The sequence below is a fragment of the Leptodactylus fuscus genome, chromosome 7, assembly GCF_031893055.1.
Source record: "Leptodactylus fuscus isolate aLepFus1 chromosome 7, aLepFus1.hap2, whole genome shotgun sequence".
Taxonomy (NCBI): domain Eukaryota; kingdom Metazoa; phylum Chordata; class Amphibia; order Anura; family Leptodactylidae; genus Leptodactylus; species Leptodactylus fuscus.
Window position 1 is genome coordinate 126,851,507 of NC_134271.1, and position 72,089 is coordinate 126,923,595.

Genomic DNA, 72,089 nt, shown 5'->3' on the forward strand with positions numbered 1-72,089 from the left:
GTATTATGCCCCATAGTGGCCCCTGCACACAGTATTATGCCCCATAGTGGCCCCTGCACACAGTATTATCCCCCATAGTGGCCCCTGCACACAGTATTATCCCCCATAGTGGCCCCTGCACACAGTATTATCCCCCATAGTGGCCCCTCCACACAATATTATCCCCACTAGTGGCCCCTGCACACAGTATTATCCCCCATAGTGGTCCCTGCACACAGTATTATCCCCCATAGTGGCCCCTGCACACAGTATTATGCCCCATAGTGGCCCCTGCACACAGTATTATCCCCCATAGTGGCCCCTACACACAGTATTATGCCCCATAGTGGCCCCTGCACACAGTATTATGCCCCATAGTGGCCCCTCAACACAGTATTATACCCCATAGTGGCCCCTGCACACAGTATTATACCCCATAGTGGCCCCTGCACACAGTATTATGCCCCATAGTGGCCCCTGCACACAGTATTATCCCCCATAGTGGCCCCTACACACAGTATTATGCCCCATAGTGGCCCCTGCACACAGTATTATGCCCCATAGTGGCCCCTCAACACAGTATTATACCCCATAGTGGCCCCTGCACACAGTATTATACCCCATAGTGGCCCCTGCACACAGTATTATGCCCATAGTGGCCCCTACACACAGTATTATGCCCCATAGTGGCCCCTGTACACAGTATTATGCCCCATAGTGGCCCCTCAACACAGTATTATACCCCATAGTGGCCCCTGCACAGTATTATACCCCATAGTGGCCCCTGCACACAGAATTATCCCCCATAGTGGACCCTGCACACAGTATTATACCCCATAGTGGCCTCTGCACACAGTATTATCCCCCATAGTTGCCCCTGCACACAGTATTATGCCCCATAGTGGCCGCAGCCAGGATCGGTAAGTAAATAGGGCCCATTACCGTCTTTAGTAACTCCAGCCAGTAATGGCCTATAAACAAAAAAACAGGGCCCCCTAATGTCCCAGGCCCTGTGGCAGCCGCTACTGTTGCTATCCCGGTAGTTACACCCCTGGTGTAAATGTTTTGTATGTTCATGTAAGGTGCATAAATTTTAAGTTTTGATAAAAAAAAATAGTTCAAAAAATAGTTGTAATAGTTTATACTACATAATATGTATTGAATATATAAAATCAATAAAAATGTTGAAATGAAAAAAAGTTGTTCACATCAATGTTACGACAAATTAGTGAAATGCCAAAATAATACAAATTTAAAGTGGGAAAAAAAAGATTTACTGTAGCTCTCTCAAAATGTCAATTTTAGTGTGACACTGAAAATTTTACTTTAGCATAACCAATAATTTAACATATTTTCCGCGAGCGAAGCCGCCGGGTATTCTACTAGTTTCTGTAATAAAATGGCTGCTGTGACCAATTTATCCAGCGCCGTGTCTTTGTCTTTATTTCCCTAGGTGCAGCAGGCAATGGGATGGTTGGTGGGCCATAGGATGGTAAGTGCAGAGTATACTCAGATAGGCCAAATGTCAAGAAACGTTTTGTTAATAAAGGACTGTGTCTTTTGCTATCTCAGGGGCCCTGAGCTATTGAAGTACAAGGCTACATATATGGGGCACACAATGATCGCGATGTATCTAGACACATAACTGGGATACCCCTGGCTTTGGAGTTTATGGTCACAGAATGAAACCGTTTGTATCCTGTATCCTGACACAGCAGATTTTGTTTTGTTCACTAACAATGTCCCCTGTTGGTCAACACAGGCACTGCACATAAGCTATTGCATCTTTCAGGTTGTGTTATGTGATGAAAGAATAATACATGGCTGCCTTACCATTGTAGCACATCAGGGGTCACCATAACACTTGCTTTATTTAGAGATTTCTGGCAGTGGTTCGCTCCCCTCTACTACTTCCGAAAACATTCACCATGCAACCACAGTGAGCCTGAATGCTGTGAAAGCTTATGCCATGTCTTATACATTGGGGTGAATGCAGACTGACACCGGAAGGAGAGGTCTCCATCTGTTTTTGTCATTTAATGTCCATTGTACTAGCCCTGTGACGGATGAAAGCGACAGACATTATGTAACAGTAGTGTGAACCTACCCTTAGATTGGATGGGGCCCTGTGCAGAGTCCGCTTTGGTGCCCCATCCATCATAAGAAACATAGTCTTTATACAATAACTTCGATATTTGGGTTGCGATACAGTTGGCCAAATGTCTTTAGCTAGACACAATAATAACCTCATACACTGTGCCCCCAACTATAATAGCTCCATACACTGTGCCCCCAACTATAATAGCTCCATACACTGTGCCCCCAACTATAATATCTCCATACACTGTGCCCCCAACTATAATAGCTCCATACACTGTGCCCCCAACTATAATAGCTCCATGCACTGTGCCCCCAACTGTAATAGCTCCATACACTGTGCCCCCAACTATAATAGCTCCATACACTGTGCCCCCAACTATAATAGCTCCATACACTGTGCCCCCAACTATAATAGCTCCATGCACTGTGCCCCCAACTGTAATAGCTCCATACACTGTGCCCCCAACTATAATAGCTCCATGCACTGTGCCCCCAACTATAATAGCTCCATACACTGTGCCCCCAACTATAATAGCTCCATACACTGTGCCCCCAACTATAATAGCTCCATGCACTGTGCCCCCAACTATAATAGCTCCATACACTGTGCCCCCAACTATAATAGCTCCATACACTGTGCCCCCAACTATAATAGCTCCATACACTGTGCCCCCAACTATAATAGCTCCATACACTGTGCCCCCAACTACAGTGTTGGCCAAAAGTATTGGCACCCCTGCAATTCTGTCAGATAATACTCATTTTCTTCCAGAAAATGATTGCAATCACAAATTCTTTGGTATTATTATCTTCATTTAATTTGTCTTCAATGGAAAACCACAAAAAGAATTGTCAAAAAGCCAAATTGGATATAATTCCACAGCAAACAAAAAAGGGGGTGGACAAAAGTTTGGCACTATTTGAAAAATCATGTGATGCTTCTCTAATTTGTGTAATTAACAGCACCTATTACTTACCTGAGGCACCTAACAGGTGGTGGCAATAACTAAATCACACTTGCAGCCAGTTGAAATGGATTAAAGTTGACTCAACCTCTGTCCTGTGTCCTTGTGTGTACCACATTGAGCATGGAGAAAAGAAAGAAGACCAAAGAAGTGTCTGAGGACTTGAGAAGCAAAATTGTGAGGAAGCATGAGCACTCTCAAGGCTACAAGTCCATCTCCAAAGACCTGAATGTTCCTGTGTCTACCGTGTGCAGTGTCATCAAGAAGTGTAAAGCCCATGGCACTGTGGCTAACCTCCCTAGATGTGGACGGAAAAGAAAAATTGACGAGAGATTTCAACACAAGGTTGTGCGGATGGTGGACAAAGAACCTCGACTAACATCCAAACAAGTTCAAGCTGCCCTGCAGTCCGAGGGTACAACAGTGTCAACCCGTACTATCCGTCAGCGTCTGAATGAGAAGGGACTGTATGGTAGGAGACCCAGGAAGACCCCACTTCTTACCAAGAGACATAAAAAGTCAGGCTGGAGTTTGCCAAAACTTACCTGAGAAAGCCAAAAACGTTTTGGAAGAATATTCTCTGGTCAGATGAGACAAAAGTAGGAAAAGGCATCAACATAGAGTTTACAGGAAAAAAAAAGAGGCCTTCAAAGAAAAGAAAACGGTCCCTACAGTCAGACATGGCGGAGGTTCCCTGATGTTTTGGGGTTGCTTTGCTGCCTCTGGCACTGGACTGCTTGACCGTGTGCATGGCATTATGAAGTCTGAAGACTACCAACACATTGTGCAGCATAATGTAGGGCCCAGTGTGAGAAAGCTGGGTCTCCCTCAGAGGTCTTCCAGCAGGACAATGACCCAAAACACACTTCAGGTCAGCACTAGAAAATGGTGGTGAGAGAAAGCCCTGGAGACTTGTAAAGTGGCAGCAATGAGTCCAGACCTGAATCCCATAGAACACCTGTGGGGGAGGAGAGATCTCTTGATGGCAGTTTGGAGAAGGCCCCCTTCACATCTCAGGGGGGACCTGGAGCAGTTTGCCAAAGAAGAATGGTCTAAAATTCCAGCAGAGCCTTGTAAGAAACTCATTGCTGGTTACCGGAAGCGGTTGTGCGCAGTTATTGTGTCTAAAGGTTGTGCTACCAAGTATTAGGCTGAGGGGGCCAATACTTTTGTCCAGCCCATTTTTGGAGTTTTGTGTAAAATGATCAATGATTTGACTTTTTTTTCATTCTCTTTTGTGTTTTTTCATTGCAAGCAAAATAAATGAAGATATTAATACCAAAGAGTTTGTGCTTGCAATCATTTTCTGGAAGACAACGAGTATTATCTGACAGAATTGCAGGGGGGCCAATACTTTTGGCCAACACTGTATAATAGCTCTACATACTGTGCCCTATGAACATAATAGCTCCACACACTGTACCTCCAACTATAATAGCTTTATACACTGTGCTCCATGAATATAATACCTCCACACACTGTGCCCCATCAATATAATAGTTCCATACACTGTGCCTTCAACTATAATAGCGTTATACACTGTGCTGCATGAATATAATAGTTCCATACACTGTGCCGTGTATATGGGAGGATTGGGCACGTTCACACCTATCTACAATGTAGGGCCTGCATAAGCATCGTACTCACTAGAATCAATTGCTGTCCCCAAAAAATAGGCCAATAGGGCAGTATCCAGAGTATCTAGAGGAAAACATGTCCAGACGCTCATAAATAGTCAGGTATCTAGGCCATGATTATTGTTTTTGTATAGGCAACTATTGTCATAATGTGACCTGATTGTGACAGAGAGAGACAGATAAGACTGTGTGAGGCCGAAACTGGAATAGAAACAGATAGAAGACAATGGAGCTTCATTCCCTTCAGACAGATTACAGCTATTCAGGGTTTAATATTGGACAGAGTTTATATATTCTCCACTAGATTATAAGGACAAAGATCAACGAGCAGGATTTGGCCAGTTTTCAGGCACATTGGGCAAGTCCTCTAATGCCCCATAATAGGAGATAACATCAAGATGGCCCCAAACTGGGTTATTGACCAGACACACATTTCAAGACAAGATTTACTGACCGCAATCTCTTCATATTCCTTATAATTATGGTTGAGCGATCGGGATCAGAAAAGATCGGATCCCGATCAGCGATCGGCTCAACCCTAAAAATGACTTTTCCCATAGAGAAGCATTGACTAGGGTTGAGCGATCGGGAAAGATCGGATCCCGATCGGCGATCGAGCAAATTTAACGATCGGGATTGGTTGGAAAATGATCGGAAATCGGATTTTAAAATCGATCCTGAAATCTCAAGATCAGCTCAACCCTACTTATAATGGATTCAGGTTTCCATCATTTGGGTCCGCATTGGGGACCCCAAAGACGGATAGCCTGTCCTCTTAAAAAGTAGTTACCCACAGACCTCCACAGACCCCATAGACTATAACAGGGTTTCCGCCTGCGTAGAGGAAAGTCCTCCTTGTAGAACGTTTCTCTCCACCAATTTTAGGAGGATATGAACCTAGCCTTACAAAGAAATTGGAGATGTCGAAATCCAACATCATGCCATCACGAGGTAGTTTAAAGCCCTTTGTACATTTTAGATGGTGAGACATATCACTGGGATTGGCCGCCATTAAAGGTCTTCCGGGAGTAAAATATTGATGATATAGGGCGTCAATATTACATGTGCTTCAACTACTGGGAACCTTGCAGATCAGCTGTTCTGAGACAATGTAGCCAACAGCTCCCAGTATGTTAACATTACCAGACCAGCCTCCAAGCTGTACGAAAAACTTAATCTGATGTGATCCTGTCTATTAGATACCCCCCAGATATAAAAATTGATGGCCTATCCCAAGGACTAATAGTATCTTTATACTGGTTAGTCTTAGTATATACCACCATTTGGTTGGCTTCAGTGGCGTAACTAGGAATGTCGGGGCCCCATGGCGAACCTTTGACATGGCGCCCCACTCCAAAGACCCCAACCGACTGCCCCCTTTTCCCCCTGCATTCCTGCAGGCACTATTATTCCCCATAGTGGTCCCTGTACACAATATTATACCCTATAGTGGCCCCTGCATAGAGTATTATACCCTATAGTGGCCCTTGCACACAGTATTATGCCCTATAGTGGCCCCTGCACACAGTATTATGCCCCATAATGGCCCCTGTACACAGTATTATGCCCTATAGTGGCTCCTTTACACAGTATTATGCCCCATAGTGGCCCCTGCACACAGTTTTATACCCCATAGTGGCCCCTGCACACAGTATTATGCCCCATAGTGGCCCCTGCACACAGTATTATATCCCATAGTGGCCCCTGCACACAGTATTATGCCCCATGATGGCCCCTGTACACAGTATTATGCTCTATAGTGGCCCCTGCACACAGTATTATGCCCCATAGTGGCCCCTGCACACAGTATTATATCCCATAGTGGCCCCTGCACACAGTATTATGCCCCATGATGGCCCCTGTACACAGTATTATGCCCTATAGTGGCCCCTGCACACAGTATCATGCCCCATAGTGGCCCCTGCACACAGTATTATGCCTTATAGTGGCCCCTGCACACAGTATTATGTACTGTAATGCAAAAAACACGAAAACTTGATGATCTTCAAGTTTTCGTGTTTTTTTTATATTTCCAACCCACTGGCTAACACGGTACAACAACGAACATTTTCCTTGTACTGTAATGCATAATACTGTAATAAGTTTGCTGCCTGGGATAGCAGGGGTTACAATGGCACATTCAGTGTAACCCCTTCTTCCCCAGACAGCAGAAAGAGCAGCAGCCTGCCCTGCAATTTGCAAATATGGGTTACACTCACCGGTCTGTACTCACTCTACGCTGCTGCTCTGCTCACTCCATAAGATGAATCTCCCACACAGGTTCATTTTCTTCCTGTGTGATGTCTCCGCCCCTCCCCCATTGTCAGGACCGCACGAGGCATCCCCAGCCCGGAATCCGACACCTTAGGTGGCCTCGGGCCTCAAAAAATAAAATTTATTGTTTATTTCCTTTTGTGGCATATTAACTAGTGAGGGAGGCAGGGCCCCCTATGGTGTCGGGCCCTGTGGCAGCTGCTACCACTGCTACCGTGGTAGTTATGCCATTGGTTCGCTTACTTTGATCCACAATTTTGCAGCACAATTTTGTCACATTTTAGGCACACTGGTGCCACATTGCACCAAATTGAGACAAATATGTACCTTGTGTATGCCCATGTCTAGTGGTAACCACAATAGTAAACCTGAACCATTGAGAGCTTATCAAGTCCCATCAAAGTCAGTAGGTTTGGCCGAAACTCATCCAATCTATATGGCTAGCTTTACTTACATGTAGCAGTAATTTGCCAAATGGTAACACAAATATACCTGTAAATCCACAACCACAAAAACATGCGGGCAGATTTATTATGCCTTGTATGCCAATTTTCTGGCATTCAAGGCATAAAAATTCGTCATTTTTTTGTGCAAATTTTGCACCATAATTTAGACTTTTTCTTTTTTGTGAAAGTAGATGTATCGAGGGGGTGCAAAGACGGGTCATCTGCGTTAGTAAGGCCATTCTTCATAAATCAACCACTTTTGACCATAAAAATGTTACAAATGCCACAAAATATAGAAAGTTCCATAGGTTTCCATTATACAATTTGTAAGCTAAGTAGTAATACAAACCCCTGCGATATTTCAGTTTGCTAATATAATGTTATTACTGGCATAGGTTTTGTTGTCTGACCCCCTAGGAAGCGAGACAATGGGGAATTTGGTGACGGGAGTGATTCAGATTAATACTATTATATTAGTGAACTGCTGTTGAGGCTATTGAGGCAGGCCATTAGGATTTTCTGGACAATAGCTTGATAGGGGGGCTACAATTACCAGCCTGCAGGACATGTCCAGACACATGGTAATGAGATCAGTTTCATTATACGGAAAGGCTTATGTCACACAGCCTCTTAAGGAGCGTTCACACTTGAGAAATATGTTTGCATGAGTAGCTTAACTATAATACAAGTGCAGTCAGTGGTGTAACTAGCAAAGACTGCCCCCCCCCAAGCATAGTATAAAACCCCATTTACACACAATATAATGTTCCAAAGTGACCTCCAGACAGTATAATATTCTATAGTGGCTCCTCCAAACTGTACAATGTCCCATAGCGACCCCTCCACACAATATAATGTCCCAACGTGGTGCCTGCATACACATACTATTATGCCCCATATTGGCCCCTGCACACAGTTTTATGCCCCATTGTGGCCCCTGCACACAGTATTATGCCCCATAGGGGCCCCTGCACACAGTATTATCCCCCATAGTGGCCCCTGCACATAGTATTATCCCCCATAGTGGCCCCTGTACACAGTATTATGCCCCATATTGGCCCCTGCACACAGTATTATGCCCCATAGGGGCCCCTTCACACAGTATTATACCCCCATAGTGGACCACCCATGAACAATTGTTATAATCTGGGGTCTTTGGAGACCCAGGGGAGGATACAAACATAAAAAAACACTGTTACCTCTCCTGGGCTATGGCGCACAAATGTCACGTGATCTAGGCCAGCATTGCGAGGCATAATAGCGTCAGCCTGGCCCACGTGATGTCTGGGAGGTCACCAGCGAGGCCCGAAGACTGCTGGAGCCCAGGAGAGGTAAGTAACATTGTTTTTTATGTTCCTTCACCTTCCCTGGACCTCCGATCATTATACTCTGGGGTCTGAAAAGAACCCCGAGTATAATGATAGCAGTGTTTGTTGGTGTTTGCGGACCCCCACCATTACTTACCAATCCCTGGCTCCTGCTTACAGCCACCTCTGCTTCCTCTTCTTCCCTCCAGGCAGCCACAGCAACATGATGTGGGATGCAAAAGGGGAAGTGCAGACGGCCATGAGCAGGAGCAAGGATCGGTAAGTAAATAAGGCCCATTACGTAAAGTTAGGTAACGGCCTATTGAAAAAAAAAAAAATCAGAGGCCCACTGGGCCCCCTATTATCCCAGGCTCCTAATGTCTTGTGCCCCATGGCAGCCTCTATAGTTGCTCGGTATTTACCCCACTGAATACAGGATCAAATCAAATCAAATAGGCTTTATTGGCACGTTCGAATAGATATTTGGCATTGCCAAAGCTAGTAAAGTGGGGGGGGGGGGGAGTTGGAGTTGAGGGGGAGAGTATGGGAGGGGGGAGATTTAAAGCAGCAATTCCACTATAGACACTTGTCATTTTTCCACAGAATAGGCAATAAGTCTGATCACTGGGGGTCAGGTTTAGGGGGCCTATAAGGAGTCTCTTCCCACTATAAAGAGGGCAGTACTATAAATGATACATTTTAGTTGGGGGCGTCTATTACCAATTTTGCAGGAGCTTCATGTTACACCTCTGAGTATCCGCTAGGTTCAGGGGCCTTGATATAGCTTATAGCTTCAAAGTTCTCCAAGACTGCCAGATCCCCTGCAGTTCTTAATGATGGCTTTGTTGCCCTCTAAATGGGCCCCCACTGATCCTATTGACACTGCCCAGAAGTGTTATCTAATAACTGACTGTTTTACAGGGTGTGTAAAGCACTTGGTCAGGTGATGCCTTTTGGGGTTTTCAATGTATTTTTATTGAACCTCATCTGCATCCTTTCCAGAAGCCTTACCCACTAGCACAGACCTATCAAGTTGCCCATACACATAAGATATGTACAGGTTAACTTTGATATACCTGTACGTCGGCCAAATCTTCCAATTTTGGCATCAACTCCATCCTGACAGCAGATCTCTAATGTCCAATCATTTTGTTTTTGGGGAGATAAATCAGTTTAGGGGTGCTTACATGTAGGAATATGGCACCGAATCCACCTGAAATCTGCCTCCCAATGAAATGAATGCAAGCGGAAAAAATAAGCGCTTCGCTCATTCTTCAGACGGATCCCACCTGAAATGAATGGGAGGAGGAAAATACACTGTTTCCATTGCAGTGGATCTGTATACGGAATTTGTCAAAACCGGAATTTAGAATTTGGCTCTGACCAATAAAGGCAATATAGGCAAAACACAGTGGCACTGTTCTCCAAAAATCAGCTTCAGGCCGAGGCTCCGTGTTGCAGAAATGCAGCTTTTTTTGTTGCAGATTTTGTTGCGTTTTTTGAGCCAAAGCCAAGAGTGGATTGAGCAAAAGCTGAAAGTATAAGAGCTTCCTATATATTTCCCATTCCTGGCTTTGGCTCAAAAAAAAAAAAAAAAAGCAAAATCTGCAACAAAAAAGCTGCCTTTCCCCAACGTGGGGCCTCAGCCTCAAATTCAGCATCAAAATCCTTGCCTGTTTTTGACAAACAGAAAAAGTCTGCTTCAAATTCCTGTAAAGAAGAAATTTTCTGCTTGACAAATTCAGTTTCGAATTCCTACGTGGGAACACCCTCTTATTTGTTTGACAGCAATTTATTCCCCTCTTAGGCCGGTTGCAGACTACCGTGTGCTTCCGGTGGGCCGTGAATTAAAGGCACAGGTGGTGTAGGGGGGACACGTGGATATTTCTTTTGCGCCACTTGTGCACTGACCCCTTTCATTAAATGAATAGGAAGCACAGGCCGCAAAATAGGACGGGAATAGGACCTGTTCTGTACTTTGCGGCCCGGACTGTTGGCCTGCACGCGTGACTGGGTTATTCACGGTCTTGTGTACAAGATCCTAGAAATAAATGGGTAGGTGTGCTATCTGTGAAATAGATAGCACACTGATCACGCCACCGTCGTCTGAAATGGGCCTAGTTTTCAGAACACATGCACACTCAGCTGGGACAGGTGTGCATGGAAAAATTGACAGAGATTGCAGTTGGATAAATGGGTTTTCGTCTGACAGCTGCCTAAGGCTACGTTGAAATTTGCGTGTCAGGCTCAGAGTGTGGCGCAAATCCTGAATGACAAAGTCTGGCAACTTTTTTGCCCAACAATGTGTGTCAAAAAATAACGGGCACCTGATAGACCCCATTATAGTTGATGGGATCCATTATCTATCTTGTGTTATCTGTGTGACCAGTTTAAGCCTAGACATGGAGATAATTCATGTGATAAAGTAGGGATAATCTGTTCTATCAAGTGTAATAATACAATGGACAGTAACATATCAGATATGCTGAAATCCACTTGTCCAGTGATTGATTCAACCTGGAAACCAGATCATCATCTGTGGATTTTCAGAACACCTTCGTACACCAGTTTTATTAAAGGCACAAGGCACGGCTGATATATTAAGAAGTTCCAGTCACTTCATAAATCAGCTGCCAGCCTGTGTGCTGGAATGAGATCATAGATATGTTGGGCCGAGGTGTCCCAGCCCGTCCTGCTCAACCCACTTTTGTGAAAAGTCATGTGTTTGGGTTAGAACGGAGAAGGTGTCGCGAAAGAAAGGGCCTTGCACCAAATGCATGCTATATTATCACACATCAGCGCCAGAGTATTTGCATACATGTGTTGATAAATTCCTTCCACTATCCAATTTGTCACAGATTTTTTCCAAAATTGTGGCAGATATCACCCAATGTAAGTCCGGCTTCACGTGTGGGTTCAGTACGTGAGATCCAGACTGGATGCCGGCCATATTTCCTGGACCCTCCACCTTGCTTCTCTTCAACTACACACTTACCATTGATTGGAGCATGGGGACACACAACGTCTTTGGCCATGACTCCCATCGCACGACCAAAAGATCGCTGTATCACTTATGTCACAGCCAAAGTCACTGTATGGTCCTAGTGTTAATGTGAAGATATAGAACATCTTCTTGCCATGATCTGCCTGGTGGTCGGAAGTTCTGCTTTATCTTCTGGATCCTTTGATCAATTGGATCCAGGAAAACACTTTTTCGGTTATTTTTAAAGTGATTCTACCATTAAAAAATCTTTTTTTTTTGTTTAGTTGACACGTAGGAATAGCCTTAATAAAGCCTATTCTTCTCCTACCTTTAGATGTCTTCTCCGCCCCGCCGTTCGGTTAAAATCTCGTTTTTCACCTGCATGCAAATGAGTTCTCTCGCAGCACTGGGGGCGGTCCTCAGCACTCAAACAGCACTGGGGGCATCCCAAATGCTGCGAGAGAACTCTCCAGCACCGCCTCCATCTTCTTCAGGAACTAGGTCTTCACGTGTCTTCTTCCGGGGGTTGGCTTCAAACTTCTAGGCCCCGGGTCTAGGGCAAAGCTGACTGCACATGCCCGCCGTCCGCAAGAATATGGCCGCTTACACAGTGTTGCCCCCCACTTGCCACTACCCCTGCCCCTTACACCCCTTTCTTTAAATGATATAGGCAATGAATATTGCTCCATGCTGACAGTTTCCTTTCTAACCTAGAAGTTGATTGCATTCATTATAAATAATTCTAATTAAGAAATAATTTATATGTTATAATAATATATCAATTCATAAATTCCCAAGAGAATCATTAACCTTCAGCACTCCAGTTGCTGGGAGTTGTGGTTTCAGAACAGCTGGGATGCCATAGGTTGCTGATCCCTAGAATTTCAAAAATATTGTAGTTGTCATATGGGCCACTAGATGTCAGCACAAAGCATCCTCCTAACTAATAAGCGATCATTTTGAGGATCACTGCAACGTTAACCTTTTGGCGGTATTATCTTCCTCCTGTATCAGTAGATCACACAAACATACCCACATGTTTTTACCGCACAGTGGGCATTCATTAGAATCCCATCACTTTGCCCTTAATTTCACGATTTTTCGCCATGATTTTTCACAGTGTTTCAGTGACATAAACTATACTAACCCCCCACTAGGGGCGCTGTGGTTTCTTAATGTATAATCTAATCCTGATCACTGATTTAATAATAATAATAATAATAATAATAATAATAATAATAATAAATTTTATTTCTTTAGCACCAACATATTCCGCAGCGCTGTACAATGTGATCTAGGGGTGAAGGGCAGGGCTGAGTCTTAGGTATCACTTTCTTATTCACAGAGGGGTTATATAAACAAACAAAACTGCCCCCCAAGGCTAGTAAAGTAGGATCTAGTATCAGCTATAGCTGGGTTTGCCCTTCATATGTAAAATGTTCTACATTTAGTTACAAAAACCAACATCTCCATAGCAAATGTCCAACTATACGTATGCTAAGCAAGGGAACGGCAAGTGACAAGCTATTGTTCTCAGGGACCAGCCAGTCATTCAGGATCTCACAGGGTTATTACTGAGCCCTTTATTGCTTAAATTGGGAAAAAAAATGCAGGGGGAAATCTGGAATAATGCCCCCCCCCCACTTCCCCGAAGACCCTGACCAACTGACTTACCCCCCTTCCCGCATTCCTGCACACAGTATTATCCCCCATAGTGGCCCCTGCACACAGTATTATGCCCCATAGTGGCCCCTGCACACAGTATTATGCCCCATAGTGGCCCCTGCACACAGTATTATCCCCCATAGTGGCCCCTGCACACAGTATTATCCCCCATAGTGGCCCCTGCACACAGTATTATCCCCCATAGTGGACCCTGCACACAGTATTATTCCCCATATTGGCCCCTGCACACAGTATTATGTCCCATAGTGGCCCCTGCACACAGTATTATCCCCCATAGTGGCCCCTGCACACAGTATTATGTCCATTAGTGGCCCCTGCACACAGTATTATCCCCCATAGTGGACCCTGCACACAGTATTATGTCCCATAGTGGCCCCTACACACAGTATTATTCCCCATATTGGCCCCTGCACACAGTATTATCCCCCATAGTGGACCCTGCACACAGTATTATTCCCCATATTGGCCCCTGCACACAGAAATATGCCCCATAGTGGCCCCTTCACACAGTATTATGCCCCATAGTGACCCCTGCACACAGTATTATGTCCCATAGTGACCCCTGCACACAGTATTATGTCCCATAGTGACCCCTGCACACAGTATTATATCCCATAGTGGCCTCTGTACACAGTATTATGTCCCATAGTGGCCTCTGCACACAGTATTATGTCCCATAGTGTCACCTGCACACAGTATTATTCCCCATATTGGCCCCTGCACACAGTATTATCCCCCATAGTGGCCCCTGCACACAGTATTATCCCCCATAGTGGACCCTGCACACAGTATTATGTCCCATAGTGGCCCCTGCACACAGTATTATGCCCCATAGTGGCCCCTGCACACAGTATTATGTCCCATAGTGGCCCCTGCACACAGTATTATCCCCCATAGTGGCCCCTGCACACAGTATTATTCCCCATATTGGCCCCTGCACACAGTATTATGCCCCATAGTGGCCCAAACACACAGTATTATGTCCCATAGTGGCCCCTGCACACAGTATTATCCCCCATAGTGGCCCCTGCACATAGTATTATTCCCCATATTGGCCCCTGCACACAGTATTATCCCCCATAGTGGACCCTGCACACAGTATTATCCCCCATAGTGGACCCTGCACACAGTATTATTCCCCATATTGGCCCCTGCACACAGAAATATGCCCCATAGTGGCCCCTTCACACAGTATTATGTCCCATAGTGACCCCTGCACACAGTATTATGTCCCATAGTGACCCCTGCACACAGTATTATGTCCCATAGTGACCCCTGCACACAGTATTATGTCCCATAGTGGCCTCTGCACACAGTATTATGTCCCATAGTGACCCCTGCACACAGTATTATGTCCCATAGTGGCCCCTGCACACAGTATTATGTCCCATAGTGACCCCTGCACACAGTATTATGTCCCATAGTGACCCCTGCACACAGTATTATGTCCCATAGTGACCCCTGCACACAGTATTATGTCCCATAGTGGCCCCTGCACACAGTATTATGTCCCATAGTGACCCCTGCACACAGTATTATGTCCCATAGTGACCCCTGCACACAGTATTATGTCCCGTAGTGGCCTCTGCACACAGTATTATGTCCCATAGTGACCCCTGCACACAGTATTATGTCCCATAGTGTCCCCTGCACACAGTATTATTCCCCATATTGGCCCCTGCACACAGTATTATCCCCCATAGTGGACCCTGCACACAGTATTATCCCCCATAGTGGACCCTGCACACAGTATTATTCCCCATATTGGCCCCTGCACACAGTATTATGCCCCATAGTGGCCCCTACACACAGTATTATGTCCCATAGTGGCCCCTGCACACAGTATTATCCCCCATAGTGGCCCCTGCACATAGTATTATTCCCCATATTGGCCCCTGCACACAGTATTATCCCCCATAGTGGACCCTGCACACAGTATTATCCCCCATAGTGGACCCTGCACACAGTATTATTCCCCATATTGGCCCCTGCACACAGAAATATGCCCCATAGTGACCCCTGCACACAGTATTATGTCCCATAGTGACCCCTGCACACAGTATTATGTCCCATAGTGACCCCTGCACACAGTATTATGTCCCATAGTGACCCCTGCACACAGTATTATGTCCCATAGTGACCCCTGCACACAGTATTATGTCCCATAGTGACCCCTGCACACAGTATTATGTCCCATAGTGACCCCTGCACACAGTATTATGTCCCATAGAGGCCCCTGCACACAGTATTATGTCCCATAGTGACCCCTGCACACAGTATTATGTCCCATAGTGACCCCTGCACACAGTATTATGTCCCATAGTGGCCCCTGAACACAGTATTGTGTCCCATAGTGACCCCTGCACACAGTATTATGTCCCATAGTGGCCCCTGCACACAGTATTATGTCCCATAGTGACCCCTGCACACAGTATTATGTCCCATAGTGACCCCTGCACACAGTATTATGTCCCATAGTGACCCCTGCACACAGTATTATGTCCCATAGTGGCCTCTGCACACAGTATTATGTCCCATAGTGACCCCTGCACACAGTATTATGTCCCATAGTGGCCCCTGCACACAGTATTATGTCCCATAGTGACCCCTGCACACAGTATTATGTCCCATAGTGACCCCTGCACACAGTATTATGTCCCATAGTGACCCCTGCACACAGTATTATGTCCCATAGTGGCCTCTGCACACAGTATTATGTCCCATAGTGACCCCTGCACACAGTATTATGTCCCATAGTGTCCCCTGCACACAGTATTATTCCCCATATTGGCCCCTGCACACAGTATTATCCCCCATAGTGGACCCTGCACACAGTATTATCCCCCATAGTGGACCCTGCACACAGTATTATTCCCCATATTGGCCCCTGCACACAGTATTATGCCCCATAGTGGCCCCTACACACAGTATTATGTCCCATAGTGGCCCCTGCACACAGTATTATCCCCCATAGTGGCACCTGCACATAGTATTATTCCCCATATTGGCCCCTGCACACAGTATTATCCCCCATAGTGGACCCTGCACACAGTATTATCCCCCATAGTGGACCCTGCACACAGTATTATTCCCCATATTGGCCCCTGCACACAGAAATATGCCCCATAGTGACCCCTGCACACAGTATTATGTCCCATAGTGACCCCTGCACACAGTATTATGTCCCATAGTGACCCCTGCACACAGTATTATGTCCCATAGTGGCCTCTGCACACAGTATTATGTCCCATAGTGACCCCTGCACACAGTATTATGTCCCATAGAGGCCCCTGCACACAGTATTATGTCCCATAGTGACCCCTGCACACAGTATTATGTCCCATAGTGACCCCTGCACACAGTATTATGTCCCATAGTGGCCCCTGCACACAGTATTGTGTCCCATAGTGACCCCTGCACACAGTATTATGTCCCATAGTGGCCCCTGCACACAGTATTGTGTCCCATAGTGACCCCTGCACACAGTATTATGTCCCATAGTGGCCCCTGCACACAGTATTATGTCCCATAGTGACCCCTGCACACAGTATTATGTCCCATAGAGGCCCCTGCACATAGTATTATGCCCCATAGTGACCCCTGCACACAGTATTATGTCCCATAGTGACCCCTGCACACAGTATTATGCCCCATAGTGGGCCCTGCACACAGTATTATGCCCATAGTGGCCCCTGCACATAGTATGATGCCCCATAGTGGCTTCTGCACACAGTATTATAGTGATCAGTGAGGGTCATGGGTGTCAGACCCCACTAATCTTTTACTGATGACCTATCCTATGATTCACTGCTATCTCATAGTACACACTAATACAGGAAGGGCTGTGCAATGCAACTTGTGCAGAGCTGTAATATAGCAGAGCCTTTATAGTGCCCATATAATACAACTGTACCCTTAGGTCAGCACCACAAATAACATGATCTTGGCAGGTTAGTAACCAGCCGAATAAAGGACAACTAACCAACTAGATATACAGTGCCAATGTAGACAATAGGAAATCCCATCTGCAAACCCTATTGCTGAAAAACAAGGCAATGGATTGTCTTACACTGTGGGTCTGGAGCTGTGGCTTCAGCACAATACAGAGGGTGAAGAGTGGCCCAGTCTTAGGGGTAAAACGAAGCAAATACCTGCCAATTACAGCTGCCTTTTTCCATCCACAGATTCAGGTGCGGGATGATACCTGCAACGGATCCAATACCTATTGACTAAAGCTGACCATACATATTATATTTTAGGCTGCTGTAGTGGCAGATTGTAAATGTTCACCCAACTATTGTCCATACATAAACCTACAATAGTTCACCTCCTACAGGCGACCATCAACCAAAGTTGGTCAGAACCAAAATCTGCTGCATTGGATTTTTGTTGGCCGTCTGTATGGGCTAGATTGACAAAATTGTGGGCACAAAGTGTGTGTCGTTGCCTATTTCCATACCCTCAGTTCCTGTTCCCATCACTTTATTAGCATCGACCAACTTTCATCTCTTAATTTGTTGTACGATAGTAACATGTGGGACTAGAGATGAGCGAACCTTGAGAGGTTCCTGTATCTGTTTCGGTTTGCTCTGAACCCAAGTACTCTTATTATATTATGGGGTCTCTTTATTGGGTGGCAGAGATCGTAGCAAGACGAGGAAAAAAATAAGCCGCGGCGCAAGATAGCCCACAGAGCAGGAAATGAGGAGGAATCTCACATGGATGCCCACCTTAAATTCCTCTTCATTTTCCGAAGTGTGAAACCTTAGCTTGGTTTCATCTTTCTTTTACACTTCTATTCATTTCAGATCCACGCCTGGTTTTTGGCTCAAAATAAAAATTGCACCAAAATTTGCTACAACATAAAAAAAAAAGCCGTGTGTGAAACCAGACTTGGGTTTAATAAGTTCTCTCATGTAGATGTATCACAACATATCATTAGAAGACAAGAGCATTGTGAGTGTTCTGTCTATAAGGAAGTTAGGAGGCTCCAATTACCATCCTGGGAGGAGGGAGGGTATAAATAAGGCTGGCTCAGAGCCTAAAACCAGTTGGAGAGAAAACCATGACATAGTCACACCTGCTTAGCATGACAGAGTAAAAAAACCTCTGAGTGGGATGTACTCGAAATACAATAATGGTGAAGTTCCTTCATGGTAAGGTCATTTGAGGAGCTGCTGGCACACAGTGACCCATGAAAGGAAAGAAAGTGGATTTATCGATTAGGCTTTTCGTGAAGATCCTGGGACTGGCGCCTGGACTCTTATTATCATGCCACCTCAAGTGATGCTGGATTGTTCTGACGTGGACAGACTGAGTCCGCAACTATCGGGGTCCCTAAAGAGAAGAAACTCATCCAGACCCAGCAGCCAAGAACTTGGCATAAAGTGTGTCCTTGTCGGAGATGGTGCGGTGGGCAAGACCAGCTTGGTGGTCAGCTACACTATAAATGGTTACCCGACCGAATACCAGCCAACCGCCCTAGACACATATTCTGGTAAGTCAGAAATATTATAGGACAAAATTCTACATTACTATAGCTTTGTGGGTTGTGCTTGGAGTTCTGTCCAATATTCTATGCTATTACTATAGCTTTTTGTTTACAATATTCTGCGCTATTACTATAGCTTTTTGGATTGTGCTTGAAGTTCTTTACAATATTCTACGCTATTAATATAGCTTTTTGGCTACCATATTCTACGCTATTACTATAGCTTTTTGGGTTGTGCTTGGAGTTCTGTACAATATTCTACGTTATTACTACAGCTTTTTGGGTTGTGCTTGGAGTTCTGTACAATATTCTATGCTATTACTATAGCTTTTTGGTTACAATATTCTACGCTATTACTATAGCTTTTTGGGTTGTGCTTGGAGTTCTGTACAATATTCTACACTATTACTATAACTTTTTGGATTGTCCTTGCTAATGGTACTTTTTATGACTCTCTACCTACAATCTGATGCATTGAATGTAGTTTATAGTGATGGACACTAATAGGGTAACCCATTAGGGAACAATCCATCGTCATGGTCTTATTTCCCCAGTAAGTGTTAGGTCCTTTTTCTGACAGAAGTGACAAAATGGAAAGAGGTGGTATCAAAATTGACACTCTCTAAATGAAACTTTCCCAAACTCCTTCCTGCCCATTGTGTCTTCTTCTCACGTCAGTCTCCTGCTGGGATGTCACAGTTCTCAATATGTGGGTTTCACACTAGGCTACCTCTTAGGGTATATCGCAACACTGTGGATATCTAAGGCATACTATTTTTGTTAGACAGCCACCCAATATCTGCTTTGTAGATTCACATACTCGTGTATACAGATTCAGAAGTGGATTTCCCCATTTCACCCATTCAAGAGATATAGGGGAAATCCAGGTCAAATCCTAAAATCCCCAAATGCACGTTAAGGCTGAGGCCTCAGGTTGCGGAAACACAGCTTTTTGTTGTTGTTGTTGTTGTTGCAGATTTTGCTGCAGTTTTTTGAGCCAAAGCCAGGAGTGGATTGAGCAGAAGGGATAAGTATAAGAACTTCAAAAATATTCCCCATTCCTGTTGTAGCTTTGACTCACAAAATTGCAACAAAATTTACAAAAAAGCTGCGTTTCTGCAATGTTGGGCCTCAGCCTTAAGATATGTTCAAAATCCAAACTTGTCACTTGTGCCTTTTTTTCTCCCCCATAGCCCTCAATAGAAGTCACATGCCCCATCAGAGATCTAAAAAAGTTGAGGGACAGTAAATTGCAGACTAGTAAGACAACTTTTTGTCACCATGTCGCCCTAGCCTTCTCTTGTGGTGTTGTTCCAGTTTAGACAGTAGGTTTTCACTGCAGCTGTCGCACAAAAGGTGAAAGTGCCCACAACCATTAACCCATTAATTGTTGCAAAAAAAAATGTCTGCCAAAAGAATCTCCGCCAAATACCCCTGGTGGTGTATCTCCTTTAAGACGGAACAATTGGGCAATATTTCATACTTATTAGATGGTTGGCCAAGATATGTTTAATGTGTATGGTCACTTTAAGAACGTAGACTGTTATGCCGGATTGCATTGCAATGTCTAATCAATTAGATAATAATTATGATACCTTTTATTTACATGACATTCATCTTGGTCATTCAAAACACCTGTGATGTCATCGAACCGTTGAGATCACTGAAGACACATGGAGCTGGTCCATATACCCCAAACATGTTCAGACCTTGGTTTAGAGGGGCTCCTTGGGTGACATAAACTGTACGAACCCCCCACTAGGGGCGCTGTGGTTTCTTAATATATAATCTAATCTAATTCTGATCTAATAATAATACCTTTTATTTCTATAGCACCAACATATTCCGCAGCGCTGTACAATGTGATCTAGTGGTGAAGGGCAGGGCTGAGTCTTAGGTATGACTTTCTTATTCGTGGAGGGCGTTATATAAACAAACCCAACTGCCCCAAGGCTAGTACATAAGTACAGTAGTATCTAGTATCAGCTATAGTTGGGTTTGACCTTCATATGTAAAATTTTCTAGTTACAAAAACCAACATCTCCATAGTAAATGTCCAGCTTTACGTATGCTAAGCAAGGGAATGGCAAGTGGCAAGCTATTGTTCTCAGGGACCAGCCAGTCATTCAGGATCTCACAGGGTTATTACCGGGCCCTTTGTTGTTCTTTATGTGAATGATACCGTCCATTACAACAGCCACCAAAAACATGTCACCCCCCCACACTATGGGCAAACACATACTTAGGCCCCACATAACGGGCCACAGCAAAAAAGTGCTTCAGAAAAAACTACGGCGGCCACGCATTGTGTTTTTTCTCACAGTGCCTTTCATAGAAAGAATTTACGCGGAATTTATGCCACGTGGGGCCCCGGCCTAAAAACGGCATCTTCTACCATCTAATCTAATGTGTATCGGGGAGTCCCGGCAGAGGCTCTCTACTCTATTCAGAACACTGCTCGGCCGAGCATGCATGTGCTTGGGGTAATCAAGAGAAATCACTGTAGGCTGAAACCTTATTTGGCTGCCAATTATCTTAAGTCTCAGGCTCCACATTGCAGAAAAGCTGTTTTTTTGTTTTTTTTTGTTGCAGCAAAATCTGCAATTATTTTGAGCCTAGTAGTGGCTATAGAAGGAATGGCCTTAAGGAGCTTTACAGGGCTAACATATTGATATTAGTCTGACGGCAGTCTGAAATATAGAACCCTCCAGATCAGCTGCCCAAAGTGGCCATGTGACGTCAGGTTATGTTTGCAGCTCAGTCCCATTCAAGCACAGCCACTATACAGTCTATGGCACTGTGCTTGGTTAATGGTTAAGAGGATACAGCGCTCATCTGTGGTCTCTTCTGCAACAGTTGACAATTGGGGGCGATGGACGTCGGACCTCCACCGATCTGTTATTGATGACCTATCCTCAGGATAGGTTGTCAATATTTTCGTCTTAGAAAACGCCTTTAATGAAATGGACAACTTTGTGTCTGAAATGCCATCAGGACCCTCCATCTCAGATTTGATCATACGTAAAGGAAAGAATAGCACAGCATGTAACACCATTTACCCTGTCAAAGGAAGAGGAAGGCTCAGTATACAAGGTCTTCTGAGTTATATGCTCACTATATGTACCTCTGATGGAACGCATGTATTCCACTGTATGTCATGTCACTGACTGCCATTGCAAAAAACCTTCTTCTTTCCTTCTTCTGGCCTCCTGTATAGGAAAGCACCATCTAATGCTCCTTCCCATATCTCTGAAAACTGTATGTCAAGGAATACTGGCCTAAAGGAGGACAAAAGGATGTTCTTATGGTGTGTGATGTTCAGGAGCCCGTGAAATCTACGGCAGTAGAGTGAACCCGTTCAGATCGAACCAGACTTGACCCAAATTTTTTGTAAGTTTTGGGTTCTGGCCTCTTCCAGCCTCCTGGGTGATGTCATATGCCCCAGGGTCACCTGCTGAAGCCTGTGATTGGACCTCAGCAGGCCCAACATCATGACATCAGAAGGCCATAAGAGGAACCAGATAGGGGACCGGACAATGCGAGGAGGCCCAGAAGAGGTGAGGAAAGGTGAATATAACTATTATTTCTTACACCTCCCCTTGGCCTACACCTACTATACTGTGAGTATAATAGGTTCACTTCTGGTTCTATCCAAACAAGTGCGGCCCGAACCCAAAACCAAACACCTCAGAGGTTCACCCATCTCTAGTAAACGTGGTCTAGGGTTGATGCCTTATTCACCATTAGGAGATAATACCTCTCATCTCCATATATTCCTATGACCATTGAATTACATGAACGACAACCACTTTTGCTTTCACATAATTTGTCACCCAGCTTCTCCAGATTCCTGAACGGAAAATCTCCCAAGTATGGATCCCTACATCCCACATTCCTGTCCATATCTTATTCACATCTTCAAGAATTTGGTCGGGTGTCATCTCAGCCAGGACGGTTGTCCTCTAGCTTTCTCGGAAACGGATACGAGTCGGAGGACAACTCGGGGACTTTATTTTCGGAGGACTTTTTTTTAACCTATACGTGACATTTGTGTATAAAACAGCGATTAGTGGAAACAAAGCGTGCATGGCAGGCTGTGAAGTTGCTGGTATCGGTTGACAGGAGCGTTTCCAGTTAGACCGGTTCCTCTCCTATCTGCTGAGGTTATGATTTGATTTTCCCAGGAGTTAACAAGCTTCTTAGGTGACAGAACACACTGCAGTCAGAGGTCACACCCGTGTGCCGGCTAATAGTCGCTCACTGTATATGGGAAGGCGCTGACACCAGGAAAGCGTCATCCCGTGTCCCTACTGTCAAGCACTCTCTAATTGGAAAATGAGAATTTTTCAAATCCGTGTCCTACCGATGATGTCATCATGTAGAAGCTAGCCAATGTAGACGGTTACTGGCTGCCTGCGCATAGGTGGAAGCGGATGGGTAATCGCGTTGTCAGCCTTCAAGAATTTGGTGTTAATGAAGGGAAATTACATGGGTTTATCTTAGTTCTAAGCTGCCAAAAAATTCTTCACGTGAGGTTTCATGCACAGTATATTACGGCTCTACATAAACTTCGATATATTATTGTGCTCATAGACCATGGACTCTACCGTATATGAATATAATCTAGTCTACCATAAAGTATTGTTATATGTCATCAGACACTATGAGGGAAATTTATTAAAGGGCCAGGCTTTATCAATTGATGACCTACTCTTAGGATAGGTAATTCATTGAAGATTGCTGGGGGTCCAACCCCCATGCCCCCCTATGGTAAGCTGTTTGGAAGAGCTGTGCACACTGTTGTACATTTCAAAGCGGCTGTACTTGATTTTGCAGTTCAGCCCCATTCACTTGAATGGGACTGAGCTGTGAACGGGCTATGTGACATCACATGACCTGTCGAGCAGAAATTGTGGGTGTGTTGCTCTAAAGACCTGATCTGTGAGGGTCCAATATGTCAGATCCCGATTGGTCATCAATTGAGATACCCAATAAAACCACTTTAATCAATCAGTCTTAATAGTTTGAGCTCTGGCACCACGACAACTAAGAGGCACTAGTCTATTACTTCTGCCACACCACAAGAAGTCCCCTGTGCCAGAAATTAAATCTCTGCCATACAGAGACTGGCACAGACCTCAGGTATAACGCTTGCCAGTTTTTGGGTGTGAGTATTAAGTAAAAGATTGCCCGGCCGAGGCGTCCCAGCCCTAACCCACCTTGATCACTGCCCTGCTGCACCCACTTTTCTCAAGTGGTGCGGGAGATGTAATATTGACAAACTGGCACATAATGGCAGCGTGCCAAAAAATCTGCTACTTTAATACCAGAAAACTGACATAAAATATATCGCTCACATTGCATTGAGAAAGAATATCGCCATCATACAACACTATATGGTGCACCATGTAGCATTTCATAATGGGAACTCATTGTGCGCAGCCTTCATGTACATCGCCACCTAAGGGATATATCCACTGCGAATTTAGGCTAAATTCTACTGTATAAATCCACAGCATCACATACAGATTCAGCATTTGCTGCTCCAGATTTGCATTGTTGCAGACAAGCCACAATGTACTTGTCCTATATGTTCATACCCTAAATCCTCCACATGTCCTATATTTCATTTGCAGAATGTGTAGCTAAATTCTACAACATAGTACAATATATGGGAATGGGGTCTGGGCATGTCAGTGGGCATCAAAGCATTACTTCTATTTCTGCCCCTCCTGTAGCTTACCCTTGCTAAAATGTATTTGTAGACATCATTATTGACCATCAAAAGCCACAATAAATTAGAATTTCATTGTTTATTATTGAGCTTTGCCTGTGTTTACAATGGGCAGTTATCACTCATTGTACGTTCTATAAACCTACCTCAACAGTACAGTACACGGTTGGAAGTGATGTGCCGGAGGGAAGGACCACCTATATTTTGCACATGTAACAGTCATAAGATGACATGAAGCCATTTGTACAAATCTTTCTTGCTATGTGGATGATTTAGATGAATTCGGCACAATGTGCTGCCATGTTCATGGTGTAGAGCAGTGATGGCGAACCTTTTAGACACCGAGTGCCCAAACTGCAACCCAAAACCCACTAATTTATCACAAAATGCCAACATAGCAATTTAACCTTAATAATGTGCGGTCCACAATTGCAGACAATTACAGACCTACAAAATATGGTCATACGAATGGGGCGTTATAGAGCTTTCTGCTCCACTGTGACCCCCACACAGTACAATCTGCTCCACAGTGGCCCCAACACAATATAAACAGCTCCACAGTGGCCCCACACAGTATAATCTGCGCCACAGTGACCCCCCACACAGTATAATCTGCTCCACAGTGGCTCCCACACAGTATAATCTGCTCCACAGTGGCCCCAACACAATATAAACAGCTCCACAGTGGCCCCACACAGTATAATCTGCTCCACTGTGGCCCCCACACAGTATAATCTGCTCCAAAGTGTCCCGCACACAGTATAATCTGCTCCACAGATGGGTGCCCAAAGAGAGGGCTATGAGTGCCACCTCTGCCACTTATGTCATAGCTTCGCCATCATGGGTCTAGAGAATGGAATCATATAATTATAACTCTACAATCCAGGTTACTATAATGTAATATACATCTGGCTGCTACCTCTACCCCCCATAAATGCTCGCCTAGCTCTGCCAAGTGTGCATGTCTCCTGAACCGGGTAGAGCACACTTACCAACAACCAAGTTAGTAAAATAGAGACCCTTAAGTCCTGCCATCCATCAGATGGAAATGCGTTGTGGTCAGAATACAGACTATTGTAGATTAGACTTTTCATGCTTTCTCTGAAATCCAAATCCTTTTACATCGGAGCTTTTCTTCCAGGTCTTTCATTGTTCGCCCCTCCTGGGCTTCTCAGCGGGGAGTATTCTAATTTGGTTTCACCTTTTTGATTTCTTTTCTGTGCTTAAGTTGTCTTTGCTTTTCTTGTGTTTTCTTGTGTACTCAGGTCTAGAGTAATCCTTTCTTTTCTTCTTGTGTTGGTCTGTTTACTTCCTATCAAACTTTCCACCAGTTGTGTGTAGTAGAGAACACGACCTCTCGCCATATTGGTTTTCACATTATACCAGTATAAAGGGTACATATACACACTTTTTTACAAAAGGGGTTTTCTGGGACTCCACTATTGAAGCCCTATTCTTGGCATCCTTGCTAAAATGTAACCCCCCTCCTCAACTAATAGTGACGACCCAGTATATCAACCCAGCCCTGCAGATAGATAGGTTAGGGACATCTGAGTCCAGTGGCGTTTTCCCCTTGCGAAATTGTCTCTGTTGTCAATATATCACTGGTTTTGTCAATACGCAAATCTGCTATTTGGAGCAATGGGGGTGTTGTCTTTGCTCCAAAGAGTTTAGGTATGATTTGTGCAACATCTACCTAATATCTTTTGACGTCACGTAGAGCTGTACAGTTAGCAAATCCTTAGTATACTTTTGATTATTGTCTTAATGTTGGGCCTTTGCAAGGTCCAAGGAACTTAAGTCACCCATTATTAGCAAACAAGTTCTAATACCTGAGATACAAGACAATAACTTGCACGGCCTAAGGTCACATGGAGATGACATGTAGGCCAAACCAGTCTTCCTGGCTTCAAACACTTTAACCGTATTTTATTTCAGGAACGGTGCGCCCCTCCTCCTACACAAACCTGACAACACGACAGTAAAACTGGCCGCACACAAGCTACCATTTAACAAGTGAACCGGTTCCCATAGATATAGGTGTAAGAACTGGTTATATGAGCTACTAAATCGATTGTTACCATTATATGTACCCAAACCTGGTTGTTTACCAGTGCTAAATATTATTTTATGCGAGCCTTCGTTGTGATAAATTGTCCCCTAAAGTTAGAGTTTTTGATGTTTCTTGATATTAATTTTGCTGTTTTTATTCTCCAGTTCAGGTGCAAGTGGATGGAGCCCCGGTACGAATCCAGCTCTGTGACACCGCTGGGCAGGTATGTGCAGAAACGTTACTTGCATTGCACCCTCACCCATCCTAAAATATATATCTTACACTTCGTTTTAGTAGATGGAGGAATTACACACCCTTACCAGTTAAAGTACTATATCAGGATCATACACACAAAAAAATTACAATTAACACAATACATATAGTGCACCATTGCTCCATTCAGATTCTGGGCCCCATTGCAAAATATGTAAGTAGGCCCCAACTTACCATGTGCCATCTATAATACTGGTATCTTGTTGTAGAGGCTCCAGGGCGCAGGAACCACGGCTACCTCTGAACCCCCTATAGCTACGATCTGGACTCCAATCCAATGATCTGACTCCCAGAGCCAAAATGATCAGGGTCAGGCAGCTTTACTCTTATGTTTACTCAGGCTATATTGTTCCGTAGAGACTTGGAATGGTTAGTCCTTGATATACAAGTCAAGTAAACATGAAGCCAATTTGTAAGAAATGTTGACCACCATCTTTCTGGGCTGCAATAAAGTATATAGTATGGCTTAACCCACTAAGTCATACTGATATCAACGGCTTAAGGGTTATCTTTAAAGTCTCTAGTAAATGGTTTATATATGGGATGGTAGACATGACTTTAATTTATTTTCCTTTCCTCTTGACAGGAAGACTTTGACCACCTCCGATCCCTATGTTATCCAGAAACGGACGTCTTTCTGGTGTGCTTCAGCGTTGTGAATCCCAGTTCCTTCCAAAATGTTACTGAGAAATGGATTCCGGAGATCCGTACCCACAGTCCACATACCCCAGTGGTTCTTGTGGGAACACAGACTGACCTTAGGGACGATGTTAACGTACTGATCAACCTTAATAAATATCAGGTGAGACCCGTGAGTGAGTCACAAGCCCAGGCGGTGGCGCAGAAAATACGAGCTCAGACGTACGTTGAATGCTCTGCATTGACTCAGAAAAACCTCAAAGAAGTATTTGACACAGCCATACTCGGTGCCATCGAACACAAGGCAAGGCTAGAGAAAAAACTCAGCTCGAAGGGGTTTAAAAGACTTTCCAAATGTCGGTGGAAGAAATATTTCTGCTTTGTTTGAACCTATTGCATCCATGAGACGGACAAAAAGCGCTATATCTGGGGTTTCAACGGAAATTTGGAGACCACTTGCAAGGACTCTTGAAGTTTTCAGGAGAGCGCAGGTTCCTCCTAATGTTGCATCAGTTAAACATGTATCGTTTGTTGTAATATGAAGTTGTATCGCACTGTGAATATGAACACGATATTGAAGAGTATTCAATGACGACGTCTTCTGAAAGGTCCAATGGACATTTCTGGAGACCACCAAAGTTAGGGTTGAGAAAGTCAATGTCCAATGTGAGTAGTCCTGGTGCTTTTTAGTAGAGAAATGAATGGGACTTACAAAAAATCTACTAAAGAATTTGACAAAAACAATTTTTTTTTCTCAAAATGGACAAGCCTATGCGTCAAAGGTAGCCATAGAGTTTTTTGACTAATGCTTCCCCTTCCCCCCAAGTCCTCCCACATGAATGCACTAGGACAAGTAAACTGGCCACAAAACATTAGCCGAAAATTGTTTAGCTGACAGCTATTTGTCATGACTCCACCACAATACCCAATACACATCCTTGGCAGAGAATGCATCGGTGTTGGCTTTGGTGTTGGTGGTTAAGCTCTCCTTAGACTAGCAATGGCTGATCCTTCCTTTCCTCCACATCTGCTTGTATGTCCTCCTTCTCATTAGAAGGTTGTTCCATTCCACCAAAAATGTTGGGTTTGGGCAACATTACTCTAGTGTCTATGTCCATCTTAAGTCGTGTTATTCCTATGAAATAACGAATACGACAGATGATGGGACAGATGTAAAAATGTAACCTACAATGGGACACGTTTGAGGCCCAAAAACATCCCTTTGAAAATGGTTGATCAGAATCTAAGGCCAATCGCCAGCATTAAGCTCCTGAAATTCCCGCTGCATTTTAGAACTTGCTTTGTATGCTGCTATTTCTCAATCCAAAAAAAGCACCGGGACTAACTCTTGAAATCCCCTCTGATGCAACCTACAACATATGAGAAGATCTCATCATGGGAATATCTCCAAGTCCTGAACAAGTATCAACTGTGAAACTCCTCTTCTGCTGTAGATCATTGGCTTGGCTAGAATTGCAGCATGCCTTAGGAACATTGACAAAAAGTTTCTTCTGGTCTTCCACCCACTACCATAAAGTATTATATACCCATTATATCCATTGAGGGACCTTCAGGAGAAATGACTATTAGTATTCCGTTCACTACTATAGAATAAGACACGGACGCAACTGAGATCTTCACGGGAAGGATCTTGTCAAAAAATTGGAAGTCGTAGAAATGTGAATTTTTGAAAAATTGGATGGAAAAGGCAAAGTTGTTGGATGGTAGGAAGGAAGTTTGTTGTAGGCGTAGGAATAGTATGTAGAAAAGATAGAAAGATAAATCTGTATCAGATTGTAAGAACGAAAAAATACCTGAAAGGGAAAATTTATTTGGAATTTGTCATGTAAAGGTAAAGGAAATTGTGATTGAAATTAGACAAATTTCTTAAAAGGTAGTCGAAGAAGAAAAAAAAAAAAAAAAAAAAATTCAGTGGTTAGATAGAAAGTTGAGTTTGGAGGTGGACGTTAAAGAGATGAAATCGTGAAATATAAGTAACAGTAGATTGTGCCCTATTATGTGTATTGTCATGTGATCTCATTGAATAATATGTATCACGTATGTAAAATACCATCCTGGATATATTTACAGGTCATTTGGCAGTAAAAATGGTATTGGAGAACTTAGTGGAACCTGACACTTTAAAGGGAACGTGTCACAATGAACATGGTGTTTGATCTGCAGGCAGCATGACATAGAGCAGGAGGAGCTGAACAGATTGATATATAACTTTGCAGGTAAAGATTGAGGAGAACTTGTATTTTATTGCTTTATTCTGGGCCTAGGAGTCCAGTGGGCGGTGCCACTTAATAAGACCGCCCACTAAGAGCAATAAACGCATAAATGGCAAGTTATACTGAATCCTTCCCCCATAAACTATATATCATTCTGCTCGGCTACTCCTGCTCTATAACATGCCTCGCACTCAGTCTCCCATTCACATGACCAGTTCCCTTTAACAAATTTCTCTGGCATGCTGCTCTAATAGTCGAACCTACAGATCTTGTTCTACCACATCCTCCGGCATTCAGGGATGGCCATGCTATTTGCTTCTTGTACAAGTAAGCTTTAAAAGACTTATCTGCCCTTCAAATAACACACCTTGTTATGTCAATATTAATATAGGTATTCAAGAGTATAACTGGTTTCCTGATGTCCTTCCTATGTATATACTTGTATAAATGTAATTGTACCCAGCAGTGGCTGGAAGAAGAAAACCCAATGTAAAAATGTAAATAAAACCTTGTTTTCTATAAACCTGACCTGTCTGGCGTCCTGTACCTATATGATACATAGGTGTGTACTAGGTCCTGGGGTCCTGTTCTTAGTTTACTATACAGATTCATATTAGACAGACTGTGTATATGAGTCACTTCATAAGGAACTGAGAAGGGAGGAAAGCAAAAACAAGAAATGTCAGCAGTTCTTACTTAATTTCCTCCAGGGGCATAACTCATAACCAATATCATGAGCAAAACATGAATGACGTGATTATTATACTCACCCTAATGCAGAAGGATCATGTGCACAGTGATGTCACAGTACAGGGATAATACAGACATTGATGTCACAGTACAGGGATAATACACACAGTGATGTCACAGTACAGGATAATACAGACATTGATGTCACAGTACAGGGATAATACACACAGTGATGTCACAGTACAGAGATAATACACACAGTGATGTCACAGTACAGGATAATACACACAGTGATGTCACAGTACAGGGATAATACACACAGTGATGTCACAGTGCAGAGATAATACACACAGTGATGTCACAGTACAGGGATAATACACACAGTGATGTCACAGTACAGAGATAATACACACAGTGATGTCACAGTACAGAGATAATACACACAGTGATGTCACAGCACAGGGATAATACACACAGTGATGTCACAGTACAGAGATAATACACACAGTGATGTCACAGCACAGGGATACTACACACAGTGATGTCACAGTACAGAGATAATACACACAGTGATGTCACAGTACAGAGATAATACACCCAGTGATGTCACAGTACAGGGATAATACACACAGTGATGTCACAGTACAGGGATAATACACACAGTGATGTCACAGTACAGGGATAATACACACAGTGATGTCACAGTACAGGGATAATACACACAGTGATGTCACAGTACAGGGATATTATACATAGTGATGTCACAGTACAGGGATAATTGTCACAGTAAAGAAGAAAAAAATTACAGCACTCAAGTAATACAAAGAAAAAGGTGATTCTTTTTTTGCTGAGTGATCAGAAGCAGATGCCGCATTTCAGTTTTCTCTGTGGGACTTTTTGAGAAATGCACCTGATGAGCCAAACTCACTTTTTGCTAAAAAAAAAAATATTTCTGTTATATTAAATCTACTTTGGATCAAGTTTGATAGGATTTCTCTAAATTTATTGGGGTACTTTACTGTCTCGGACCCTTGTTACAATTTATTATAATACTAGCTGGTACCCGCGACTTCGTCTGCGGTGATTGTAGCAGTGGGTATATACAGGCGCGGGTAAGGTTTTCGTACTGTGTATAAGGTATGGGATATGAAATGTAACTTTGTATCTTGTTTTTGCTGTAATTCAGAGAATACGTGAGACTTTTGTGTTGAAGTTACTTTGTATTTGAGCTGCTATATATACGGTGTTGTGAGAAACTGTACATAGTGACTTTGGGACAGAAGTATTTGAAGTTAACCCTTTCCCGCCGATGGCATTTTTTGATTTTCGTTTTTCGTTTTTGACTCCCCTCCTTCTAAACCCCATAACTTTTTTATTTCTCCGCTCCCAGAGCCATATGAGGTCTTAATTTTTGCGGGACAAATTTTTCTTCATGATGCCACCATTATTTATTCTATATAATGTACTGGGAAGCAGGGAAAAAAATTCAGAATGGGGTGGATTTGAAGAAAAAATGCATTTCTGCGACTTTCTTACGGGTTTTGGTTTTATGGCGTTCACTGTGCAACCAAAATGACATGTCCCCTGTATTCTGTGTTTCGTTACGATTCCGGGGATACCAAATTTATATGGTTTTATTTACATTTTGACCCCTTAAAAAAAATCCAAAACTGTGTTAAAAAATTATTTTTTGAAAAGTCGCCATATTCCGACAGCCGTAACTTTTTTATACGTCCATGTACGGGGATGTATAGGGCGTATTTTTTTGCGGGACCGGGTGTACTTTGTAGTTCTACCATTTTCGGGAAATGTTATTGCTTTGATCACTTTTTATTCAAATTTTTATCAGAATCAAAACAGTGAAAAAATGGCGGTTTGGCACTTTTGACCATTTTTCCCGCTACGGCGTTTACCAAACAGGAAAAATATTTGTATAGCTTTGTAGAGCGGGCGATTTCGGACGCGGGGATACCTAACATGTATGTGTTTCACAGTTTTTAACTACTTTTATATGTGTTCTAGGGAAAGGGGGGTGATTTGAATTTTTAATCCTTTTTATTTATTTTTTTTTATATATTTTTTTATTTTTTTAAAACTTTTTTTTTTTGCATTTTTTAGACCGCCTAGGGGTATTGACATGGGTGGGCATTGTCGTGGATTGTCAAAGCGGTGGGGGTCGGCAAACATGGCTGCTCCGGAACGTTAAAGAGCGCCTCCTGGAGTATCGTTAAGGTGAGGGGCAAAGTGGTAAAGTATATGTATATGTGATTGTGTGGGGTTAGGGGCGAGGCTGTAGAGGGCAATATGAATTTTGTGGCTTGCTATGGTCCAAAGTGTGTGAGATTGCAGAGATGGTGGTGTGAGTTTGGGTTTTGTGGGGGTCCTGGCACAAACATATGTGCGCTATTGTGACGAAAAGTAGCCTATTGCGCAATCGGGTGTATTAACTATGTTTGTGGAAAATTTCAGCCAAATCGGTGGAGCGGTTTTTCCGTGATTGAGGAACAAACATCCGAACATGCAAACATCCAAACACACAAACCCACAAACTCACAAACTTTCACATTTATAATATTAATAGGATATATCTGGTGAACGACAGCACAGTATGAAAATTCATATATGGTCTGTAAACCCTTTAAATGTTAGAACATGGACATGTGCGGGTGTACTCTCATGGCTCAAAAAGACTCAGCAGGTCGCTCAGTGTCATTCACTAACATACATGTGAGATGGGGTGAAACTGCTGGAGTACAATAGTGCACCTGACAGAGCTCACACACACACTGTGCCTGAATGTAGAGTGTGAATTCAGCCATAATGAAGATTTACATAGCCAACATGTCTTGAGGCTGCATGCCTCTGCATAGCTGTGAAGCTGTTCATATACATAAGATATTTATTGTCCACAAAAGAGTTAATAAATTCTCAATTGCCAAAACTACCCGTTTTAGCCAACTTTTACTTAGAGATCCATTATCAATAAAAACAGGGAAAATGAGTTGCCTATCAATAAAAGAAAATCACGTACAATCACGCACAATTTCTAATTCCACCCTATCCTCAATTTTATTCCAGCTTCTTAGTACATTGTAGAGAATATTAAATGCCACCTCTCAAAAAATAAGCCTTCATACAACTCTTGATGGAAAAATAAAACGTGCTTTTTGGAAATCAGGGAGTAAACACAATGAAGGGAAACTATCATACTCAAGGGGTTAAAGAAATTTGTTCACGAATGTGTAAAGTTGTATTCAAAGCCACCATGTGGCAGGAAACACCCCGGCAAAATCCGCTGCGTTTCACAGTCCCTTCAAAGTGAAAGGGATTCTAAAAAATCTCCTTCACACATTACAGAAAAATATATGCAGCAAAAATGATGCGTTTTCGAAAATCGTTACGTTTTTGGAAATCTCAGCATGTCAATTACACCTACGGAAACGCCGGCGGTTTCACTTATAGGTATGATTGAAACAGAAAGTCCGCAGAGTAAATCTCATGCTTTCGCCAGTTTTTTGCACAGCACTTTTTCACTACATGGGACCTCAGCCTTAGGGCCCCTTCACACGGCGTAAGCGCGCCGCTCGTTTAGACATGTATACACGTGTCCGAGCGTGGCGCTTCAAAACAGAGCCCATTGATTTCAATGGGAAGCACGCGTATATGCCGATTGGAATCAATGGGCTCTGTTTTGAAGCGCCACGCTCAGACACGTGTATACATGTCTAAATGAGCGGCGCGCTTACGCCGTGTGAAGGGGCCCTTAAAGTTAGAGTCACCCTAAGAGTAATGCTACTGCTTTAAAGCCACCCTTTGAGATTGGTGATACTACTTTATAGATGGGTCAGAACCTATCTGATCGTAAGACCTGTTACATCATCTGTTCCACTGGACGTCCAGTCCTTGGAAGATCTGGAGTGGACCAGGCTCACAAGTCTGTCGACCAGGCTGGTCCAGATGTGGTCACCATACTTGAGGTAGCAGTGAGAAGACACATGCCAGGAGAAGTAATCCCCCTTTCTTTAAACCCAAGATAATCACATGGTGACAGACACAGGCCTGACAAATAGGCCGCAGACAGAAAGCAGATTGTACTTATCATTTTAACCAAGTGCCTGAAGGTAGATGTCATCATAGGCATGGAACAAGGGGTCACTGTAATCTATACCTTGTCCCTGTAAGAGGTCACATTTGCACTTCAATACATTGTCTGGAGTATAGAGACACCTTTCCAATGGACACAGAATTTCACCTTTCTACAGAGAAATGTGTGACGTATTGCTATAACATGAGGGGAATGTGAAGGATACATGGGAGAGGTATGCAAGCTGAAGAAGAAGATATACAGTGCAATACCAGTATATAGTTACAATCCATATAGAGTCCAATCTATAACCCTACAGGGTTGATCTATCTAGAGGAAGGAATATAGTATGCAGTTAATGGCAACTAAATAAGGAAACTTGGGAAAAAAGAGCAACTTTTTGAACAACTGACTGGCCGATTGGCTCCCGCTCACTACCAGTCTTCAGTCACCTGCCCTGTATGGCATGGGAATCCCTCTTGTTATTAGGCCTAACACTATCATGGCTGCTTCTACTAGTCAAACCCCACTGTCCCGCACATTGTTACTCACTGGAATCCATTCCAGGCTGCTTGTGGCTTTGTTTTCTGGTTTCTCCTCAGTTGGTTTCCTCACCTATGTGGGTATCCTATGAGACTTGACCCTCTGTACACCAATTGAACTGTGCGCCCCATCGATCAGGGTCTCACTATCTTAAGACTTCACCCACTCAGACTTCTGCACTTGACAAACCATCCACGTCCATAAGAACGGCACCCTCTAGCGCTCCAGCGATTGGTTATCTTCCAGTTACAGGCACAAAACCCCTATAAGATCTATACCAATTACTGCATATTAGGGGAACAAGTCTTTTGTATCTATAAATCTAGCTCCAAATCAGATTAAGGGTTGGTTCACATTTGCATTGGTATTCCGTCCATGGGAGTCTGCATGGGAACCACCCGGAACAGAATACCAAATGCAATTGCAAGCGCTGTGCAGTAAAAGCACACGGACCCCATAGACTATCATGGGGTCCGTGTGCTTGCCGCCAGATCTCCGCACAGAACATTCACAATCTACTTTCCTGTCTGCATGATTCCCTTGTTCTTTAAGGGGATTTTATACAGAACATTTTTTCCCCATATTGGAAATTGTATGGTCCGTTTACATATTTATACAGGTTTATCATATCTCCCCTTGAACGCCTCTTCTCCAACTCTCCTGTATGCCATATACAGTGGGGCAAAGAAGGCTCAAGCTTTTGGATTTCGACATGCCTGCTCCTTTTGTTCTCAGAGGTATTATGGCTGTGGTTTACTCCCCGCTCTCCATTCCAGACATATGCACATTTGGAAAAGCTAAAAGAGGAGCAACTGCATAAATAAATAGACTTTAGACATTGCGCTCAATGTTGAAATATATTAAAATAGCGCAGTTATATTTAAGTTATGGCCACCCCCTTGGGTGTAAACAAAAGTTTCTAAACTTGACATCTAGTCAATGAGGCTGCATACCAGAATATGCTACCATTACGGACACAACATATATAAAGGAATGCTGGAATGCAAAATGTAGCTCTGTCTGCCGTATGTCACCATATGGCGCTGGCTGTGTCAATCTGCTAAACCAACATTGTACTACATGCCTATGTTCAGCACAAAAACCATATAGAGTAGCAGCAACTGCTGGGCAAGGAATGTAAGTCAAGGAAAGAATCCGGCAGTCACATGTCGGTCACGCTGTGTGCAGGCCTCTGTAGACTGGCAAGACTCATAAAACACTTTGTGACCAATGACAGACAATGTACAAACAGAGAAGGAGGTATATTTTATAGATTACAGAAGAATGCCTTGAAGATTTGGGAATCTACATACATACAGAGAGAGAAGAAAATTCTGATTATTCCAGGGTTTGCCAAGGGGGGTCAAGAAGTGTTAGAACCTGGCGCGCTTTACAGTTGCAAGAAATGGACTAATATGGTGTTGAAAGGGGTTTTTCAAATCTATAACATTTAATTGATGGAGATTAGAGATGAGCGAACACTAAAATGTTCGAGGTTCGAAATTCGATTCGAACAGCCGCTCACTGTTCGTGTGTTCGAACGGGTTTCGAACCCCATTATAGTCTATGGGGAACAGATACTCGTTAAGGGGGAAACCCAAATCCGTGTCTGGAGGGTCACCAAGTCCACTATGACACCACAGGAAATGATGCCAACACCTCTGGAATGACACTGGGACAGCAGGGGAAGCATGTCTGGGGGCATCTAACACACCAAAGACCCTCTATTACCCCAACATCACAGCCTAACAACTACACACTTTACACACTCAATACCACCTCTCTGACAGTAGGAAAACACCTTGAAACATGTGTATTTGGCACTTGCAGTGAGGAGAGCTTGTCACCAGCAGTGAATTTGGCCCTTGTAGTAAGTTGAGGTTGGCACCAACATTTGTTTTGAAAATCAGGGTGGATTGAGCCTCTAACCAGCAGAGTTTGGGCAAATTCATGGTGGAGGGAGCCTCTAAAAACCCCAGTTTGGACCAATTCATGCTGGAGGGAGCCTCTAAAAACCCCAGTTTGGACCAATTCATGGTGGAGGGAGCCTCTAAAAACCCCAGTTTGGACCAATTCATGGTGGAGGGAGCCTCTAAAAACCCCAGTTTGGACCAATTCATGGTGGAGGGAGCCTCTAAACAGCCCAGTTTGGACCAATTCATGGTGGAGGGAGCCTCTAAAAACCCCAGTTTGGACCAATTCATGGTGGAGGGAGCCTCTAAACAGCCCAGTTTGGACCAATTCATGGTGGAGGGAGCCTCTAAAAACCCCAGTTTGGACCAATTCATGGTGGAGGGAGCCTCTAAAAACCCCAGTTTGGACCAATTCATGATGGAGGGAGCCTCTAAACAGCCCAGTTTGGGCAAATTCATGGTGGAGGGAGCCTCTAAAAAACCCCAGTTTGGACCAATTCATGGTGGAGGGAGCCTCTAAAAACCCCAGTTTGGACCAATTCATGGTGGAGGGAGCCTCTAAACAGCTCAGTTTGGGCAAATTCATGGTGGAGGGTGCCTCTAAAAACCCCAGTTTGGACCAATTCATGGTGGAGGGAGCCTCTAAAAACCCCAGTTTGGACCAATTCATGATGGAGGGAGCCTCTAAACAGCCCAGTTTGGGCAAATTCATGGTGGAGGGAGCCTCTAAAAACCCCCAGTTTGGACCAATTCATGGTGGAGGGAGCCTCTAAAAACCCCAGTTTGGACCAATTCATGGTGGAGGGAGCCTCTAAACAGCTCAGTTTGGGCAAATTCATGGTGGAGGGTGCCTCTAAAAACCCCAGTTTGGACCAATTCATGGTGGAGGGAGCCTCTAAAAACCCCAGTTTGGACCAATTCATGATGGAGGGAGCCTCTAAACAGCCCAGTTTGGGCAAATTCATGGTGGAGGGAGCCTCTAAATAGCCCAGTTTGGACCAATTCATGGTGGAGGGAGCCTCTAAAAACCCCAGTTTGGACCAATTCATGGTGGAGGGAGCCTCTAAAAACCCCAGTTTGGACCAATTCATGGTGGAGGGAGCCTCTAAACAGCCCAGTTTGGACCAATTCATGGTGGAGGGAGCCTCTAAAAACCCCAGTTTGGACCAATTCATGGTGGAGGGAGCCTCTAAAAACCCCAGTTTGGACCAATTCATGGTGGAGGGAGCCTCTAAAAACCCCAGTTTGGACCAATTCATGATGGAGGGAGCCTCTAAACAGCCCAGTTTGGACCAATTCATGGTGGAGAGAGCCTCTAAAAACCCCAGTTTGGACCAATTCATGGTGGAGGGAGCCTCTAAACAGGCCAGTTTGGGCAAATTCATGGTGGAGGGAGCCTCTAACCAGCCCAGTTTGGACCAATTCATGGTGGAGGGAGCCTCTAAAAACCCCAGTTTGGACCAATTCATGGTGGAGGGAGCCTCTAAACAGCCCAGTTTGGACCAATTCATGGTGGAGGGAGCCTCTAAAAACCCCAGTTTGGACCAATTCATGGTGGAGGGAGCCGCTAAACAGCCCAGTTTGGACCAATTCATGGTGGAGGGAGCCTCTAACCAGCAGAGTTGGTGGAAATCAGGGTGGAGGGAGCTTCTAACCAGCAGAGTTGTGGGAAAGCAGGGTGGAGGGAGCCTCTAACCAGCAGAGTTGGTGGAAATCAGGGTGGAGGGAGCCTCTAACCAGCAGAGTTGTGGGAAAGCAGGGTGGAGGGAGCCTCTAACCAGCAGAGTTGTGGGAAAGCAGGGTGGAGGGAGCCTCTAACCAGCAGAGTTGTGGGAAAGCAGGGTGGAGGGAGCCTCTAACCAGCAGAGTTGGTGGAAATCAGGGTGGAGGGATCCTCTAACCAGCAGAGTTGGGGAAATCAGGGTGGAGGGAGCCTAGTATTAGCAGAATTGTGCAACGCTTATGGTGGATGAGTATGAGGATGCGGAGGAATTGGAGAGGTTGAGTACAGACATGGAGTTTCATGTTGGGGTGCTTTACACAGGTGGGCCCAAAAATGAAGGCTCTATCCAGTGGTGGTTCATTTTTATCAAAGTGAGCCGGTCGGCACTCTCAGCTGACAGACGGGTGCGCTTGTCAGTGATGATGCCACCGGCTGCACTGAACACCCTCTCAGATAGGACGCTGGCGGCAGGACAGGACAGCACCTCCAAGGCATATAGGGCAAGTTCAAGCCACAGGTCCAACTTCGACACCCAATACGTGTAGGGCGCAGAGGGGTCGGAGAGGACAGGGCTGTGGTCGGAAAGGTATTCCCGCAACATGCGCCTATACTTCTCACGCCTGGTGACACTAGGACCCTCCGTGGCGGCACTTTGGCGAGGGGGTGCCATCAAGGTGTCCCAGACCTTAGACAGTGTGCCCCTCGTTTGTGTGGACCGGTGAGAACTTGGTTGCCTACTGGAGGAACTGCCCTCCCTGCCGCCAACGTCACATGCTGGAAACATCTCCATCATATTCTGCACCAATTGCCTGTGGCAAGCATTGATGCGATTGGCCCTCCCCTCTACCGGAATAAAAGACGAGATGTTGTTTTTATACCGGGGGTCAAGGATAGCAAAGATCCAGTACTGGTTGTCCTCCATGATTTTGACAATACGCTTGTCGGTTGTAAAGCACCCCAACATGAACTCAGCCATGTCTGCCACAGTGTTAGTTGGCATGACTCCTCTGGCCCCACCGGAAAGTTCAATCTCCATTTCCTCCTCATCCTCCATGTCTACCCATCCGCGCTGCAACAATGGGACGATTCGAAGTTGCCCGGAAGCCTCCTGTATCACCATCACATCATCGGACAACTCTTCTTCCTCCTTCTCCTCCTCCTCCTCCTCCATTAAACGCAGTGAAGTGGACAGATGTGTGGACCTACTCTCCAGCTGTGACGGATCGGATGCTATCCCTAACTCCTCTGTGTGATCTGAGTTATCCCTGATGTCAATCAGGGATTCTCTCAGAACACACTAGAGCGGGATTGTAAGGCTCACCATCGCATCCTCAGAGCTCACCCTCCTTGTGGACTCCTCAAACACCCGTAGGATGTCACAAAGGTCTCTCATCCATGGCCACTCATGGATGAGAAACTGAGGCAGCTGACTTTGTGGCACCCTAGGGTTTTGTAGCTGGTATTCCATCAAAGGTCTCTGCTGCTCAACCACTCTATTCAACATCTGAAACGTTGAGTTCCAGCGTGTGGGGACGTCGCACAAAAGCCGGTGTTGTGGCACATGCAGGCGTTGCTGGAGAGATTTTAAGCTAGCAGCGGCTACTGTCGACTTGCGAAAGTGGGCGCACATGCGCCGCACTTTCACCAGTAGCTCTGGAACATTGGGGTAGCTCTTTAGGAAACGTTGCACCACTAGGTTGAAGACGTGGGCCAGGCATGGAACATGTTGGAGTCCGGCAAGCTCCAGAGCTGCTACCAGGTTCCGGCCGTTATCACAAACGACCATGCCTGGGCCCAGGTGCAGCGGCTCAAACCATATTGCCGTCTCATCGAGGAGGGCATCCCTCACCTCAGAGGTAGTGTGCTGTCTGTCCCCCAAGCTGATCAGCTTCAGCACAGCCTGCTGACGTCTACCAACGCCAGTGCTGCAACGTTTCCAACTCGTAGCTGGGGTCAATCTAACAGCGGAGGAGGAGGCGGTGGCGGAGGAGGAGGCGGTGGCGGAGGAGGAGGCGGTAGAGGAGGAGGAGGAGGGGGGTGTTCTTCTCGTGTCCCTGCCAGGAATGTTAGGCGGGGAGACGAGGTACACCGGGCCAGTTTGGGAAGCAGTCCCAGCCTCAACTACATTCACCCAGTGTGCCGTCAGTGAAATGTAGCGTCCCTGTCCGCATGCACTTGTCCACGCGTCGGTGGTCAAGTGGACCTTTGTGCAAAGCGCGGAACTAAGGGCCCGCCTGATGTTGAGTGACACGTGCTGGTGCAAGGCGGGGACGGCACACCGGGAGAAGTAGTGACGGCTAGGGACGGCATAGCGAGGTGCCGCAGTTGCCATCAGGTCCAGGAAGGCGGGAGTTTCAACAAGCCGGAACGCCAACATCTCCTGGGCCAGCAGTTTAGCGATGTTGGCGTTCAAGGCTTGCGCGTGTGGGTGGTTAGCAGTGTATTTCTGCCGCCGCTCCAATGTCTGAGAGATGGTGGGTTGTTGTAAAGAAGCGCCTGATGGTGCCTTTGATGGTGCAGGAGAAGGAGATAAGACAGGAACAGGGGAGGATGAGGGAGAAGTCAACAAAGTGGCGGAGGCAGATGAAGTGGTGTCCTGGCTTGTCCTCTGGAGTGCATCGCCAGCACAGTCAGCAGTGGCAGTGGCAGAGGCAGAGGCAGTGGCAGAGGCAGTGGCAGTGGCGTGAACGGCAGGCGGCCTTTGTCCTGCCGTTGCTGCCTGCCACTGATTCCAGTGCTTGGATTCCAAATGACGGCGCATTGAAGTGGTGGACAGGTTGCTCTTCTCAGAGCCCCTAATCAATTTCGAGAGGCAAATTGTGCAGACAACACTATATCTGTCCTCGGCGCATTCCTTGAAAAAACTCCACACCTTCGAGAAACGTGCCCTCGAGGTGGGAGTTTTTCGGGGCTGGGTACGAACTGGAACATCTTGGGAGATTCCGGGTGTGGCCTGGCTTCGCCTAAGCTGCTGACCTCTGCCTCTGCCTCTAGCTACCCTTTTTGGTGCTGCACTTGCCTCAACATCCACACTACTTTCCCCGCTTGACATCCCCCCTGTCCAGGTCGGGTCAGTGTCCTCATCATCCACCACTTCCTCTTCCAACTCCTGTCTCATCTCCTCCTCCCGCACAATGCGCCGGTCAACTGGATGCCCTGACGGCAACTGCGTCACATCATCGTCGATGAGGGTGGGTTGCTGGTCATCCACCACCAAATCGAACGGAGATGGAGGAGACTCTAGTGTTTGAGCATCTGGACACAGATGCTCCTCTGTTAGGTTCGTGGAATCGTGACGTGGAGAGGCAGGTTGAGGGACAATGAAAGGAGCGGAGAACAGCTCTGGGGAGCAGGGACAGTTGGGGTTATTGTTCTGTGAAGCTTGGGAATTTTGGGAGGAAGGAGGACAAGACTGTTGGGTAATAGGAGGAGAGGAGGCAGAGTCTGACTGGCTGCTGGACAATGTGCTGTAAGCGTTCTCTGACAGCCATTGCAAGACCTGTTCCTGGTTCTCGGGCCTACTAAGGTTTGTACCCTGCAGTTTAGTTAATGTGGCAAGCAACCCTGGCACTGTGGAGTGGCGCAATGCTTGCTGCCCCACAGGAGTAGGCACGGGACGCCCTGTGGCTTCACTGCTACCTTGCTCCCCAGAACCATTCCTCCGACCTCGCCCACGGCCTCGTCCACGTCCCTTTCCGGGAGCCTTGAGCATTTTGAATTCCCAGTTAGAAATTGGCACTATATACCAGTAGCAAAAATTGTGGGTGCACGTAACCCCAATATATTCTTTGAATTCCCAGTCAGACAATGGCACTATATACCAGTAGCAAGAAATGAGGGTATTTATAACCCCAATATATTCTTTGAATTCCCAGTCAGAAACTGGCACTGTATACCAGTAGTAAAAATTGTGGGTGCACGTAACCCCAATATATTCTTTGAATTACCAGTCAGAAACTGGCACTATATGGCAGTAGCAAGAAATGAGGGTATTTGTAACCCCAATATATTCTTTGAATTCCCAGTCAGACACTGGCACTGTATACCAGTAGTAAAAATTGTGGGTGCACGTAACCCCAATATATTCTTTGAATTACCAGTCAGAAACTGGCACTATATGGCAGTAGCAAGAAATGAGGGTATTTGTAACCCCAATATATTCTTTGAATTCCCAGTCAGAAACTGGCACTGTATACCAGTAGTAAAAATTGTGGGTGCACGTAACCCCAATATATTCTTTGAATTCCCAGTCAGACAATGGCACTATATACCAGTAGCAAGAAATGAGGGTATTTATAACCCCAATATATTCTTTGAATTACCAGTCAGAAACTGGCACTATATGGCAGTAGCAAGAAATGAGGGTATTTGTAACCCCAATATATTCTTTGAATTCCCAGTCAGAAACTGGCACTGTATACCAGTAGTAAAAATTGTGGGTGCACGTAACCCCAATATATTCTTTGAATTCCCAGTCAGACAATGGCACTATATACCAGTAGCAAGAAATGAGGGTATTTATAACCCCAATATATTCTTTGAATTCCCAGTCAGAAACTGGCACTATATGGCAGTAGCAAGAAATGAGGGTATTTATAACCCCAATATATTCTTTGAATTCCCAGTCAGACAATGGCACTGTATACCAGTAGTAAAAATTGTGGGTGTACGTAACCCCAATATATTCTTTGAATTACCAGTCAGAAACTGGCACTATATGGCAGTAGCAAGAAATGAGGGTATTTATAACCCCAATATATTCTTTGAATTCCCAGTCAGACAATGGCACTGTATACCAGTAGTAAAAATTGTGGGTGCACGTAACCCCAATATATTCTTTGAATTACCAGTCAGAAACTGGCACTATATGGCAGTAGCAAGAAATGAGGGTATTTATAACCCCAATATATTCTTTGAATTCCCAGTCAGACAATGGCACTGTATACCAGTAGTAAAAATTGTGGGTGTATATAGCCCCAATTCTATTGCTAGGGGACTTGCAGGGTATTTCTGGGGTGAAGGTGGGGGGCACACCGTTGGAACGGGTATCGGGGGTATATATCGGGTATACGGGAATACACTGACAGTGTATTCCATTCAGGATCCTGGGAAAGCTGGGTTGCGGCGATTGAGCCCGTCAGTGCCACGTTACACTGACAAGCTTCTCCCTGGAATTTAGCTCTTACAAGAGCTGTTGTGGTTGTCTTCTCCTTCCTATCCTAGCCTGTCCCTGCCTACCCAGAATCTAAGCCCTAGCTAGCTGGACGGAAACCTCCGTCCTCGGTGAATTGCAAGCTCAGAATGACGCGAAGCTGGGCGTCGCTGTTCTTTTAAATTAGAGGTCACATGTTTTCGGCAGCCAATGGGTTTTGCCTACTTTTCTCAACGTCACCGGTGTCGTAGTTCCTGTCCCACCTACCCTGCGCTGTTATTGGAGCAAAAAAGGCGCCAGGGAAGGTGGGAGGGGAATCGAGTAATGGCGCACTTTACCACGCGGTGTTCGATTCGATTCGAACATGCCGAACAGCCTAATATCCGATCGAACATGAGTTCGATAGAACACTGTTCGCTCATCTCTAATGGAGATCCAAAATTCGACAATCATGTTGGGCGACTACAGAGCTGACTGAAGGGGCCTCCAGTGGGCGCTGCATCCCCTTCATTGTTTACCGCTACACATTTAGTAGTGCCTGTGCTTGGTAAGAATGGGACTGAGCTGTACTGTATATGACTCTACGTCTGGTGAACAATGAAGTGATTGCAGTGTTTGTAAGATGAAGAGGCACCAATTTGTCATCAGAACCAGGCTGGATTCAAATGAGACATGTGCTTAGGCCAGAGGTCCATGGCCTACTAGGAGTATGCCAACTGTGTACGCCAACCTCCCCCTACACCAACCTACCCATGAACAGTGCAGCCTGTTTCCTGCTTTTTGAGCATAGTGATGTCACGCAGCGATCCCTCACTTCTCATAGGGGTTTTCGCTTATAACTCATAATATTCAGTTCTCAGACATGAAACAGTTTTGCCATACTATTCTTCAGAAACAACAGGCTCAGCTCCGGAATTGCACTCTATGGATGGAACACTAGATTGTTAGCAATGGAGTTACACACAGAAGACCCAAAGGTGCAGGAAAACCTTCCTTGAACAGGAGAGCCTTCCCACCCAACGTAAATACAAGGTGTCAAGTCAAAGCACAGAAAACCTTCCTTAACAGGAGAATCTTTCCACCCATCATGAATGAAAGGTGTCAAGTCAAAGCACACAAACCTTCCTTAACAGGAGAACCTTCCCACCCAACATGAATGCAAGGTGTCAAGTCAAAGCATGGAAAACCTTCCTTGAACAGGAAAGCCTTCCCACTAAACGTTAATACAAGGTGTCAAGTCAAAGCATGGAAAACCTTCCTTAACAGGAGAACCTTCCCACCCAACATGAAAGCAAGGTGTCAAGTCAAAGCACGGAAAACCTACCATGAACAGGAGAGCCTTCCCACCCAATGTGAATACAAGGTGTCAAGTCATAGCATACAAAGATTGTGGAGCAACTGAAGCCAAAAGACACCACTCATTGCACAACCAATACATGCTAAGTTTCACCCATTTTGAGAACCCTCACACTACCCACTTTCCCAAAAAAAACACTAGTGATGAGCCAACTGATTTGTTTAGAACCAGATTCTACCTAAAATTTTCAAAAGTTTTGGGTTCGTCTGAACATTAAACTTTGAGGGTTTGTCACCTACGAAACACTATGATACACTGGAGTCTCTTCAGAGCACCTCCAAAGGGAGGTGAGAGAAAATACCAAACTTACCTTGTCTCACCTCTCCTGGGCATTTGATGATCACCTGACATTCTCTTCAGCTCTCTTCCAGCCTTCAGCGGTTGTCATACATGTAACAAGAATAGGCCTCAGCGTCACGTGGGGAGTGTCAACGTCACTGCACCTGGGTCTTACAAGGTAGTATAAGTGTTTGTTAGTTTTCCTCACCTCGCCTGGAGCTCCGCTTATTATACTCTGAGTTCTAGGGAGAACCCAGAGTATAATAATAGAGATTCCAGCTCCATCTGAACAAGTTTGGGCCAAAACGAAGCAGAGGGCTGAACCTCAGTATATACACAATTAAAGTGATAATGTGACATTGTACAGTGTAAAGTCATCAACATATTCAGCACAATACACTGTGGGGAATTGCTCAGGTAGATGCTTGTAGCAGTGCAGAAAACAGGGACACAGACACTGGGTTCCACACAAGTTCAGGCTTTATTCACTTGTAGTGTGTTTACTGCCTTTGCAAAGGCACAAATAACCAAAACAAAAACCTTCTCAGCTGAGAACTAACTAAACATAAGAAACTTTCCCCCTGACTATACAAGAGCCTGGCTACCAGACTCCTGCCTTGGCAACAACAATGGGGTGTACAGTACCTGCTTTGTAGGTGCAGTCTGGACAGATCAGCTCTGTCAGTGTGGTGACACACTCCTAGTCTTCATACACAGACTATTATCAGGCCGTGATTACACAGCAGACCTCCCTGGTGTGGGTCTTTACCAAATACCCTTTAGCTGCCTGGCTGGGACATACCTGTCTTCCCACACCACACCCTTCACTCTCTCACAACACATCATAAAATACATAGTAAGACACAAAAATTATATGGGCCAATCTTGGGTAAGAACCCACACAAGTCACCCACTTAAGGCCATTTTCTGGAAGGTGGTGGTTCCTATCATGTGCAATCCAATGAAGAAGACCTCTGTGTATGCAAAGTGGATATGTCCATATTATATACCAATAATCTTTTAGGCTTAGATACATGTAGTAATCTGGATCTCCAATCCGTCTTGGCTTGCCTTACACGCGCGTCATTTAGAAAGAAGACTAGTCTAAGATGTTTATGTTATAAATAAGACATTATTTATGTGCTCACGTTTCATTTTGCCCAATTTAGCACCAACTTTAATGAATTTTGTGTAAACAGTTCTGACATCTTGTGATCCTGTAACAACCTGAAGTGACACAAACAAATCCTTACGAGTCCCCTCTTGAGTGTGTGAAGTTTGATGCACATAGGGCTGTCACCCCGATCTGTCAGCTGCTGCTTTATAAACAAATACAGGCGGGTTGGGATTAGTATTTCCATGACTGTCAGCATGGAGGGTAAAACTGCAGCCTGGTTGTTTCCTCAACACTGATCCCATCGTGACCGGTAACTGCCGAGTGATGTGCTGGGAATGACTTTCCAGGCCGTGACTCTTACGTAGGCAAGGACAAGATATTACTGGAAATGTGACTCGGATCACACTGCCTTATGTACTTGTTAGGTTTACTGCAAAACAAAGGACACACATGTGACTTCCTACACTTCCATTTTTTTTGCACTGAGCCGATTTATTTTTAATATTTGGTAATAGGTTTAGGTTGGGGACATATAGGCAATACTCAGAGTGAGTTATCTGCGGCAAAGACCCCAACCGACTCCCCGCCACATACACACACACATTCCTGCGCTCTCTATTATTCCCCATAGTGGCGCCTGTACACAGTATTATGCCCCATAGTGGCCCCAGAGTATAATAATCGGAGACCCAGGGGGGATAAAAACATAAAATAACACTGTTACTTACCTATCTCTGGCTCTGCTGAAGTCCTCGGTGGTGTCGGCTATCTTCAATGAAGTCTGGAACGTCGCATGACTGCATTCCGGGTAATGTGACATCAGGGAGTGTCCAGAAGTAGGCCTGAACCGGCCCGGAGCGCGGAAAGGTAAGTAACACAGTCTTTTATGTTACCTTACCTCTGCTGGACCTCCGATCATTATACTCAAGGGTCTGATCGGTCACTTATCGATCCCGGCCAGGATCGTTAAGTAAATAGGGCCCGTTACCAGCTGGAGTAACTCCAGCTGGTAATGGCCTATTAAGAAAAGAAAAAAGAACGCAGCGGTAGTCGCCGGCCCCTAATGTCTTGGACCCTGTGGCAGCTGCTACCCATGCTACCCCGGTAGTTACGCCCCTGAAGGTACCATTAAGAAGTACAATTTGTCCCGCAAAAATTAAGCCCTTATATCACCCTGTGAACAGAAAAGTAAAGAAAAGAAAAGTTATGGCGGTCACCAACTAAGAGGAAGATGAGACTCCACGGACTGTTATACCCGAAACCACCCACCCCATACCCACCACTCACCCACCCGAATCCAACTCCCCCCACACACACACACACTTTACTAGCTTTGGCAATGCCAAATATCTACTCGGACATGCCAATAAAGCTTGTTTGATTTGATTTGATTTGAAAGGAGGGGAGTCAAAAACAAAAAGTGAAAACTGAGAAATGGCTGCAGTTGGAAGGGGTTAATGTTGTATGTAAAAAGTGTTATATAAAACATGTGACAGATTCATACTGGATTTCTATCTATTACACACCCGTGTTGTCCTCTGTAAGAACCAGCTCACTATGGGTAACCAGTACTTCTCAATCAGTCATGAAGGCTTATGTAATGGCTGGCCCATGGCCATATGATAAACTGATCGTTCTGTCTGCTTACTGTATTATTGTACGACTGTAGTCAGATATAATAGCGGGATAAACTGTTCCCCCGGCTACAAAGGCTTCTCAGCGATCAACAACTCAGCAATTGTTTCCATGTAAACATTCCTCTGGGCCAGTATTGCCCAATGGGTAAGCCACAAAAATCCCTATATCATGAACCTAGCCAGCAGTGTGCCCTCAGTGGTGTGTGGTCCATTCTACGCCTTAGGATAGCCCATCAATATTACATCTGTTGGGGTCTGACATCTAGGACCCCCACAGATCACCAGTCTTATTATTGCTTACATCCCATGAGCCACATTGGTCACTTGCTGTAGCGGTGAGTGCGGGTATTGCAGCGCTGCCCCATAGATGCCCCAAGATTTCAAGATTTTTAGGCTTCAGAAAAGCTGTATTTTTTTATTGCAGATTTTGCGGAGTTTTTTTTTTGGAGCCAAAGCCAAGAGGGCCTCAAAAGGAATGGGAAATATAAAGAGAGTTCTTATAGCACTTCTTCCTGCAAAATCCTCTTCTGTTCAGAAAACCAGCGTTTTTTTGAGCCAAAGCCAGGAGTGGATTGAACAGAAGATAGAAGTATAAGAACTTCCTATATATTTCTCATTCCTTTGGCTCAAAAGAACGCAACAAAATCTGCAACAAAATAGGCTTCATTTCTGCAACGTGGACAAACTGGACCAAACTGGACCAAAGTTATGGCTTACAGTTTGTGGCAGTCCTGGTTTCTCTCTCATGACACCCCTACCAATGAAGGGGACGTGGTTGGCTGTCAATGGCAGGAAACAAAATGGGCAGCATGACCAAATTTCCTTCAGTTAAGTACCTAGAAATAGATGGGGAAGAGACAGGGGTGTGTAATGAAGGAGCCATCTGTGTCTGGATGGTGGACCCTTGATGTGCCTATAACCAATTTCTTCTTCCCCTGGGAGCCAGCCAGGACTCTCCCGCACTCCGCCGGCGCTGACATAGGACTTGCAGCCTGAGTTTTGCCGGTACAAACAGCCACATCCAGTTGCCTCCACTGTGTCTTGGCCTCCTTCTGACACCAGTACTGCCTTGGGAAGTGATACTTAGGAAGTTATGAAGCAATCTTTTTATGTGTCTCATAGCCAAAACAGAAATCGGTAGAGAATATGTCTTGCTGTGGGTAACTCCAGCCAGGCCTCTGGATCACTGTTAGGGTGCATTCACACGGAGGAAGTTGGGGCTGATTCTGGTGCGGAATCCGCGTCAGAATCTGTGATGAAAAAAAAGGCTCTCATTGACTTCAATGGGTTCCATTTTCCGCACGGAACCCATTGAAATCAGTGGGAGGCTTTTTTTCCCCCATTGATTTCAGTGGGTTCCCCACGGAAAACGGAACCCATTGAAGTCAGTGGGAGGCTTGTCAGCACTGATTCTGACGCGAGTTTTGCACCAGAATCAGCGCCAACTTCCTCCGTGTGAATGGACCCTTATACATTGCAGCTGCATATAATATAATTCACACAGCCCATATATAATGAGGAGCAGGAACATAGAGCAAGGGGAAAAAAATTCAAAAACACAGGATTTCACAGAAAGGAGCTAATATTTGTTAAGAAAGTATATTACAAAATGTATTAATGACACAAATACTGCCAGAAAATCAAAAGTTGTCTGAAAGTTTAACTTTAAGTAGTTCCAGTTTAAGACTTCAGAGTCTGTTAATAATTCCGGGGCCTTTATGGCACAGCATAGTTCTTATTCTCCTATCACTTCTAGAGGTACTTTGGATCTCTTTGGTGTGAATGACGCAATCGAAAGCAGTCAATGATCCACCATCTTTCATATTTATGGTCTTGGGTTAAGGATAAATTCGCATGGCGTAATTTTGGTGGTGGAATACACCGCAAAAGTTACACCTCCCATTTATTTCAAAGGAATATTTTGCAATTACCGTAATATTTTGTGTTATTGTCACTTTAAGTATTTTGCTGCTGAGTCATTGTGTGTTTGTGCGGTGATTCTCCCAATGGTCAGAACCTCACTGAGCCTATTGGCTGGGTATCGGGTAGAGCTGTTTTTGTGCCACTTGAGATACAGCCCTTAACCATATAACCTGGGTTTTCCCATATCTTCTGGATATTCTATCCAGAGTTCCACCTCTAACCTCTGCAGCCACCCATTAGTGTGAAGAGCTTGTACTGTACTTTCCCATTAGAAGCAATGAAAGCCCATGTGCAGCCCCAAATTATTGGTAAATGTATGCAACCAGGAGCACAGTGTGGCAGCAGCCTTATGGCGGTAACACACTATGTATCTTGATGCAGTCCTAGGCTACTGGTACTGTCACTTCGATGTAAAACTACGTTTACATGGTGCATGTACGATGATTGCATTTTTCTTGGAAAATTACCTGCGTTTTTTGTGCAAAAACACAGTGTCATACATAATAATGTCCCATAGCTGTTCCTCCACACCATATAATGATCTCCACACACTATAATGATCCATGGTGGACCCTTCACACAGTACAATGTCTAATAGTGGTTCCTCCACACAGTGTAATGTCCCATAGTGGCCCCTTCACAACAAATATTCCAAAAATTTCAGGTTTCCCCTGTGTGAACCAACAAAATTCAGGACAGGTCCTTTTCCTGTCCAGTATGGGGCCATGCTTCTGAAGCTCCTATTCCTTGAAAGAATGGGGTCATGGACGCACAACCGGTGCATGGTCAATTACGGTTCAATCACGGTCAGCGACTAGCACACGGTTGTAGACCGCAGCCAGCCTTATAGTCATGTGCATGAGCGCTAATACCCAGCTGAGCTTACAGACACAACTTGAACCAAATGAGAACAGGCCATAAATCCTAATATTATTACAAATATCACTATATTGCATAGTCCATATTTCCCTCAGTAACCTGTACAGTTTCTGCACCTGTGTGCACATGACACTTTTGGTTTCTCCCTGAATATAAACCGCAAGTTAAACACTGAGAATGGGTTTCCTTTCCCATGACTTAATTCTGGGTGGGGCAGTCGCAGCATTTTAATAATACAGAATGAAGACACTTTTGTTTCCCATGACTGGTAAAAAGTAGATTTGCTCGTATATCTGTGGGCAACTCGCCAAGTTTTGATGCAACAATCACTTGTGCAAATACAATTGGTCTCTGCCATACAAGTGTCCCCCAGGGCTTCGAGTCAAGACGGTGATCAGTTCCACAGAAAGTTGGAATCGTTCACTTGCTGACATATTCAGAATATAATAACAATGGAGAAAACTCAGTGATTCGGCTTAATCCATTGGTAAGCTTTATAATCACCGCCGGCTGAAAAGCCAAGAAAATACAACATGAAAAGACAACATGAGACACAAAGGTACAGAATTACAGGCATGGATTTAGATGTATGGATAGCGCAATAGGCTAACACATGATAGATGAACCCGCACTCCAAGGAGGTCTGTGTACTGTCATGGTCTAGTTACTAAAGGAGTGGAAAAAAATAATTACATCATCATAATATTACTGTAATATCACTGTATGTTATCCCTGTACTGTGATATCGCTGTGTGTATTACCCCTGTACTGTGACATCACAGTGTGTATTATCCCTGTACTGTGACATCACTATGTGTATTATCCCAGTACTGTGACATCACTGTGTGTATTATCCCTGTACTGTGACATCACTGTGTGTATTATCCCTGTACTGTGACATCACTGTGTGTATTATCCCTGTACTGTGACATCACTGTGTGTATTATCCTGTACTGTGACATCACTGTGTGTATTATCTCTGTACTGTGACATCACTGTGTGTATTATCCCTGTACTGTGACATCGCTGTGTGTATTATCCCTGTACTGTGACATCACTGTGTGTATTATCCCTGTACTGTGACATCACTGTGTGTATTATCCTGTACTGTGACATCACTGTGTGTATTATCCCTGTACTGTGACATCACTGTGTGTATTATCCCTGTACTGTGATATCACTGTGTGTATTATCCCTGTACTGTGACATCACTATGTGTATTATCCCTGTACTGTGACATCACTATGTGTATTATCCCTGTACTGTGACATCGCTGTGTGTATTATCTCTGTACTGTGACATCACTGTGTGTATTATCCCTGTACTGTGACATCACTGTGTGTATTATCCCTGTACTGTGACATCACTGTGTGTATTATCTCCGCACTGTGACATCACTGTGTGTATTATCCCTGTACTGTGACATCACTATGTGTATTATCCCAGTACTGTGACATCACTGTGTGTATTATCCCTGTACTGTGACATCACTGTGTGTATTATCCCTGTACTGTGACATCACTGTGTGTATTATCCCTGTACTGTGACATCACTGTGTGTATTATCCTGTACTGTGACATCACTGTGTGTATTATCTCTGTATTGTGACATCACTGTGTATTATCTCTGTACTGTGACATCACTATGTGTATTGTCCTTGTACTGTGACATCACTGTGTGTATTATCCCTGTACTGTGACATCACTGTGTGTATTATCCTGTACTGTGACATCACTGTGTGTATTATCTCTGTATTGTGACATCACTGTGTATTATCTCTGTACTGTGACATCACTGTGTGTATTGTCCTTGTACTGTGACATCACTGTGTGTATTATCCCTGTACTGTGACATCACTGTGTGTATTATCCTGTACTGTGACATCACTGTGTGTATTATCTCTGTACTGTGACATCACTGTGTATATTATCCCTGTACTGTGACATCACTGTGTGTATTATCTCTGTACTGTGACATCACTGTGTATATTATCCCTGTACTGTGACATCACTGTGTGTATTATCTCTGTACTGTGACATCACTGTGTATATTATCCCTGTACTGTGACATCACTGTGTGTATTATCCTGTACTGTGACATCACTGTGTGTATTATCCCTGTACTGTGACATCACTGTGTGTATTATCTCTGTACTGTGACATCACTGTGTGTATTATCCCTGTACTGTGACATCACTGTGTGTATTATCTCTGTACTGTGACATCACTGTGTGTATTATCTCTGTACTGTGACATCACTGTGTGTATTATCCCTGTACTGTGACATCACTGTGTGTATTATCTCTGTACTGTGACATCACTGTGTGTATTATCTCTGTACTGTGACATCACTGTGTGTATTATCTCTGTACTGTGACATCACTGTGTGTATTATCTCTGTATTGTGACATCACTGTGTGTATTATCCCTGTACTGTGACATCACTGTGTGTATTATCCCTGTACTGTGACATCACTGTGTGTATTATCCCTGTACTGTGACATCACTGTGTGTATTATCCCTGTACTGTGACATCACTGTGCGTATTATCCCTGTACTGTGACATCACAGTATGGGGGGTGCATGGAACACTCACTGTGCACGAAGACACTGATTTACATAACCATTTCAAAGGTAATTAACAAAAAGGGGGGGGTCTTTTTAAAAACTAATTAGCAGTATCTGAATAGCCTTATTACAGGCTCTTCAGACATATCTCTATCTCAAAACACTAAAATCTAATGCTAGAGCACCTTTAACCCATTAATGACAGTCTAATATTACCGATGCAGTAGTTTTTAGTTTCCTTCTCCATATTTAAATATTACATTTTTTATAGGATTAGGGTGTAAAACAGCAACAATTCTGTCATTCTATTGTGGGTTTTGTTTTATTACGGTCACCAGGCACTATAAAGAAGAAGATAACTTTAGTTTGTGGGTCATCATGAGTATGAGTTTATTTTTGTAGTTCGCTTATTATTAATATAATACACTAAAATCATGTTATATTGCAGTGTAGTATACTTGTTAGTGTAAAACTGAAAGGCCGCCTATTAGGTTCTGCCTCTGACAGGGCCTAATAGGCTTCTATATGTAGAAGACCTGAGGGTCAGGGTCAGGATCTCTGTTGCTATAAAATCCCATCAGCACCCCATAATCACACTGCTCGGAGCTAACGGAGGACAGGGGGAGCACCCTCCATTTAGGATCTTATGCAGAAGACCATATATATTGTCAGTGTGCTAGCCGTGTTTTTCATTCATACAGGTCCTATTGTCCATTTTGTGTGCTGGGCTCAATGAGATGAGTGAATGGGGCCATGGAGGCACAAACAGCAAAGATGTCACCGTGCCATTCAATTATGGTCCAGCTACATGTGCACTGTTGTGTGCATGTAGCCAAACCACCGGGGCAGACATATCATTGGTGCAATCTGTTCAGGGGTCCAGTAGGTCAGACATTAGAGTTGGTTTTCAGCTGTATAACACAGTCAGTACTTTGTAGTGCCTATGTAACCCCTGTGGCCATGATAGTAACGGGAGCCTGTGAGAATCATGCATATATTTTATTTATTGGGCTTACGCTAGGTTCACACCATTGGGTATTGGGGTTTCCGTACTTCTGGTCCACTTGGAAGCCCACAGACCTCATAGACTATAAAGGGGTCTGCTGGTTTACGGTCTGGTTTTCTCCCCAAAAAATGCAGAGAGTAAATGGGGGACAAAATCCCTGAATGGTGATCGAGCGCAGATGTGAACCAAGCCTTACTTATATAGCGGTACGATGTCCTGCACCGGTTGTCCGTCAATGTCCCATATTGGGCTCACAATCTACATTCCCTATCAGGATCTTTGTGGCTTCCTCTACTAATCTCCATTGGTTAGAGATGACAGTCCCGCAGTGATCTTCTGTCTGTCAGGTTGGATAACCCTATACATAGAAGATGTCTACCTGTCTACGATAATGCTAATGAGGATATTGATCTCATACAACTGACCTTGTTACCTCTCTTAACCACTCCTGTCTCTGAAAATATTGGTACTCCCTGGATTTTGAGACATATTTGTTTTACCTTTGAGTCACAGCTTTACTAATGAGACAACACACAATGTAGTCACTTCCATGAGCGACCTGTTACTTCTCCGCACCACGAGAGCTCCCACATTGGGTGTGAAAACTCAAGAGTCAGTATAAATCTGTGAGAATCAGACAGGACAAAGGGAGAGGAGGAGGTGTATACTAAAGGACCTGGGAATCGCTCTTATCAACAAGCTCTGTCATGTGCGAGAACCCGTCCATCTTGTTTATGTCACCTATTGAATTGGTTCTTCAGCAACTTAACTGAGAACAAAGTCACCGAGGTTTCCCAGATAACATATATCTATATATCTAGCAGAGGCGGCAGAAACCTGTCATGTATAAGCTATTGTGACACATAAAGATTGGATTTAAAGGGGTTTCAGCAATAAGCATATATAAGAGGGCGAAGAATGGGGCTTCTTATTTTTAAAAAAATGGCGCTCACCAATCTTCGTCTACATTGCTCTCCACTTACCGCTCAGGGTTTGTACAATGGGCGTGGGCTCCCGGTATTCTTCATCCGGTTCGAGTTAATGGGCAAGACTGTATTGATAAGAAAGGGTTAATAAGATCAATGTGAGGTCTAACGTACTGGTTGTCTACTCAACATTTCCCAAAACAACCCAGTACAGGGGTGCAACATAAAGGCCCAACCAACTATAACGCCCCATTTATAGTACTGGTCATCTCATATGGGGAAGAGACACCTTTAAGACTGGATGTGACCGTCTCTCAAGTTACACCCTCGACCCAGTAGACACCATATAACTTGTATGTCTTCCTAAGTAAGTCTCCGTATCTAATGCGTCTGCAGAGCTTGGATAATATAAGGAAAACTGGAGACATAGTACTGTGCAAGTATTAGAGATAACTTTAAGGGGTTGACCAGGATTAAGGTTTTTATACCAATGGGTTGGGGGCTGCCCTCTATTTTGGAAAGGATGGGCGCTGGATGTGGCTATATACAGCTGAAGAGTGCAAGGGGTTATAGGGATGTATGGTATAGCCTAAGGGTAGACGATAAAAACCTTAATCCTGGACAATACCTTTAAGGCTGAGGCTCCACGTTGCAGAAATGGAACTTTTTTGTTGCAGATTTTGTTGCATTTTTTGGAGCCAAAGCCAGGAGTGGATTGAGCAGAAGGTAGAAGTATAAGAGCTTTCTATATATTATCCATTCCTCTTGTAGCCATTCTTGGCTTTGGTTCAAAAAAACACAACAAAATCTGCAACATAAAGAGCTGCGCTTCCGCAACATGAGGTCTTTTAGCTGGGTGTTGTAACTATGATGCAAAGAAACCCATTACAGGAGTAACCCAGGAGTATTATTACTCCTCTTCTAAGATACCAGAAACGTTCTGAATTTATGGGTTATACTAGCTTCTGCCCACGACTTCGTCTGTGGGTTGTTGGCATCGATGATCCGCCTATATTCAGCAAATTGCTGCCGTCGATGGTTTTCCTGCTTCGGCATTTTGGCAGCTCTCAAGCTGTCCTGCTGCTGAACTTGTTCCTCACACCGTGCCTGTGATCGTTCCGGCATCTCAGCAGTTCACTGGGAAGCCATATAATGAGCATGTTGTTGGTGTTGATGATCCGCCTGCGCTGTCATTTCGACAGCTGCCAAGCTGTCCTGCTGCTGAACTCGTTCCTCGCACTGTGCCCGTGATTGTTCCGGTATCTGAGAAGCTCGCTGAGACGCCATATAATGAGTGTGTTGTTGACATTGATGATCCACATGCTCCGCGTTTTGGCAGCTCTCAAGCTGGCCTGCCGCTGAACTCATTCCTTGAGCTGTGCCCATGATTGTTCTGGCATCTGAGCACCTTGCTGGAACATCATATAATGAGCATGTTGTTGGTGTTGATGATCCAACTACTCCGACGTTTCGGCAGCTGTGAAGCTGGCCTGCCGCTTAACTCATTCTTCGAGCTGTGCCCATGATTGTTCCGGCATCTGAGCACCTCGCTGGAACGTCATATAATGAGCATGTTATTGGCATTGATGATCCGCCTGCTCCGGCGTTTCGGCAGCTGTCAAGGTGGCCTGCCGCTGCACTCATTCCCCGCGCTGTGCCCATGATTGTTCCGGCATCTCAGCAGCTCGCTGGGACACCATGTAATGAGTGTGTTGGTGTTGATGATACTCCTCAGCAACGCTTGAGGAGAGCTCTATGACTTCTGGCTTCCTTCATAGCTCTCGTTGTTTGTGACAAATTAGATTTTCTTTTTCCAGGAATGTTGAAAATTGGCAAACTGCCAATTTGGATTAAAGGTGTTTGCCCATCCAGTGTGTCTGCACTGCCTGGAGCAGATCAGATGCGCAAATGCATGTAGACAAACCACGGAGGGTTAGTTTGTGTTTACACAGACAGATAACAGCCCTGGCTTTCTCAGAAGTTGAGATAAGAGCAATGTAATATAGGGGCGTGGCCTAGGACATGGCGCTGTAAAGACGTGGTCTCCCTGAGCTCCCGGACCCCGTCGGCAACTTACCTCTCTCCACCGGTCCTACCGCTTCTCTGCCTCTTGCCTCACGATGGTCCGACGGGTGGGCCGAAAGACCTCCACTCCGGCCCGCTTGGAACCCCCGATAGCGAGGTTTCTTCTTGCAGCGGCCTCCTCCAGCTCTCCGGCGGGGACATCCAAAATGGCGCCGGCGCGCGCCTCCGACCTGCAGCCTGAAGTTCCGGCTCCGTCCTCGCTCCGTCTGTCAGTGTCGGCTCCAGCTCCGGACCTGTCCGGCTCCTCTCCTGCCTCTGCTCGGCTCTCCCCTGGCATGGGGACTCCTGGGGCTGCTGCTGACAAGGTAGGCCTGGCTCCTGAGACTGTCTGCCCTGACCGCATGGCGGCCCCCCTCCCCCAATCACTCTCCACTGTGCCTGGCCCTGGCTGTCCCTGGACACTCCACGCTGACCCTGTGTCCCAGTGCAGTGGTATGCCTCAGGATCATGGCTCCCCTCTCCCTCTGGACTCTGCTGGACTACCTCCCCTCCGGGCCCTTTCCTCAGTTTTGGCTCATGACCCAGATGATCCACTGGCCCAGGTGGCCCAGGTTTTGGCCCCCCAGGCCTCCTCCACTCTGCCTGCAGTTCTCCCTCCTGGGACCCCTCCTGGGTCTGTCTCCCTAACTCTGCAATCCTCCCTATCCTCCTGGGCTGACCCCCAAAGGCCTCAGCGACCCCCGGATTGTGATATGGATTTTTCTTCTACTCCGGCTGCCCTCCGGGCCCCTGTGGACTCTGATTCCTCTGGCTCTTCCTCACATGCCTCCCTGTCTCAGGGACGACCTAAACGCCCTAAGTTATCGGATGTCTTGGAATTGCTTCGTGCTATGCCTACTAAACGAGATATCGAGGCTATGGTACGCAGAGTGGAGGAGAAACAAGACAAGATTTTGTCGGGGTTCAAGGCGGACTTGCACACCCTTTCGTCTTCTGTCACGTCCCAACAGCAACGCACGGATTCTATCGATCAACGTCTCCTTGCAGTGGAGGACTCTCTATCTGCTCAACGCATGTTTAATCGCCATCTTGTCCTGCAAGTAGACGATCAGGAGAATCGGGGTCGCCGGAACAACATTAAACTGAGAGGCATCCCCGATGCTGTTGCTTCCAAAGAGCTTCGCTCTATTGCAGTTTCGGTTTTCAACACCGTTCTGTCCCGACCAATGGATACAGAAATCAATATCGATAGGATCCACCGGGTGCTTGGACCTAAAAGAACCTCCTCTTCTGACCCTAGGGATGTCCTATGCCGGGTGCATTTTTATAAAGAGAAAGAGGACATTCTTCAGGCGGCATGGCGCCATGGTCCGGTTCCGTTTCTGGATGGCTCTATTTCCTTACTCCCTGATGTTTCCCGCCGCACTCTGGCGATGCGGCGCCTGCTGAAGCCTACTCTTCGTAAAATCCTGGACTCTGGAGCTACTTATCGCTGGGGTCACCCCTTTCATCTCCTGATCCGCCGAAATGGCGCTAACTTTGCTTTGCATTCCCCTGACCAGGTGGAGGATCTCGCCCATTTTCTGGACATCTCCGATTTAACTTTGCCGGACTGGCTGGAGTTCCCTCTTCCGCCCCCTTCATCTGCTGCTGGCTCTTCCTCACCCCCACTGCCCCGTCAGGGACGCCGTGGGAGGGACCCCTTGGGGGCCCCCCTGGAGAACGTTTCATCTGGGCCGATGGTCTAGACTGTGCTGGGCCCTCCGAGGCCGCCTAACTTCTATTGTTTTATGCTCTTTTGTATTTTTTCGTTAGTGTCTCTATGTCTACCCTGTTATTTGCTCCCTATGTCCGGTTTTGCGCCCTGGGGGTGCAAGGGGTGGATTCCTGTCCCCCCCTTCCCCCTAGCTGTACGCTGTTTTGCCTGCCTTCCTTCTTGCCCCCCGGCCGACCAGGGTTGCTCCATGTATGCTTTCCCTACGCCGTGGTCTCTGCCTGTTGAGGCTTCGTTGTACGGTGACCTGTTTTGGGAACCCTTATTGTGTTTGCCCTTTCCACGGGGCGCCAGGATTGGCCGGGGGGTGGGCTGTTTGTTCTCCGCAATTGTGGCTGGCCTCTTCAGCTGGCTTTCCATTGCGACCCCCGTTGTTTTCTTAATTGTTGCCGTGTTGCCGATGTGGGAATGGGTGGCTCTGTGTTTTGAGTTACCTCTCCCCCATCTAGTTAGGTTTAGCGGCTCTCTGGGTGCACTCTGCGGCGTGCCCCTGAGACCTGCTCTAGTGGGTTTTTTCCCACCGATTGGTGTTTTCCCGAGCTTGGATTAGCTAAGCTCGGTCTTAGCAGTTGTTTGCTTTTTTGTCCTCTTGTTTCTGTTTGTCTGTCTGCTTTTTTTTTTTCCCTTGTCTCTCCCAGTTCTTCCTCCCTTTCCCCCTCCCCCTGCCCATTCCTCCCACCCCTCCTCCCTGGTCCCCTCCTCCCTCATCTGCTCCCTCCCTCGCCTTCCTTCCTCTCCCTTCCTCCTGGGGGCGGTCCCGGGCCCCCTGCCATGGATTCTTTAACCTTCTCCTCCATTAATGTGAATGGGCTTAATACTCCTGAAAAGAGGTCCTCCCTTTTGCGATTGCTTTGGAGTAAGAGAACGGCTGTGGCTTTCGTGCAGGAAACACACTTCAGGGAGGGTTCTGTCCCCTCTCTCTCCTCTTTCAGATTCCCTGACGTATACCATAGCTGCTTTTCGGAATCCAAGTCTAGGGGGACTGCTCTAGAATCTTGGAGCTCGCTCACAAAAGTTCATTGGCCTGCAAATACCAAGAGGCGGGCTACAAGATCCTTACCAGGTGGTACCATGTCCCTTCCCTTCTACATAAATTTTTCTCGTCTGCCTCTCCTCTTTGCTGGCGGTGTGGTTCGGAGGAGGGGACGCTCCTCCATGTTTTCTGGAGCTGCCCAGCTCTGAGGGAGTTCTGGGATGGTGTTCATCGCTTGACTTCCCAGATCTTTCAGATCGACCTGCCTAACTCCCCGGCCTGCTTCCTCCTTCACTTGTCTGGGGTCGCCCGCAAGACCTACCGGAAGTCAGCTTATAGGCACCTGATTAACGCAGCTAGGGCCTGCAACCCGGCCTTGTGGAAGTCCCCTCATCCCCCGTCTCTTTGCCATTGGGTTCGCAAGGTGGAGGACCTCCAAGCTATGGAGGATCTCACGGCGTCCTTGCGCGATGCCTATGACGCCTTCCTTGGAGCTTGGACTCCTTGGATCCTTTTCCAGGGCTCTGACCAATACAGGTCCATTGTGGGCAGTGGGTGAGGTCTTGGAGTGGGTGTTTCCCGGGACTCCTCCCCTCCCCCTCCTACCCCCCTCTCTTCTTTTTCTCTTCCCCTTCTTTTCTTTTTCTTTCTCCTCTCTGTTGATTTCCCTCTGTTTCTCTTTCCCCTCCCCCCTTCCCCCCCCCTTGTCTGCCTCTCGTCCCCCCCCCCCCCCCCCCTCCTCCTCAGGCGGTTTTTCTCCCGCTTTGTTGTCCCCCCCCCTTTTTTTTTTTTTTTTTTTTTTTTTTTACTCTCCCTCATTTTTTGTATTGACTCTGTGTTGGCCCCTCCTCCCCCGTATTGTTGGTTGTGGTGAGGTTTGGCCTCTGATTTTGTCGGGCGACCCCGCTTTTGGTCGGGTCCCCCGTGTTTTGCTATGTGTTTGTTTTGGATTCATATATCCTTTATTTTCTCTTTTATGTGACCTTGCTTTCATAAATAAAGAATTTATAAAAAAAAAGAGCAATGTAATATAGTATGTGAACATCCTATCCTATTAATATTATAAATGTGAAAGTTTGTGAGTTTGGATGTTTGTGTGTTCGGATGTTTGTTAGTCAATCATGCAAAACCCCGATTTGGCTGAAATTTTCCACAAACATAGTTAATACACCCCATTGCGCAATAGGCTACTTTTCGTCACAATAGCGCACATACGTTTTTCCCAGGACCCCCACAAACCCCAAACTCACATCACCATCTCTGCAATCTCACACACTTTGGACCATAGCAAGCCACAAAATTCATATTGCCCTCTCCAGCCTCACCCCTAACCCCACACAATCACATATACATATACTTTACCACTTTGCCCCTCACCTTAACGATACTCCAGGAGGCTCTCTTTAACGCTCCGGAGCAGCCATGTTTGCCAACCCCCACCGCTCTGACAATCCGCTACACCGCCCACTCATGTCAATACCCCTAGGCGGTCTAATAAATGCAAAAAAAAAAAAAGTTTAAAAAAAGTTAAAAAAAAAATATTAAAAACAAAAAAAAAAGGATTAAAAATTCAAATCACCCCCCTTTCCCTAGAACACATATAAAAGTACCGTAGTTAAAAACTGTGAAACACATACATATATCCTTGCGTCCAAAATCGCCCGCTCTACAAAGCTATACAAATATTTTTCCTGTTCGTAAACGCCGTAGCGGGAAAAATGGTCAAAAGTGCCAAACCGCCGTTTTTTCACTGTTTTGATTCTGATAAAAATTTGAATAAAAAGTGATCAAAGCAATAACATTTCCTGAAGATGGTAGAACTACAAAGTACACCCGGTCCCGCAAAAAAAGACGCCCTATACATCCCCGTACATGCACGTATAAAAAAGTTACGGCTGTCGGAATATGGCGACTTTTCAAAAAAAAATTTTTTTAACAGTTTTGAATTTGTTTTTAAGGGGTCAAAATGTAACTAAACCATATAAATTTGGTATCCCCGGAATCGTAACGAAACACAGAATACAGGGGACATGTCATTTTGGTTGCACAGTGAACGCCGTAAAACCAAAGCCCGTAAGAAAGTCGCAGAAATGCATTTTTTCTTGAAATCCACCCCATTTTGAATTTTTTCCCTGCTTCCCAGTACATTAAATAGAATAATTAATGGTGGCATCGTGAAGAAAAATTTGTCCTGCAAAAATTAACACCTCATATGGCTCTGAGAGCGGAGAAATAAAAAAGTTATGGGGTTTAGAAGGAGGGGAGTCAAAAACGAAAATCAAAAAATGCCAGGGTTAACTTCAAATACTTCTGTCCCAAAGTCACTATGTAAAGTTTCTCACAACACCGTATATATAGCAGCTCAAATACAAAGTAACTTCAACACAAAAGTCTCACGTATTCTCTGAATTACAGCAAAAACAAGATACAAAGTTACATTTCATATCCCATACCTTATACACAGTACCAAAACCTTACCCGCGCCTGTATATACCCACTCCTACAATCACCGCAGACGAAGTCGCGGGTACCAGCTAGTAAATTCATAACAGTCATAAAGCCATGTCATTTACTGGGATAAAAAGTAGCCCATGTTTTAATCGAAGTTACAATCTATTAGAGATGAGCGAACACTAAAATGTTCGAGGTTCGAAATTCGATTCGAACAGCCGCTCAATGTTCGTGTGTTCGAACGGGTTTCGAACCCCATTATAGTCTATGGGGAACAGATACTCGTTAAGGGGGAAACCCAAATCCGTGTCTGGAGGGTCACCAAGTCCACTATGACACCCCAGGAAATGATGCCAACACCTCTGGAATGACACTGGGACAGCAGGGGAAGCATGTCTGGGGGCATCTAACACACCAAAGACCCTCTATTACCCCAACATCACAGCCTAACAACTACACACTTTACACACTCAATACCACCTCTCTGACAGTAGGAAAACACCTTGAAACATGTGTATTTGGCACTTGCAGTGAGGAGAGCTTGTCACCAGCAGTGAATTTGGCCCTTGTAGTAAGTTGAGGTTGGCACCAACATTTGTTTTGAAAATCAGGGTGGATTGAGCCTCTAACCAGCAGAGTTTGGGCAAATTCATGGTGGAGGGAGCCTCTAAAAACCCCAGTTTGGACCAATTCATGGTGGAGGGAGACTCTAAAAACCCCAGTTTGGACCAATTCATGGTGGAGGGAGCCTCTAAAAACCCCAGTTTGGACCAATTCATGGTGGAGGGAGCCTCTAACCAGCCCAGTTTGGGCAAATTCATGGTGGAGGGAGCCTCTAACCAGCCCAGTTTGGACCAATTAATGGTGGAGGGAGCCTCTAACCAGCCCAGTTTGGACCAATTAATGGTGGAGGGAGCCTCTAACCACCCCAGTTTGGACCAATTCATGGTGGAGGGAGCCTCTAACCAGCCCAGTTTGGACCAATTCATGGTGGAGGGAGCCTCTAAAAAACCCAGTTTGGACCAATTCATGGTGGAGGGAGCCTCTAAACAGCCCAGTTTGGGCAAATTCATGGTGGAGGGAGCCTCTAACCACCCCAGTTTGGACCAATTCATGGTGGAGGGAGCCTCTAAACAGCCAAGTTTGGACCAATTCATGGTGAAGGGAGCCTCTAAAAACCCGTTTGGACCAATTCATGGTGGAGGGAGCCTCTAACCAGCCCAGTTTGGGCAAATTCATGGTGGAGGGAGCCTCTAAACAGCCCAGTTTGGGCAAATTCATGGTGGAGGGAGCCTCTAACCAGCCCAGTTTGGACCAATTCATGGTGGAGGGAGCCTCTAACCAGCCCAGTTTGGGCAAATTCATGGTGGAGGGAGCCTCTAAACAGCCCAGTTTGGGCAAATTCATGGTGGAGGGAGCCTCTAACCAGCCCAGTTTGGACCAATTAATGGTGGAGGGAGCCTCTAAACAGCCAAGTTTTGGGAAATTCATGGTGGAGGGAGCCTCTAACCAGCCCAGTTTGGACCAATTAATGGTGGAGGGAGCCTCTAAACAGCCAAGTTTGGACCAATTCATGGTGGAGGGAGCCTCTAACCAGCCCAATTTGGACCAATTAATGGTGGAGGGAGCCTCTAAACAGCCAAGTTTTGGGAAATTCATGGTGGAGGGAGCCTCTAACCAGCCCAGTGTGGGCAAATTCATGGTGGAGGGAGCCTCTAACCAGCCCAGTTTGGGCAAATTCATGGTGGAGGGAGCCTCTAAACAGCCCAGTTTGGGCAAATTCATGGTGGAGGGAGCCTCTAACCAGCCCAGTTTGGACCAATTCATGGTGGAGGGAGCCTCTAACCAGCCCAGTTTGGACCAATTCATGGTGGAGGGAGCCTCTAACCAGCCCAGTTTGGACCAATTCATGGTGGAGGGAGCCTCTAACCAGCCCAGTTTGGACCAATTCATGGTGGAGGGAGCCTCTAAACAGCCCAGTTTGGGCAAATTCATGGTGGAGGGAGCCTCTAAAAAACCCAGTTTGGACCAATTCATGGTGGAGGGAGCCTCTAATTAGCCCAGTTTGGACCAATTAATTGTGGAGGGAGCCTCTAACCAGCCCAGTTTGGACCAATTAATGGTGGAGGGAGCCTCTAACCACCCCAGTTTGGACCAATTAATGGTGGAGGGAGCCTCTAACCACCCCAGTTTGGACCAATTCATGGTGGAGGGAGCCTCTAACCAGCCCAGTTTGGACCAATTCATGGTGGAGGGAGCCTCTAAAAAACCCAGTTTGGACCAATTCATGGTGGAGGGAGCCTCTAAACAGCCCAGTTTGGGCAAATTCATGGTGGAGGGAGCCTCTAACCACCCCAGTTTGGACCAATTCATGGTGGAGGGAGCCTCTAAACAGCCAAGTTTGGACCAATTCATGGTGAAGGGAGCCTCTAAAAACCCGTTTGGACCAATTCATGGTGGAGGGAGCCTCTAACCAGCCCAGTTTGGGCAAATTCATGGTGGAGGGAGCCTCTAAACAGCCCAGTTTGGGCAAATTCATGGTGGAGGGAGCCTCTAACCAGCCCAGTTTGGACCAATTCATGGTGGAGGGAGCCTCTAACCAGCCCAGTTTGGACCAATTCATGGTGGAGGGAGCCTCTAACCAGCCCAGTTTGGACCAATTCATGGTGGAGGGAGCCTCTAACCAGCCCAGTTTGGACCAATTCATGGTGGAGGGAGCCTCTAAACAGCCCAGTTTGGGCAAATTCATGGTGGAGGGAGCCTCTAAAAAACCCAGTTTGGACCAATTCATGGTGGAGGGAGCCTCTAATTAGCCCAGTTTGGACCAATTAATTGTGGAGGGAGCCTCTAACCAGCCCAGTTTGGACCAATTAATGGTGGAGGGAGCCTCTAACCACCCCAGTTTGGACCAATTAATGGTGGAGGGAGCCTCTAACCACCCCAGTTTGGGCAAATTCATGGTGGAGGGAGCCTCTAACCAGCCCAGTTTGGACCAATTAATGGTGGAGGGAGCCTCTAAACAGCCAAGTTTTGGGAAATTCATGGTGGAGGGAGCCTCTAACCAGCCCAGTTTGGACCAATTCATGGTGGAGGGAGCCTCTAAACAGCCCAGTTTGGGCAAATTCATGGTGGAGGGAGCCTCTAAACAGCCCAGTTTGGGCAAATTCATGGTGGAGGGAGCCTCTAACCAGCCCAGTTTGGACCAATTAATGGTGGAGGGAGCCTCTAAACAGCCAAGTTTTGGGAAATTCATGGTGGAGGGAGCCTCTAACCAGCCCAGTTTGGACCAATTAATGGTGGAGGGAGCCTCTAACCACCCCAGTTTGGACCAATTCATGGTGGAGGGAGCCTCTAAACAGCCAAGTTTGGACCAATTCATGGTGGAGGGAGCCTCTAAAAACCCCAGTTTGGACCAATTCATGGTGGAGGGAGCCTCTAACCAGCCCAGTTTGGGCAAATTCATGGTGGAGGGAGCCTCTAAAAAACCCAGTTTGGACCAATTCATGGTGGAGGGAGCCTCTAATTAGCCCAGTTTGGACCAATTAATTGTGGAGGGAGCCTCTAACCAGCCCAGTTTGGACCAATTAATGGTGGAGGGAGCCTCTAACCACCCCAGTTTGGACCAATTAATGGTGGAGGGAGCCTCTAACCTGCCCAGTTTGGACCAATTAATGGTGGAGGGAGCCTCTAACCACCCCAGTTTGGACCAATTCATGGTGGAGGGAGCCTCTAACCAGCCCAGTTTGGACCAATTCATGGTGGAGGGAGCCTCTAATTAGCCCAGTTTGGACCAATTAATTGTGGAGGGAGCCTCTAACCAGCCCAGTTTGGACCAATTAATGGTGGAGGGAGCCTCTAACCACCCCAGTTTGGGCAAATTCATGGTGGAGGGAGCCTCTAACCAGCCCAGTTTGGACCAATTAATGGTGGAGGGAGCCTCTAAACAGCCAAGTTTTGGGAAATTCATGGTGGAGGGAGCCTCTAACCAGCCCAGTTTGGACCAATTCATGGTGGAGGGAGCCTCTAAAAACCCCAGTTTGGACCAATTCATGGTGGAGGGAGCCTCTAAACAGCCCAGTTTGGGCAAATTCATGGTGGAGGGAGCCTCTAACCAGCAGAGTTGGTGGAAATCAGGGTGGAGGGAGCCTCTAACCAGCAGAGTTGGGGGAAATCAGGGTGGAGGGAGCCTAGTATTAGCAGAATTGTGCAACGCTTATGGTGGATGAGTATGAGGATGCGGAGGAATTGGAGAGGTTGAGTACAGACATGGAGTTTCATGTTGGGGTGCTTTACACAGGTGGGCACAAAAATGACGGCTCTACCCAGTGGTGGTTCATTTTTATCAAAGTGAGCCGGTCGGCACTCTCAGCTGACAGACGGGTGCGCTTGTCAGTGATGATGCCACCGGCTGCACTGAACACCCTCTCAGATAGGACGCTGGCGGCAGGACAGGACAGCACCTCCAAGGCATATAGGGCAAGTTCAAGCCACAGGTCCAACTTCGACACCCAATACGTGTAGGGCGCAGAGGGGTCGGAGAGGACAGGGCTGTGGTCGGAAAGGTATTCCCGCAACATGCGCCTATACTTCTCACGCCTGGTGACACTAGGACCCTCCGTGGCGGCACTTTGGCGAGGGGGTGCCATCAAGGTGTCCCAGACCTTAGACAGTGTGCCCCTCGTTTGTGTGGACCGGTGAGAACTTGGTTGCCTACTGGAGGAACTGCCCTCCCTGCCGCCAACGTCACATGCTGGAAACATCTCCATCATATTCTGCACCAATTGCCTGTGGCAAGCATTGATGCGATTGGCCCTCCCCTCTACCGGAATAAAAGACGAGATGTTGTTTTTATACCGGGGGTCAAGGATAGCAAAGATCCAGTACTGGTTGTCCTCCATGATTTTGACAATACGCTTGTCGGTTGTAAAGCACCCCAACATGAACTCAGCCATGTCTGCCACAGTGTTAGTTGGCATGACTCCTCTGGCCCCACCGGAAAGTTCAATCTCCATTTCCTCCTCATCCTCCATGTCTACCCATCCGCGCTGCAACAATGGGACGATTCGAAGTTGCCCGGAAGCCTCCTGTATCACCATCACATCATCGGACAACTCTTCTTCCTCCTCCTCCTCCTCCTCCTCCTCCATTAAACGCAGTGAAGCGGACAGATGTGTGGACCTACTCTCCAGCTGTGACGGATCGGATGCTATCCCTAACTCCTCTGTGTGATCTGAGTTATCCCTGATGTCAATCAGGGATTCTCTCAGAACACACAAGAGCGGGATTGTAAGGCTCACCATCGCATCCTCAGAGCTCACCCTCCTTGTGGACTCCTCAAAGACCCGTAGGATGTCACAAAGGTCTCTCATCCATGGCCACTCATGGATGTGAAACTGAGGCAGCTGACTTTGTGGCACCCTAGGGTTTTGTAGCTGGTATTCCATCAAAGGTCTCTGCTGCTCAACCACTCTATTCAACATCTGAAACGTTGAGTTCCAGCGTGTGGGGACGTCGCACAAAAGCCGGTGTTGTGGCACATGCAGGCGTTGCTGGAGAGATTTTAAGCTAGCAGCGGCTACTGTCGACTTGCGAAAGTGGGCGCACATGCGCCGCACTTTCACCAGTAGCTCTGGAACATTGGGGTAGCTCTTTAGGAAACGTTGCACCACTAGGTTGAAGACGTGGGCCAGGCATGGAACATGTTGGAGTCCGGCAAGCTCCAGAGCTGCTACCAGGTTCCGGCCGTTATCACAAACGACCATGCCTGGGCCCAGGTGCAGCGGCTCAAACCATATTGCCGTCTCATCGAGGAGGGCATCCCTCACCTCGGAGGCAGTGTGCTGTCTGTCCCCCAAGCTGATCAGCTTCAGCACAGCCTGCTGACGTCTACCAACGCCAGTGCTGCAACGTTTCCAACTCGTAGCTGGGGTCAATCTAACAGCGGAGGAGGAGGCGGTGGCGGAGGAGGAGGCGGTGGCGGAGGAGGAGGCGGTAGAGGAGGAGGAGGAGGGGGGTGTTCTTCTCGTGTCCCTGCCAGGAATGTTAGGCGGGGAGACGAGGTACACCGGGCCAGTTTGGGAAGCAGTCCCAGCCTCAACTACATTCACCCAGTGTGCCGTCAGTGAAATGTAGCGTCCCTGTCCGCATGCACTTGTCCACGCGTCGGTGGTCAAGTGGACCTTTGTGCAAAGCGCGGAACTAAGGGCCCGCCTGATGTTGAGTGACACGTGCTGGTGCAAGGCGGGGACGGCACACCGGGAGAAGTAGTGACGGCTAGGGACGGCATAGCGAGGTGCCGCAGTTGCCATCAGGTCCAGGAAGGCGGGAGTTTCAACAAGCCGGAACGCCAACATCTCCTGGGCCAGCAGTTTAGCGATGTTGGCGTTCAAGGCTTGCGCGTGTGGGTGGTTAGCAGTGTATTTCTGCCGCCGCTCCAATGTCTGAGAGATGGTGGGTTGTTGTAAAGAAACGCCTGATGGTGCCTTTGATGGTGCAGGAGAAGGAGATAAGACAGGACCAGGGGAGGATGAGGTAGAAGTCAACAAAGTGGCGGAGGCAGATGAAGTGGTGTCCTGGCTCGTCCTCTGGAGTGCATCGCCAGCACAGTCAGCAGTGGCAGTGGCAGAGGCAGAGGCAGAGGCAGTGGCAGTGGCGTGAACGGCAGGCGGCCTTTGTCCTGCCGTTGCTGCCTGCCACTGATTCCAGTGCTTGGATTCCAAATGACGGCGCATTGAAGTGGTGGACAGGTTGCTCTTCTCAGAGCCCCTAATCAATTTCGAGAGGCAAATTGTGCAGACAACACTATATCTGTCCTCGGCGCATTCCTTGAAAAAACTCCACACCTTCGAGAAACGTGCCCTCGAGGTGGGAGTTTTTCGGGGCTGGGTACGAACTGGAACATCTTGGGAGATTCCGGGTGTGGCCTGGCTTCGCCTAAGCTGCTGACCTCTGCCTCTGCCTCTAGCTACCCTTTTTGGTGCTGCACCTGCCTCAACATCCACACTACTTTCCCCGCTTGACATCCCCCCTGTCCAGGTCGGGTCAGTGTCCTCATCATCCACCACTTCCTCTTCCAACTCCTGTCTCATCTCCTCCTCCCGCACAATGCGCCGGTCAACTGGATGCCCTGACGGCAACTGCGTCACATCATCGTCGATGAGGGTGGGTTGCTGGTCATCCACCACCAAATCGAACGGAGATGGAGGAGACTCTAGTGTTTGAGCATCTGGACACAGATGCTCCTCTGTTAGGTTCGTGGAATCGTGACGTGGAGAGGCAGGTTGAGGGACAATGAAAGGAGCGGAGAACAGCTCTGGGGAGCAGGGACAGTTTGGGTTATTGTTCTGTAAAGCTTCGGAATTTTGGGAGGAAGGAAGACAAGACTGTTGGGTAATAGGAGGAGAGGAGGCAGAGTCTGACTGGCTGCTGGACAATGTGCTGTAAGCGTTCTCTGACAGCCATTGCAAGACCTGTTCCTGGTTCTCGGGCCTACTAAGGTTTGTACCCTGCAGTTTAGTTAATGTGGCAAGCAACCCTGGCACTGTGGAGTGGCGCAATGCTTGCTGCCCCACAGGAGTAGGCACGGGACGCCCTGTGGCTTCACTGCTACCTTGCTCCCCAGAACCATTCCCCCGACCTCGCCCACGGCCTCGTCCACGTCCCTTTCCGGGAGCCTTGCGCATTTTGAATTCCTAGTTAGAAATTGGCACTGTATACCAGTAGTAAAAATTGTGGGTGCACGTAACCCCAATATATTCTTTGAATTCCCAGTCAGAAACTGGCACTATATGGCAGTAGCAAGAAATGAGGGTATTTGTATTCCCAATATACTCTTTGAATTCCCAGTCAGACAATGGCACTGTATACCAGTAGTAAAAATTGTGGGTGCACGTAACCCCAATATATTCTTTGAATTACCAGTCAGAAACTGGCACTATATGGCAGTAGCAAGAAATGAGGGTATTTGTATTCCCAATATACTCTTTGAATTCCCAGTCAGACAATGGCACTGTATACCAGTAGTAAAAATTGTGGGTGCACGTAACCCCAATATATTCTTTGAATTACCAGTCAGAAACTGGCACTATATGGCAGTAGCAAGAAATGAGGGTATTTATAACCCCAATATATTCTTTGAATTCCCAGTCAGACAATGGCACTGTATACCAGTAGTAAAAATTGTGGGTGCACGTAACCCCAATATATTCTTTGAATTCCCAGTCAGAAACTGGCACTATATGGCAGTAGCAAGAAATGAGGGTATTTGTATTCCCAATATATTCTTTGAATTCCCAGTCAGACAATGGCACTGTATACCAGTAGTAAAAATTGTGGGTGCACGTAACCCCAATATATTCTTTGAATTCCCAGTCAGAAACTGGCACTATATGGCAGTAGCAAGAAATGAGGGTATTTGTATTCCCAATATACTCTTTGAATTCCCAGTCAGACAATGGCACTGTATACCAGTAGTAAAAATTGTGGGTGCACGTAACCCCAATATATTCTTTGAATTACCAGTCAGAAACTGGCACTATATGGCAGTAGCAAGAAATGAGGGTATTTATAACCCCAATATATTCTTTGAATTCCCAGTCAGACAATGGCACTGTATACCAGTAGTAAAAATTGTGGGTGCACGTAACCCCAATATATTCTTTGAATTCCCAGTCAGAAACTGGCACTATATGGCAGTAGCAAGAAATGAGGGTATTTGTATTCCCAATATATTCTTTGAATTCCCAGTCAGACAATGGCACTGTATACCAGTAGTAAAAATTGTGGGTGCACGTAACCCCAATATATTCTTTGAATTCCCAGTCAGAAACTGGCACTATATGGCAGTAGCAAGAAATGAGGGTATTTGTATTCCCAATATACTCTTTGAATTCCCAGTCAGACAATGGCACTGTATACCAGTAGTAAAAATTGTGGGTGCACGTAACCCCAATATATTCTTTGAATTCCCAGTCAGACAATGGCACTGTATACCAGTAGTAAAAATTGTGGGTGTATATAGCCCCAATTCTATTGCTAGGGGACTTGCAGGGTATTTCTGGGGTGAAGGTGGGGGGGCACACCGTTGGAACGGGTATCGGGGTATATATCGGGTATACGGGAATACACTGACAGTGTATTCCATTCAGGATCCTGGGAAAGCTGGGTTGCGGCGATTGAGCCCGTCAGTGCCACGTTACACTGACAAGCTTCTCCCTGGAATTTAGCTCTTACAAGAGCTGTTGGTTGTCTTCTCCTTCCTATCCTAGCCT

General features: G+C 45.8%; 1 protein-coding gene across 1 annotated transcript; it reads left to right on the forward strand.

Annotated features, from left to right (window-relative positions):
• The first annotated feature begins 18,445 nt into the window (after positions 1-18,445).
• RHOV (ras homolog family member V) lies at positions 18,446-28,224 on the forward strand. The gene is made up of 3 exons (XM_075281036.1): positions 18,446-18,874; positions 26,820-26,878; positions 27,515-28,224. The coding sequence occupies exons 1-3, from the start codon at positions 18,649-18,651 to the stop codon at positions 27,953-27,955; spliced, it is 726 nt and encodes a 241-aa protein (XP_075137137.1). The 5' UTR covers positions 18,446-18,648; the 3' UTR covers positions 27,956-28,224.
• Positions 28,225-72,089: the final 43,865 nt, after the last annotated feature.

Coding starts and splice junctions, on each gene's coding strand:
- RHOV (XM_075281036.1), top strand. CDS start 18,649: ATGCCACCTCAAGTGATGCTGGATTGTTCTGACGTGGACAGACTGAGT. Junction 18,875..26,819: donor CGCCCTAGACACATATTCTG/GTAAGTCAGAAA, acceptor TTTATTCTCCAG/TTCAGGTGCAAGTGGATGGA. Junction 26,879..27,514: donor TCTGTGACACCGCTGGGCAG/GTATGTGCAGAA, acceptor TCCTCTTGACAG/GAAGACTTTGACCACCTCCG.